The sequence below is a fragment of the Lycorma delicatula genome, chromosome 7, assembly GCF_047948215.1.
Source record: "Lycorma delicatula isolate Av1 chromosome 7, ASM4794821v1, whole genome shotgun sequence".
In the NCBI taxonomy this organism is placed as follows: domain Eukaryota; kingdom Metazoa; phylum Arthropoda; class Insecta; order Hemiptera; family Fulgoridae; genus Lycorma; species Lycorma delicatula.
In genome coordinates this window covers 140,051,469-140,112,416 of record NC_134461.1, presented here as the reverse complement: position 1 = coordinate 140,112,416, position 60,948 = coordinate 140,051,469, and the positions used below count along the sequence as shown (strand labels likewise).

Below are 60,948 nucleotides of genomic sequence, written 5' to 3'. Positions count from 1 at the left end.
ATTAAGCAGTTTTTCTGATACAACAATACTAGGTTTTTCATAGTAAAAAAGTTAAACTAAATTGAAAAAAAAAATAATGAAATTGCAAAAAAATTGAAAATGGTATGTTTGTTATATGCACTTTTTAAAAATGATTTTTAAAAGCTGGGAATGACTGTATCAGTAGACTATATTTTTGACCACCCAAAACATGTTAAAATTTGCGAACAAATTATACTTTTCAAGAAATGTTAAAAGTCTACTTTTCAGAATAATTATTTGAATATTTTAGAAAATACAGGCAGTAACAAAATTGGCTAATAATTTTGTGCCAGACATTAAATTAATGAAGTGCTGATTCTTATTAAGAGGGTACAACAGAAGTCTTAAGGCAGTTGGGAAACACTCCATGGTTGAAACAGTCATTCATTTAATTTTTAAGAGAGACATAGTAGCATTAAATAACTTCTTTTATACAGGCAGGAATTTCACCAATACCCACTGAGTGTTACTCTTTGTATTTAAAACACAAATTTAAAATTCCTTGTTGCCAATCGAAATTAAAAATAGTGATTCATCAACAACATTGTTTAAGGTGAATGGTGTTATTTGAAGATTGTCTTGTACAGTCTCAGGTCAACCATTTTTGAGATGTGTGGTTAAATGAAACCCAACCACTAAAGTACATCAGTATCCAGGATCTAGTATTCAAATCTGTATCAACCTTTACTAGGATTTGAACCTTAGAACTCTCAACTTTGAAATCAGCTGATTTGTGAAGATGTGTTCACCACTAGACCAACCCAGTGGATATACAACAATGTTCTACACTGTTTCTTCTTACACTTACACTCAGAGGTGTGGTGATACCTTATGAAACGCAACCATAACCCAAAGTGGAAACTATCGTGCTGATGGATGCATAGCTCTATGTAGTGAGACCTGAACGATGTCCTCTGGGCTACTGGGTGAATCCAGTTGTTTTTAGCCCTAGCCTCTGTACATGTGGGTTCAGAAGAGGTGGTCTTGTATTTCCCCAGTACTTGTGAGACCAAAATTAGTAATTCCCTAGAAACCCATATGATGGTTGGTGGCCCATCTGAAAAAAACCACCACCCAAAGTCATGTGAAAAGACCTCACTCAGCATTGTCTGATGAGGATAAAAACTCTATTGATGAGAACTGGTGATTCATCCCATCCACAATATAAGAATGTAAGATTTGTTGTTAAGTGATTACAGGCTCAAGTGGTTTACCTAAAAATATCAAGAAATTAAGGGTAAAGATACTGCTTGAGATGTTTAGTGACGAACAGAGTTGATCACTCTTGCATCACACCAACATAGGTGGTATCAATGTAAAAGCAGTATGCCGCAAATCCTTGAATACCAGAGCTGAGAAGTAAACTTTTGCCGGGACCTTATGGAGATTGATATTGGTAAGATTACTAATGACCTTCATCCCCAAGGTGTTGTAGAGGTGAGATGAATTATGAAACGTCAGAGTGGAATGGAGGAACCTACTTCATGTCATACTAACATTTAACTTTCCCATACCATTGGAGAAAATAAAAGTAGGTTATTTGTCTATTTGAGTGCGACCATTCATTTCTAACCCTAGGCAATGTTTCCATTGTCAAAGGTATGGCCACACTACAACTTCTTGCTTGAACACTGGAATATGTGCTCGATGTGGAAAAGAAGGCCACAATGACTCTGAATGCCAGGAGGAAGAAAAATGTGTTAACTGTGGGGATGCACATTCAGCTCGCTCATGAGATTGCCCCACTTTTAAAGAAGAGAAGGCAATTCTCAAAATTTGTACTAAAATCATACTGTCCTAAGTTTTGAGATATAAGTTGCAGGTTGACGTATCCCGTTGGTGATTGGAGATTCGCAAAGGTATGCCTTGAATAATTCTTATGACACTTCCCAATGGTAATGATAGGCTCAGTATGTTATCAAACCTCCCAGATAGTGTACTACGACATCTTTTCCAGATTACGACCAGGTATTTCCAGACTCTTGGTCATTACGATGATCCTGTACTGAAATCTGTAAAGATAAATCATACCCCAAAAGTTATCGTCCAATCTCATTGACCAGTACCCTGTGCAAGGTGGTGGAACGAATGGTAAACTGTCGACTAGCATGGTATCTTGAGAGAAAACTCCTAATTGCCCCTGAACAATTTGGTTTCTATCAAGGTAGATTGGCTATCGATCATGCAGTTGTTCTGGAAGCTGCTATTCAAAATACCTTTTTAATTTGCCAACGCCTGATCATTGCATTTTTCGATTTGCAAAAGATGACCTGGCATGGGGGAATGGAGGAGAGGAATCCTAAATACACTTCATTATCATGAATTTAATCTCTTCCTATTTATCAGAGGTTTCTAAGTAGTCGGTCCTTCCGAGTTAGAATTGGAATGATGATTTCTGAAAGTTTCACACTAGAAAACAGTGTACCTCAGGGAACTGTTACTTTGTTTGCCATAGCCATAAATAGTATAACAAACTGTCTGAGAAAATCTGTTATATGTTCTTTATTTGTAGATGATTTTTCTATTTATGTAGCATGTAGAACGTTAGCTACAGGTGAGAAACTGCTTCAAAGTACAATAACTTGCTTAGAATCGTGGTTTAAATCTACTGGATTCACGTTTTCCCTGGAAAAAATTAAATGCATTTGCTTTTCCCTGTTGAGGGAACATGTTGGTCCTCAACTTTAGTGCACTAGTTGAGGCATGCACGCAGCTTAGATTTATAGGCATGTGATTAGACTAATAACTAATTTGGGTTATTATTTGTTACCCAAATTGAGTTGAAGGAGCTGAAAGTAAAATGTATAAAAATATTAGACATAATAAGAATTCTATCTAATACCCATTGGGTAGCCGATTATATACGCATGTTGGGCTTATACTGAGCCCTCGTTCGTTCCTGCTTAGACTTTGCATAGCTTATTCATTGGTACGGACCACCGCTCTAAAGTACTCGATGCAGTCCATCATTCATTGATCCATCTTGCCATGGATGCGTTTCGCTTAAGCCTGTTGGTAAGTCTGCTGATGTGCAGTTGTGAGCCATCTCTTTGGAATAGGCAGAAACTAATGATATGCTCCTATGTGTCTTGGATTAAAGCGCAACCAACTCATACAACCTTTGATGCGGTATTCTCCAACCAGCATGTTAATCGATACCAGGAACAGCCAAGATCTACTCCTCCACCAGGCATCACAGCTCAGCACCATTTCTCAGCTTTAAATACACAATTACCTCCAGTCCTTATTGCTGCTGCATGTTATTACTCCCTTGGCAGTCTTCTCTCATTAAAAACACAAATCCGGTTTTTTTTGTGAAACAGATTTTATAATGTAATAAACCACGTGAATCCTGATGCTGCAGTTTATACGGTTAGCTTCAAAAACGTTAATTCAGTTGGTTGTGCTTTTTTGGTTAGAAACAGGTAATACACGTTTGGTTTTCCCAGCTTCACTGGTATTTTCATTGCGGATCTGTTTGCTATTGATAAGGCCTTAAGTATAATTAGCCCAACATTTTAACATGTACGTGTTTGGTTGGATTCCATGATTGCCTTACAGGTGATGTGATTACTTTAGAACCATAAATATAAACCCACCGGGTTGGTCTAGTGGTTAACGCGTCTTCCCAAATCAGCTGATTTTGAAGTCGAGAATTACAGCATTCAAGTCCTAGTAAAGCCAGTTATTTTTACACGGATTTGAATACTAGATTGTGGATACCGGTGTTTTTTGGTGGTTGGGTTTCAATTAAACACACATCTCAGGAATGGTCGAACGGAGAATGTACAAGACTACAATTCATTTACACTCATACATATCATCCTCATTCATCCTCTGAAGAATTATCTAAATGGTAGTTACCGGAGGCTAAACAGGAAAAAAGGAAGAAAGAACCATAAATATAAACACACTTTTGATAGTCGGTAAATTAAAACAGCTTACAGGTACCTTAAATAAGAGAATATAACGATTTTAGCATTACAAGCAATTAGATTTATAGATGAAAACACCTTTGAATCAGATATTTACAGAATTTTTAAATGAAAAGTTGGTAACAGAGTTATGAAAAACTGCCCTATTTTGGGAACAGTTTTTGTTATAAGAATATTTTAAACTCCGTAACTAATTTTCACTCACCATCTGAAAGGTTGTCTTTTTTAGTTTAAAATGTGCAAATAAATATTATACCTTAATTAACTGTCATGCACCAATTAACATTTATAAAAAAGATTTTCCACAAAAGGTGGAAAATTTTTGGGAGCAGTTAGAGAGGAAATTTCAAAAATCCCTTCCAGAAATGTTAAAATCTTATTGGGGGATTTTAATGCCCAAGCAGGTAAAGAAAAGGTTTATAAAAAGGTAGTTGGAAATTATCCTGCTCATAATTGAATGAATAAAAATTGGGAAAGACTAATTAATTTATGAAAAACCTTCAGTTTAAAACTAATGTTTACTTATTTTTAAAAATTCCCAGTAAACAACAGAGGTGGAAGTCCCATAATCAACTCTTAGGTGAATATTAAATAGACTATATAGCAATGTCAAGTGCAAACGTGAAAGAAATCTTAAATGTAAAGGTTAGAAAAAGTTGTAATATAGAAACGAATCATTATCTACCCAAAATTAATGTAAAACTTCTTCCTCAAAATACTAAGAAAGTGTTTAAAAACAGAATTCTTAAAATTTACACAGAAAAATTAAAATCAAACAAAGAAATGTTTCAAAATAAACTATTCAGTTTAAAGTTAGAAAATTGGGAGACTTTCAAAGAAAACATTCTGAAAATTAATGGTTTAATTCAAAGTTAATTTATTTAAAGTTAATTTCAGTTTAATTTAATTAACTGGTAAATAAGTAGCATCCCTAAAAAGAAATACTAAACACTGGTGATGAAGTAAAGAGTGTGATAAAGCATTATACAGAAGATTAATTGCATGGAAAATAGTGATTTCCATAAAAAAGGAAGTTTATTACGATACGTTTAAGAATCAAAGAAAAGAAATATCTAAAATTTTAAGGAATGCTAAAAGATCATGAGTGAAGGGTAAGCTAAATGAAGTAGAAGAGAATTCTATAAAGAGCAATACAAGTAATTTTAATAGAACTTTTAAAAATAACCTAAAGAATTATCAACCTCCAAGTGTATGATTCAAAAGAACAGATGGATCCCTAGCAATGAACACCAGTAAAAATTGTGACATCTTGACCAATTATTTGAAAATCTACAGAATTATGAAGAATCAAAAGAAAAATTTACAAAAATTGAGGCCATCAAAATATTCTCTGATTCAAATCCATCAGATTGAAAAGAATTAAGTAGAGATAAATAAATGAAATAGAGATAATTAAAAGCTTGGTAGGCTAGAAAATTTAAAAAGGGAAATGGATAGGATAATAGTGGATGTAGTAGGAATTAGTGAGGTTCGGTGGGAAGAGGAAGGCGACTTTTGGTCAGATGATTATAGAATAATTAACTCGGCTTCAAATAATGGGCAGGCAGGAGTAGGTTTCATAATGATCAAGAAGATAGGGAAGAGAGTAGAATATTTCAAAACGCATAGCGATAGAATCATTGTAATAAGGATAAAATCAAAACCTAAACCGACAACGATTGTTAACATCTATATGCCTACAAGCGCCCATGATGATGATGAGGTAGAGTGTGTATACGAAGAGATTGATGAAGCAATTAAACACGTAAAAGGAGATGAAAATTTAATAATAATTGGAGATTGGAATCCAAGCATTGGAAAAGGCAAGGAAGGAAATATAGTGGGTGAATACGGGCTGGGCAAAAGGAATGAAAGAGGGGACCGACTTATAGAGTTTTGCATGAAGTATAATTTAGTAATTGCCAACACCCAATTTAAAAATCATAATAGAAGAATATACGCTTGGAAAAAACCAGGCGATACTGCAAGGTATCAGATAGATTATATCATGGTTAAGCAAAGATTTAGAAATCAACTCGTTGACTGTAAAACTTACTCTGGAGCAGACATTGATAGTGACCATAATGTGGTGTTAATGAAATGTAGATTTGGGTTTAAAAACCTGAAGAAAAGGTGTCAGATGAATCGGTGGAATTTAGAGAAGCTTGAGGAGGAGGAGGTAAAGAAGATTTTTTTAGGAGGACATCGCAAGAGGTCTGAGTAAAAAAGATAAGGTAGAAAATGTAGTAGAAGAATGGGAGAATGTTAAAAAGGAAATTCTTAAATCAGCAGAAGCAAACTTAGGCGGAATAAAGAGAACTGGTAGAAAACCTTGGGTTTCAGACGATATATTGCAGCTGATGGATGAACGTAGAAAATATAAGAATGCTAGTGATGAAGAAAGTAAAAGGAACTATCGGCAATTAAGAAATGCTATAAACAGGAAGTGCAAACTGGCGAAAGAAGAGTGGATTAAAGAAAAGTGTTCAGAAGTGGAAAGAGAAATGAACATTGGTAAAATAGACGGAGCATACAGGAAAGTTAAGGAAAATTTTGGGGTACATAAAGTAAAATCTAATAATGTGTTAAACAAAGATGGTACACCAATATATAATACGAAAGGTAAAGTCGATAGATGGGTGGAATATATTGAAAAGTTATACGGAGGAAATGAATTAGAAAATGGTGTTATAGAGGAAGAAGAGGAAGTTGAGGAGGATGAAATGGGAGAAACAATACTGAGATCTGAATTTAAGAAAGCATTAAAAGATCTGAATGGCAGAAAGGCTCCTGGAATAGATGGAATACCTGTAGAATTACTGCGCAGTGCAGGTGAGGAAGCGATTGATAGATTATACAAACTGGTGTGTAATATTTATGAAAAAGGGGAATTTGCGTCAGACTTCAAAAAAAGTGTTATAGTAATGATACCAAAGAAAGCAGGGGCAGATAAATGTGAAGAATACGGAACAATTAGCTTAACTAGTCGTGCATCAAAAATCTTAACTAGAATTCTATACAGAAGAATTGAGAGGAGAGTGGAAGAAGTGTTAGGAGAAGACAAATTTGGTTTCAGGAAAAGTATAGGGACAAGGGAAGCAATTAATAGTAGAAGGAAGATTAAAGAAAAACAAACCAACATACTTGGCGTTTACAGACCTAGAAAAGGCATTCGATAACGTAGACTGGAATAAAATGTTTAGCATTTAAAAAAAATTAGGGTTCAAATACAGAGATAGAAGAACAATTGCTAACATGTACAGGAACCAAACAGCAACAATAACAATTGAAGAACATAAGAAAGAAGCCGAAATAAGAAAGGGAGTCCGACAAGGATGTTCCCTATCTCCGTTACTTTTTAATCTTTACATGGAACTAGCAGTTAATGATGTTAAAGAACAATTTAGATTCGGAGTAACAGTATAAGGTGAAAAGATAAAGATGCTACGATTTGCTGATGATTATTCTGGCTAGAATTACTATATCCTACGCAAGAACTATCGCATGAAAATAAACTAGAACAAAACAAAAGTAATGAAATGTAGTAGAAATAACAAAGATGGACCGCTGAATGTGAAAATAGGAGGAGAAAAGATTATGGAGGTAGAAGAATTTTGTTATTTGGGAAGTAGAATTACTAAAGATGGACGAAGCAGGAGCGATATAAAATGCCGAATAGCACAAGCTAAACGAGCCTTCAGTAAGAAATATAATTTGTTTACATCAAAAATTAATTTAAATGTCAGGAAAGATTTTTGAAAGTGTATGTTTGGAGTGTCGCTTTATATTTAAGTGAAACTTGGACGATCGGAATATCTGAGAAGAAAAGATTAGAAGCTTTTGAAATGCGGTGCTATAGGAGAATGTTAAAAATCAGATGGGTGGGTAAAGTGACAAATGAAGAGGTGTTGCGGCAAATAGATGAAGAAAGAAGCATTTGGAAAAATATAGTTAAAAGAAGAGACAGACTTATAGGCCACATACTAAGGCATCCTGGAATAGTCGCTTTAATATTATTGGAAGGACAGGTAGAAGGGAAAAATTGTGTAGGCAGGCCACGTTTGGAATATGTAAAACAAATTGTTAGGGATGTAGGATTTAGAGGGTATACTGAAATGAAACGACTAGCACTAGAAAGGGAATCTTGGAGAGCTGCATCAAACCAGTCAAGTGACTGAAGGCAAAAAATTAAAAACTTTAATTATTAAATAATAAAGCATTTGTTGAAGATTCAGTTTTTTTGCAGAAATGTGGAAATTTGCAAATGAAACAATTACTAAAAGCTTAGAAAAGTTTTCTGTTCAAATCTGGAAAGAGGGAAATTGATTGGAAAGATGCTTTCATACATCCTTTCCATAAAAAAGGTAATAAAAAAAAACATAAAACTATAGATGCATCCAGAGCCATTTCATTGTTACCTGTAACTTTTAAAATTCTATCAAAAAAAATTTTAATATTAGGGAAGAACAATTAATTAGAACCCAAAATTGGAGAATTCCAGGGAGGTTTCAGAAAGGGATGGTTTTCTGAGCAAATTTTTAGTTTTAGTTTAAAATAAATTTTGTTCAGCATATTAGAGGAATTTTGAGTAGACAATAAAACGCTGAATTTAGTAAAAGAAACCTTTACAAATACTTTCTCAAAAATAGAATTTCAAGGACTAAGTTCTGAACCTTTTGAAATTAAAACAGACATGAGGCAAGGTGATTGCCCTTACTGTTCAATATAGTCTTGGAAAAAGTAATTGGAGAAATGAACAAACAGATGGAGATTTTAAAGTTAGAAAATGTGAAACTACGAAGAAAGGATAAGAATCTCAAAATCAATTGTTTGGCCTTTGTAGGTAATCTGGCAATTTTGTCCTCAGATATTAAAACTGCAGAAATTCAAAGTAATCTTTTATAAATGTAAGCTAAAAAACAGGTTTATAAATTTCTAAGTTTAAAACATAAAAAACTAAGTTTATGACAAATATTAAAATGTTTGAAAATGTTAAAAAAAAATTAATAAAGTGAATAAATTTAAATATCTAGGTGAGATTAATAAACCCATGCTTTAGATAAAGAATCAAATAAAATTAGATCTAGTAAAGTGGGTCTTATACACTTAAAAAAGCATTTTGTACAATAAAAAAATCAATTTCCAGAAAAACAAAAATTAGGTGTTATATTACAGTTATTATACCTGAATGTCTGTATGTCTATATCATACCTGAGTGTTTGTGTATGAATAAAAATAATCTTAGAAATAAATCTATAAATATTATTTTAGAAAACAGGAAAAAATGAAAAAGAAATATGATTACAGATGGAGTGAAGAGAAAAAGTGAAACATGAGAAAAATGAAGAAAAATTGGGAAGAAGGAAAGTCAAAAGTGAAAAAATGAATAAGATATTTATTTATTGTGGTCCTTAGGTGGCTAATTCAAGAAGAAAAAATGATGATGTTGATGGTTATATCTACTCAAAAGTTTAATTTTATGTATAGAGATTAATCAGTTATTAATTTTTTTAAATGTTCATATTATACTAATTGCAAAGACCATCATATTTTCATAACTGATGGGTTCTGGGGGATCAAGGATGGGTCACCCATGAAGTTTGCCATTCGCTTCAAACACACAAATTTTGAAAAAGAATGTCATCATAAAAATATTAGCTATTAATTTTATAATTAAAATGATTGAACACTTTTTTTTATAAAGAACAGGTCTAATTTTACAATGTTTGAATTTTTTGATTGAGAAGGCTAAGGTGCATGAGATCTTAAATTTATGATAAAATGATAGATAAAATTTGTGTTTTATCCACTCATATGTAGTTGAGTTTCATTTTGAGAATATAAATAAATTTTTAACATCCAAGAGAGGTATAAGAAAGAGGTATAGTTAAATCAACAAATCTTATCATTATAATGTATTTTTATAAATTTATTTGTTTTATAACATAAACTAAGCACTTTCATATAAAAGCTTTAATCTGCATTTAATTATTGTATGGACATTTGCAATTTCTGTAAGATTTCTAGAATTTTAATTGTTTATTGGAAAATAGAATTACATGTGTTGCTGCATTTCATACAAAAATTTTCATAAATATACAATTTTTTTTTTTTTTTGTTATTTTATCATTATTGTTTAGTTACACACATCTTCTTCTTTAGGAATGCAGGTCTTATAACTAATGGAATACAATACTGATCAGATAATTATTCCGTGAAATGCACTTATTTTATCTGTAACCAATTATGAAACTAAATCCACTTTTCTCTGAGTTAAAAAGAAAGTAACCGTGTATAAATATGTACTTTGTATATAGTGAATTAATTATCTATGTCTTTAAATAGTAGTTGGAATATTTAATAGATTATTTCATACGCAACTATTATTAATTGTGCATCTTATAGTTAATAAAATTGCTTTTATTTTTTTTTTGTTTTCTTAATTCAGAAATTTTCAGTTTCTGTAATATTCATTGACCCATAAATTTATAGACATCCTTCTTTGAATACCCCATATCTTCTGTTAACCACCTGCCAACAAATATTAAGTATTTAATTGACTGTTTTTATCATCCAATAATATCACAGCTGCAAAGATTGTAGTTTATTTAACAAGACTTAAGTAACACACAAAAAGCAAAATTGTTTTAAAAGAACACAGTATCCCATGCATGGTCTTTCAGAGAAGTGAAAATATTCTTTCTATTGCCTTCTTCAGTAACTCAGATTACCTACTGCTGATCTTCAGAACAAGGCTACCTACTAAATTCACACAATATTCAGCTCTTCAGGTGATACTGTCACTTAGTGATATTTTCACAGGGACTAACTGATTAATAACAATCATTGCTCTCTAATAAAGCAGGTCTGATTGGTGCCTCTTGCACCGATCAAAACACATGAAGGTGCTTCATGTGTATTTAAGTCATTAAGAGTCTGAAAAAAATAATATAGATTAATGCTGCAATACTCAATAAAATGCTATTGGCACTGTGTTAAAAAAAGTAATATTTGTATCCCACTTTATATTCCAGTTATTTGTACAGTAATACTTTGAAATGTTGCATTTTTAACAAGCCAAAAGTCAACATCTTCTGGGTGAGTTTCAATCCAAACTTTTGAATAAATTCAAAATATGACTGATAGATCTAAACAAGAAGGTTCAGACAAATTACATATTTGATTAGTCTTACAAACCAACATTTTTATTAATGAGGAACATTTAACACTAATACCTCTATACATCTCTTTAGCAGTAGCTAATGCAAACCCCCTGTTCTATTAAGATAATGTCACACTACCTGAAAAATCCACAACTTAGCTGAAAATTTCAAAAGTATGTATTTTATTGCTGATAACTGCAATGTACAAGTCAGTTTTTGCTGTATTTCTTTCTATTAAATTAATGCTAAACAGTGAATGGGTTTAAACAGTCATCTTAAAGAAAATGTATTATCAAAGGTATAAAAATGAAAGAGATAGATACATCTTAGTAATTAAATGTTTTGTGATGAAAAGGTTTGCAGTTGAAAATTGCCATTTGAAGTCAGTCGCTATGAAGAAATTGTTCTTTGCTTATAGAGTCTTTAAGGCATAACAATGCTTCAATGTGCCTATTGTATAACATTTCATCAGATTCTTCTTGAGAGAACTATAGGTCCTCTACAGTATAGTTCTGGTTTGGTCTTGTTCTGGTCAGATATGCTTCTGCTCATGGTCGATTTGTTATCTGGAGGCTGTATTTTTATCAAAGGTTTTGTAAATTCCTTATGAGTGAGAGATTCGTTCTATTGTTTATTATTCTCTCAGTCATGGTAGCTAATGTGTGCACAAGTTTGCTGAGAAGTTGGTCTTAATCAACAGCAGTTGGAGCAGGAACATCAGCCGCAGCTTGAGCATAAGTGTTTGGTGCTGTAGACTTGTAAGCCCTTAGAATCTTCTTCGCCTTGAAGTAGCTGACCTTCTGCAGGGTTTTAACTTCCTGTACAGCTATCTCATCTTTCTTGATCTACATGAATGCTGTCCTTTACAATTTACACAGAAAGAAGGGTCCTTGCGTTGTTCTCCTTCATGAATTTCTTCACCACACATGCATGTTTGTGGTCTTTTGCATTTAGAAGTGGTGTGGCCAAAATGTTGACATTTGAAGCACCTCATCGGTTGTGGTACAAAAGCCCATTGTAGGTTTTTCTGATTTCCTTAACTGGGCCTCCAGCACATTTACTTATTTCTTGAGCAATAAGAAAAACACTTCTCTCAAAAAGTTGCCATCATCCCTTGTAATCGCAAGATACTTTGCTTTTAGTACATTTCTCTTGAATAGAGCTCTCTTTTTTCTTCCTGTTTAGCCTCCGGTAGTTACCTTTTAGATAATACTTCAGAGAATGAATGAGGATGATATGTATGAGTGTAAATGAAGTTTAGTCTTGTACAGTCTCAGTTCGACCATTCCTGAGATGTGTGGTTAATTGAAAAACCCAACCACCAAAGAACACTGGTATCCACGATCTAGTATTCAAATTCGTGTAAAAATAACTGACTTTACTAGGACTTGAATGCTGGAACTCTCGACTTCCAAACCAGCTGATTTGGGAAGACCACTAGACCAACCTGTTTGATTGAATAGAGCTCTCTGCAAACTCTTAACCTTCTTCTTCATTCTTCCAGACTCATTTCACCTCAGGTAAAACGGCTGGTTCAAGACAAGGGTGTTTACATGAACCCTCTGTCATTTTTGGTGTTTGTTCAACTTGCATGATTTACTGTCCCCTCTGTAGCAAAGCTAGCCACCAGAGTACATCCCCACTCACAGGTTACAAACCCTGATGGTCTGGTCTGGTCACTCTGGTGGGATCGGCATATGGCCTGGTAGAGAGCAGATGTGCACTAACTCTAGGCTCCTACACATTGAAGTTTTCAGGGCTCCCATGCACCGACATACATGGGCACCTTAGCTACATGCTTGGCATCGCTTGGGCATGTGGAAAGTGGAAGGGCCTCCGTTACACCTGCAGTCACTTCAACTTTATTTACACTCAATATTAATAATAATATGAATTTAAAAGTATGTTAAATAAAATTATATTTAATGTTTAATAAACATATAAAAATTTTCTTTGAATTTTTTTGCTCTTATGCTTTGTGTCATCTGAATTTTGCATATTTAGAGATTTATTTTATTTTTAGATGCTTATGTTTTACCTGTATGTGGGCAGTTGCATCTGCATTAAACTTTTAAATAATTAAATACTTATGTAGTAAATATGACTGTTATATTCAAGTGCATACACTTACTTTTCAGTTTGTGTTGAAAATTCATATTGACCACATAATCCAAAATAATTAAATCTTGAATCACTTGACTTATCAAACATAGGGAACATTTCTTTTAGCATTTCAACTGATATTCTTCCTTGTCGTCCTTTCCATGTTTCACTTGGTCTTGAAAGAACATATTCAACTGTGAATCTGAAATTTAACAAAGAGCATTTTGTATTATAAATGTAATACTAAGATTATTGTGGATCGAAATATTAATGTTAAATAATAATAGTTACTGAATAATTATTTTATGAGGATAAATGATTTTTCATTTTTCAAAGACAAATTCATGATTGAAATAAAAATTTACTTAAAATGATCTGTAGCAAATTGTTGATCAAAACTCTTCATTTAGAGATTACAAAAATTAATATTATAATAAAAACATGATATTTCTACTAAAATCCCTGAGATTCTTTTCTATTGAGAGTAATTAAAATCTTACAGTATTTCAATTTCAAATTATACAGCATACCTTCAAAAATATTAATTGTAGAGGAGAATGTCCTCTTCATTTTTTGTTTGAAAAACCTTTCTCTAAAATGCATAGATTCAGAGAAAACACATTTCAAAAACTTTTTGAGTATTTCGAGTTTTTCAAAAATCTATGGGAGGGGGATGTTAAAAATCTGGAGTTAAGCTTTCCTCATCACCCCTAATGCATGGACTAAAGATTAATCGGTAGGTAAGGATTTTCAAATACAACCTATTTTGATGACAAATTGCCTATACAATTCGGATTTGACAAGCAATACCTCTTGTAACTATTGTACCTACTTAAAATATTTATAATACAGTTTTTGTTCCAGACAGTAACATACAAGTTAGTCCCTTTACTAGAATTGTGTTGTGAACAACTTATTGTTTCAGATGTATTTAGTTATGAAAAATGGAAATATAAATTCATCATATTTTATAATATTAAGAGTTTACTGAGTATGTACATTTGTAACTACTTAGTTGATTTTGTAAATAATTTCATCTTTCATGTATACATTAACTTGTTTATTATTACTATCATATTACTATTGTTATACATAACTACTTATATGTTTGTGTATTATATTTCTTTATGTTTCATAAACTAAGAAAGAGAAGTAAATTAGGTACCTCTCCTTCCTTTCCCTTTACTAGAATTGTGTTGTGAACAACTTATTGTTTCAGATGTATTTAGTTATGAAAAATGGAAATATAAATTCATCATATTTTATAATATTAAGAGTTTACTGAGTATGTACATTTGTAACTACTTAGTTGATTTTGTAAATAATTTCATCTTTCATGTATACATTAACTTGTTTATTATTACTATCATATTACTATTGTTATACATAACTACTTATATGTTTGTGTATTATATTTCTTTATGTTTCATAAACTAAGAAAGAGAAGTAAATTAGGTACCTCTCCTTCCTTTCATTAATTTTCTGTTTGCTATATTTTTTGTAGTCTTGTTTTTATTAAATGATTTTTATGTTGATGACCTTATTGCAGGAGCTGATAGTGTACATGAAATTAAGCAGTTAAAAATTGTTGTATGTAACTTATTAAAACAGTATGGCTTTCCCCTTCATAAGTGGTTCTTCAATTGTCAAAATATTTTCTCCACTGATGATACTGTACTATTAAATACACCTACCTATATCATTAAATAAAAATGAAAACATACATACTTTAGGTATATTATGGAATGATTACTTAGATAAATTAACTTATGAAGTCAATCAAAGAAAAAATTAAAATATTCACTGACATATTTTATCAATTATTTCTGGTATCTATGATCCATTAGGTCTTATTGGACCCATTATATTTTTATGCAAACATTTAATGCAAAGCCTTTGGCTAGTCAAGTGCAATTGGGATGATACTTTACCCGATAATTTACTATTGCAGTGGCAAAGTTTATACAATTTTAAACAATCAATTAAGTTTCGTTAGTTCTATAAATGTTGATATATGTGTAAAAGTTAAACACTGATAGTAGCATCAAACCCTTTCAACTCCATGGATTTGCAGATGCATCTCTTAAGGGTTTCGGATGTTGTATATATATGTTAGAATTACTTACTGTAATGATAAAGTTTCATGTAATTTATTGTGTTCCAAATCACGAGTTGCCCCTTTAAAACAAATGATTCTTCCAAGACTTGAACTCTGTGCTTGTTTGCTCTTATCACGCTTACTTAATCAAGTTACATTAGCTTTAAATGAAAGAATCAATGAAATTCATTTATATTCTGATTCCATGATTGCACTCCATTGGATTCATGGTCAATCCACCAATTGGAAAGTGTTTGTAGCCAATCGAGTTTCAGAAATTCAACAGTTGACTTTTAATGCGAAGTGGCATCATATTGAATCACCTTCGAATCCTGCCGATATACTCTCTCGGGGATGTCTTCTGGAAAAATTAATTAATTTTGTATTATGGTGGCATGGTCCAAGCTGGCTTTTGCAAGATTCTTTCTGTTGGCCAACTAATCATCACTTTAATTCTACTGAAACAAAGGTTGATCCTCAATGCCTTGTTGAAAAATGTCAAACTGCTCAAGTATCTCTTTTGACCTCTAATATTACTGATTATACTGAGAAATACTCATCGCTGTCTAAACTAATTCGTGTCTTTACTTATTGTTTTAGATTCATTCAAAATAAGCATAAGTCTACTAACGATAGAAAATTTGATTCATTGTCTTCAAATGAATTAGAATTCATTAGAACTATTCCATTTTTGATGGCCTAAAATCATACTTAACTTGTGAAAAATGTCCAAAATTATTTGAAAATCTAGAAAGTGACTGATTTTGAAATTTTTATACGGTAATCTACAGTTACTGTAGATTAGTTCTGAAATATGTAGTTCTGAAATTGGAAACTAATTTTATCACTGCAATAGAAGCATTTCAGACATATTCTGAACTAATTTGTCAACTTCAGGAAAGAAAAACCCACAAATTTATAACATCTTCTGCCAAAGAATTGCTATACACTCTAAAAGAAATTAATGATGTTCAGGAACAAATATTCTTCTCAAGCGTAGACAATTTTTATAATCCTAGTATCCAGTACTTAAGAGTTGTGGAGAACCAGTTTTGATAAAGTTAGTAATTTTCAGTGGATAAATTTATGAACTGAAATTACCTGCTCTGATTTAGAAGAGAGTGCACAAGATGTTAATGAAATTATAAAAGAAGATTCCATAAATATTGGTGACCTATCTGATGAATGTACATTGTCGAACCAGGTAATTCAAAACTAAAAGGTAGGTTTTGGTTCAAGTTCTGAAAAATACCAGATATTATTGAAGAAAAGTGGAATGCAATTGTTAAGGTGTTTTGGAAGACCGATATTTTATGTTTGGGATGTCTTTGCCTGGGACATCTACTCCAGTTGAGAGTTTTTTCAATTACAGGAAACATTTGGTCTGTAGAAAGGAGTAGACTGTCAGTATCTACTGCTAACCATCTGCTAAATGTTAAAATTAAGTCAGAATTTTCTTGTTATGAATTTTATGATGCAATTAAAACAAATCTTTTCTGAAAAAGACATGTCTAGTAAAAAATACAACTGAGTAAATAAAGTTTAATGTTTCAGTAAACTGCTAAGACTTTTAAATTATTTCAAAAATATGTCCTGGGTCGGACCCAAAAAAATATGCTAAGCCTAATTTAATTTCACGTAATACACACATTTGTGTAAGTAGACGGTTATGCTGCTAAACTCAACACAGTTGAATATCTGATATAAGTTGGCTGAACATTATTTTTGTAATCAAAATACTATTAACAGAGAACAAAGTCATGATTACGTAGTGAGATATTTTAACACCCAGAACTGCCACAATGTTCAAGGAAAAAGGTATCCATGCAGCTTTAAAACAACACAAAATTCATGAACTTCATAAACAAATTTACAAAATATAGTAACTCAGGAGTATATGCCGATTGAAATTTAGTAACTTCACAAATATAATATTAGGTAGATTGGATGCAAATTTATTTTCAGATATTTGGAAGATATGCTAGCAATAATGCAGTATTTGTTTAATGAATTTTGTAATTAAATTATAACCAAATATAAATCTGTAGTAATAGTTGATTTTGATTGAACTGTATTTAACTGGAGTTATCTCGCCCCTCACATATTAATCGCAGCATAAATTGAATTCTTTGGGCCATGAATTAACAGATATCTTATGCTGATGTTGTCAGTGGAAAATCTCATTAGACACGATCACAAAATACGAGGCGTGAAAATTCTGGCAACGTTAGGACTGCTACCTAACAAATGTTTTACAGATTTGACGTATTATTGAAGAATGATGGATCACATAATTGATCTTGCGGAAATTATTTCCAGCAAGTGAATCGGGACAATCATTACTAATTTCACTGTAAGATGCAAACAGCTTGTTAGGAGGAAAACTATATTTTTTAAAATATAGCAACATTGATGTAATTTCTGAAGCGAGGTTATTTGCAGAATATCACCCTTAAGTATTTCAATTTTATCAGTCTCAAATAGTACAGAAGGCAATAACGAAAACAAATTTCCTTCCTAAGGTGTCTCTCCCAATGAAAAGTTATAGTCCATGAGAAGTTCTGAAAGTGATTGATAAATAAATAAATGCAAATTTAACTCCAGGTTTCAATTTAATCACCAGTCATGTATTAGAAGCATCACCAGAAGCACGTATTAGAAGCATTACAGTCTAATTTTCTATCTTTAAATATATATAAAAATAAATCTATTTTTTAGTTAGTTATTTTCAACATCATTTTATGAATCTGACATTTCTGCAGACTTTTGAAAATACCATAACTATTATGATTCATAAGCTGGTAAATATCTATATGGTGTGAAATCTTACGGATCCATTATTCTCCTTCCAGTTTTTAACTGTTCTTCAGAAGCTGAAATCATTTTTCTTTGATTTTATGAAACGACAGCCATAGAGCAATTTTTTCCATGTTGTCAGATCGGACAACATTATTTTTGAATCAAAGGAACTGTTTTGACTGTATCTGGATGTTTGATAAGGTGCGGCATTATTTTAAAATGTAAAAAGAAGAAAGCCCTACCATAATGTTTTATAGATAGTTCTATACCTTGAAGTAAGCTGTTTTTAAACTAGATTTAAGATTTTCTCACAGATTTGTACGATATAAAATCCAGTATTCAACAAGGAAGTGTTCTTGGCCCAATATTGTATTAAATGTACACTGCAGATTTGCTTTAAACTGACAGCCATTCTTGTTTATAGAAATCCACGTGTTACGTAAATTTTTTAAATAGTCCTTGAAAGCAGTCAGGTTTACTTATGTCACGTTTACAGTATCTAGAAACAACTTCCTATACAGGAATACTCAACGGTAAGTTTTGTTGACATCACTCAAGCAGATGATGTACATAGGATTTTATCTTGACCATCACCTGTACATGAAGAAGCATATACTATCTAAAAAGGAGCATACATCTAAGTCTACAAAAAAATTATCGGTTACTTGGACGCAAATCTAAATGAAATAATTGAGCATTTGAAAGCAAAAACGCTCACAAAAGTGTTATCAGCAACAGGCATATCAAGATCTTAAAACGATTACTGTTATGCATGAAATAATCTAATTCAGTTCAAATTATCAATAAAGAGTAATCAGTTTATCATCAAGTAAAGTGTAATAAAAAAAAAAGAAATAGGTATCTTTCAAATAAGAGTGAGTAATGATTATGAAAAAGGAATAATAAGGAAACTATTTTGAAAGATAAAAAAGCAAAAAAAGGAACAACAGAAGGCCAGAAGAAGAAAAACAAAATTGAGCAAAATGTACGGGGAAGAAAAATATAAAGTATTTTTTTTAATAAATATAAATAAAATATTTACCACAAATAATACCGTCACGAGTAAATTTAGAAATAATATAGAAGAAAGAAACTATTATAACAAAAATGGAGTATATCAAATAAAATGTGAGTGTAACAATGATGTATATAGGACAAATGAGATGACAATTTAAAACAGGATTTAATGAAGTATAAAATCATATAAATATGGAAAAAAGGATTCAAATAATGCAACGCATTTGGTACAAAAAGGACATATTACCAGTGAAATGATAAAAATCCTTAAAAAAATTACACGCAGATAAAGGAAAATTTTTAAATATTCTAGAAGACATGGAAATATTCATGCTGAAATTTAAAGATCAGCTGATAATTAATGTACAAATAAACACTCGATTTGATGTAATTTTTTTTATAAAAATTTAAAATTGTTAAAATGAAGAATCAGGATTATTTTCAAGAAATTATATAACTATTAGAGCAGGAGGGACAAAGTAGAATAGACCATGACAGTACGGATGGGTAGAGGGAGTGATATTTATTCGATGATCCCATCTCAGGAAGACTCAGTGCTAAAAGTAGTTAAGAGAATGGAGGTACTCTGAAATGCATAAACTACAAATGCTAGAGTAACAATGCTAGGACAGGCAGAAAATAACACTCAAATCAATCAACAAAGGCTAATGAACATCCAAATTTTTTAGCACTTAACCTCGCTGATAGTAGTTCATTTTGTAAGATTAAAAAGATACAATTTTATATAATTATAAGATTTTGATTTGACGGTTAAAATTTTGGGTAATTATTGTGTGTAATGTAAAAGTTTTAAATAGTTTAATTATATTAATATTGATGTTGCCATAACCGTGATGACATATCTTATCATTGACACCCTATTCTTCAACTTGTATAATTGCTGTATAAATAGCAAAAATAGTTCTAGAATCAGTAATGGATTTGATAATAAAAAAGTGGGATACATGTACACTTTTAAAGAAGAAGATAATATTGAATAATGTATAATGTATCAGTGACCAGATTTCACAAGTCTTTTGTTACAGGATTGTTTTTAATTTCCTGGGATCATAGCTAAGAGCTATGCTGCAAGAAGGAAAGTATGGTAATCAGTCAAAAATGGGGTATGGGTTTTTTGCATTTCTTGATGTTCCATGACCCAGGGACCCCAAAAAAAGTGGGGGGTAACATTTTATGTACATATGTACACGTGGATATACATACGATATCTTCTATCGGATCAATATCTCCACAGGGGTGGGGAAGATAGTTTCCCGCTTCATATTAAGCTCAGCAAATGTGTGAATGTGTCTCAACCATTTAAAAAGAATTTTGCCCCCAAATTCTCGCTCTTTCAAAAAAATGCGTATTTTTTAACTGGATTTTTTAAATTTTCAATTAAAATATCGACTCTTAAACTTTTTTCATGTATATTTATTTCTCCACTATGTAGTAATAAGAACAGATGCCAGGAAAGTATAAAATTTTGTCGCCGGGTTTTTTTTATTAGTGAAGAATTTTTATTTCATTTTTCTGTACAGACATTATATCGGAGAGCAAAAGATGAACTCTGGGTTCACTATAAACCTTTTTTATTCCAACATATTGGAACACAATCTTCTTTAAAAGGAAAAGTTAAAAAATTACAAGTAAGTTTTTTAGCTAAGTTTTAATGCGTTTTTAAATCCATTGTACGGATAAAATTATCTTTTACTTTTTAGCGACAATTATTAAGCATTATTACCGACATACTCTTGATTTTAATTTATTAAAGTACAATGGAATAAAAAATATAAGATAAATAAATTAATAAAGAACAATAATATAATTATTAGATTATCTAAATTTCATTATCCGATTGTTTTGTTTTTCATATTTTGTCAAATCTGTTGGTTTGAAAACAGGCCATAGCTTTAAATCTTTTTTTTTTGTTTCATGTGGTTGTATAGTTATATTAAAAAGGCAAAAAAGGGTTTTCTTTAGATTTTTACTGAGAAAGAGAGTAAAAAGAAAGAGAAATTTCTGTAATGAAATTTCTTAGCGGCTAATGCATCAAAGAAGATTGCGACTAACCGATTTTTGAGAGTAATTTTATTAATTTTAATTATACGCTTTGTTCAATATCAACTAATAGGATACATAGATTTAAATAAATAATAATTTTCATTATATTAATATTATTAATATAGCAAAATACATAAAATACTAAATAACAAATTATTAAATTTGCGCTTAAATAGTTGGCAGCTCACAAACATCCACTAGAAACTGTTGATTGCGAATGGTTTCCCCAACAAAACCAAAAAACAATGTAATTATTATTTTGTATTGAATATTGATTCATATTAGAAAAAACAGGAGGTAAGTAAAGTTTACTTATTTTTGTGAAATAATGGGACCGAGTAATAACTGCCCCGTTGGAATATAGGAAATTAGTCATGATAAACAACAGTCAGATATTCAAAATGATACAGAAGGCATGGGAAACTCATTGGTTCCACACACGTTTGTTCAGTAGAAGCCTTGAGAATGCATGGTGGTTGCTAACTTGCCACCCTATTTCATTGTTTTTACATATAAGGTGGTTGGTAGTCATTAAAGTTATTTTTATTTAGTGAAAGAAGTGTGTTTTATATACGTGTCGTAAGTATATTAATATAACTAAATATAATAATATAGAAAACTCTATAATAACACATTTAATAATTAATCACATTTATTATTTTATTTATCTACAAGATTGAGCTACACATTTCTAGAGAAATGTTATCATCATGTTTCTAAATCACATATATTCAGATACATATCATAAGTTTTTAATGCAATTTATAACCTGCTGAGAAATTTCTTAAAATATTTTTAAATGTGTTTTGATTTTAAGAGAACTCTATGAGCAACAACGTTAGATCTTTAAAAACATATAAAGTAAAAAACGATTTAATAATTCATCATATTTGCATAGTTAGAATGTAAGAAATACTTACATACTTTTTGGTAAATTATAGAAGCTCACCCGTGATAGAGTAAGACTTCCTAATTAGCAAACGGGAAATTAGTCGTGAACAACAAGAAACAGATATTCAGTATTATTTTGGAGGCTATATACTTTGAAGTATTCTCAAACAATTATAATAAAAACATTAAACATATTTACAGAAATAGGCAAATTCGATGAGCTTGTGACTTTCAATTGAAATCATATCTTACATTTAAAACTTTTTTTGATTAAATTTGATGTAGTGGGGTCATGATTGTTCAATTCTCTGAAAGATAGTTGTGGAAGGTTCTTGTAAACTTTCTATAAAAAAGATAATCTCATATTTTTCTGTTAAATTTTTAACTTTTCCACAATGGCTTCTTTGCACCACAGAAAATTAATGCAGTTTGGCTTTACCAGAAACAGTGTAATAAATTTAGATGTTTAGTTAATTGTATGCTTCTCTTGAAATTTTCATCCAAAAAATCAGTAATGTGTTTATTAATAGTGTATAAGGGCTTATGAGAAGTTGCAGATTTAAAAGTTATACTGTCAAATGTTACTGACAGTTAGTTAAAAGGGAAAGAAGCTTGTCAGTTTCAGTAGACAAATACTATGCTTGTGTTAAAAATACAGTATAACATTGAAATGTCATATTATGCTATTCGATAAGTATCAATTCTGGCATTTATTGGTTAAAGATGCTTGTGTGACAGAGTTATAACTAGGGTCAGGTTAGAGCACTCCCTTTTGACTCGCGTTCTTCTAATAGTTCATGGAAGACAGCCTTATTTTATGTTACTGGCATCTTAACTCTAATTGTCTTTTTATCTGAAAATTTTTTGTATCTGTAAAAATTAAATTTTCATCTTTTATACAACTGAATTGGCTCCACTAATACTTAAAAAACATGCAATAAAACTTTCTTAATTTAACATCAAAGTCTATATATCCAGTAAAAACTTTTCTTTTGTAAAAATTTGTATCATTTTAGGTAATAAAAAACGATGACTATTGTTATTGCCCACTCATGTATATTTTTTGGATATTTAGAAATTCATTTATACCATAAACTGTGGTTTTCATGTGGTGTTAGTTATAAATATAGATTATTTGTATAACAAGTCATTTCCATACATAACCGACACAGGTTCGTGCTTTAATACCTGCTTTGATACATAACAAGTCTTAAATTATCTCTAACAATGTAGTTAGTTCCAAGCTATTGACTTTATCAGATGTTACGTTTCAATAATATTTCATTTAACATGCTTATTTTAAGTCACAATATTTTTTTTTGCAGAGTATGGGTGCACAAACTGGTGATTCAGTTTTGGAAGAAAATCCATTATCCTTGCCCATTAAATAAGAAAACATGCATGAAACAGGGCAGCAAGAATATTTGTTTGTACATCTTGCCAAGACTGATGAGGAACTGATAATATTTAAACAAGTAAGCCATTTTCTTCTTATCTGTTTTTGAGTTAAAAATGTCAACCTAGTTATTGTAAGAATTCTTAATTATTCTATTCAAGATGATATTTTTATTTACTATTTATAGCCCACATAACATGTTGCATTTATATCTGGCTTGAGATATTTTGATTTATACTGCAAAAAAAGTTATTAACGAAATATAGGGAGGTAAATAGCTTTGATGAAAAGATTACACTTAACACTTTATGGTAGATAAACATTTTGTACAACAATACGCAACAAAGAAAATACAATGAGATGAAGCCTCATGCTACGAACAAAGCCTCCTAATCATATTCATTTTATACTCAGATGCAACATTGTTTACAAAGATGACGTAAAAGAGTACAAAGCTATCCTTGCTTTTATGAAGCATGTTAGTTACGAGAAGCTTTGTTATTGTTGTCAATAATCCTTATTCTATGTTACTGTATTTTTGTTTTCAAACTAGACTGATATGTTCTTTTACTTTTACACAAGTAACCTGTGTGTTTTACCAAATCATTTTGATTATACCTAGGTCAAACAACTTTTTATTGATAGATTAAATAATGCCAAATCCTACATTGTGTTCTGGACTTTCAAGATTGATAATATATTGAAAGATCCTAGTTGCATACTATTACCAGAGCACTCGCACAGATGAGGTATTTCTGTGAAAATCAATTTATTTTGTAACTTTAATTAAAATAGGTGTTTTTGAGTTCTTGGATTCTTCATAGATTGGCAATAAATTAATGTTGGCCCTCTTAAACTTATGAGGTTTTTTTCCACTTTTCCATCAGAAAACGGTACGCACATTCTCCCTTTGAACACTCGCATAAAACTGATTGGTCAATTACATTAAACAAGAGTAGCAGAAAATTCAGTAAAAGGAAAACTTTGTATTCAGTAAGTGTTAAACTTACTATAAAGGATGTAGGACGCAATAAAGGATTGAAAGTATGTAACTAATTAACATATAAATCTATTCATTTGTGTTTATACATTGTTGAAAAAGAATGTATAGAAAATTTTAAGCAATATTTTGGATCTTTCTTTTTTGAAGTTTTCTCTAACCAGTATTATAAAATACTTAAAATATCAGCTGCTACAAGGAACTCAGTGGTTTCCCAGAAGACTGTTTGATACAGGCCTGAGGGTCCATGGTGGTTGCTAACTCACCACCTTATTTCATGGTTTTCACATTTATTGTGGACTGTGATGTATGATTACGAACACCCGAATAGCACAGCAGCACAGTTGATATGTATTCCTTTCATGTGTTGTCATCTGTTGACACCCTCGGTAACATATGGTTTAAATTTATTCTGTCAGGTGGTGTTTGGTAGTCATTAAATTATTTTTACTGAGTGAAGCAAGTGTGTTTTATATACGTGTCGTAAGTATATTAATATAACTAAATACAATAAAATAGAAAACTCTATAATAACACATTTAATAATTAATCACATTTGCATAGCCAGAAGGTAAGAAATCCTTACGTATTTTTTGTGAAATTATAGACCCTCACCCGTGATGGAGTCAGACTTGCTAATTAGCTAACGGGAAATTAGTCGTGAACAAGAGACAGATATTCAGAATTATTCTGGAGGCGAAATATTTTAAGTATTCGCAAACAAGTATAATAAAAACATTAAACACATTTATGGAAATAGGCAGATTTCGATGTGCTTGTGTTTTTTCAGTTGAAATCATATCCTGCATATATATTATATTTTTGATTAAATTTGATGTAGTGGGGTCATGATTGTACAATTCTCTGAAAGATAGTTGTGGAAGGTTCTTGTAAACTTTCTATAAAAAAGATAATCTCATATTTTTCTGTTAAATTTTTAACTTTTCCACATTGGCTTCTTTGTACCACAGAAAATTAATGCAGTTTGGCTTTACCAGAAACAGTGTAATAAATTTAGATGTTTAGTTAATTATATTTTGGATTTTGCTTTAGTTAATGCTTCTCCTGAAATTTTCATGCAAAAAATCAGTAATGTCTTTATTAATGGTGCAAAGGGCTTATGGGAGGGAGTTTTACAAGTTTTAATGTCAAATGTTACTATGTCAGTTAATTAAAAGGGAAAGACGCTTGTCAATTACAGTAGCCAAATAGTATGCTTGTGTTAAAGTATAACATTGATATGTCATATTATGCTAATCGATAAGTATCAACTCTGGCGTTTGTCAGTCGGATGCTTGTGTGACAGAGTTATAACTAGGGTCAGCTTAGGACACTCCTTTTTGACTCGTGTTCTTCTAATAGTTATGGAAGACAGCCTTATTTTATGTTACTGGCATCTTAACTCTTGAATGATCTTTTTACCTCTAAAAATATTTTGATTCTGTAAAAATTAAATTTTCATCTTTTATACAAGTGAATTTGATTCCATTAATACTTAAAAAACATGCAATAATCTTTGTTTAATTTAGCATCGAAGTCTATATACCTTGCCTTAAATAAAGGTGACTAACATATTCATTTTATACCCACATTTAACATCGTTTATGAAAATATTTTATTAAAAGAGTTCAAAGCTATCCTTCCCTTTATCAAGCATGTTCAGTTACGAGAAAATTTGTTATAGGTTTCGATAATCCTTATTCTTTGTTATTGCATTTTTGTTTCCAAACAAGGTGGATGTGTTTTTTTATATTTACACCAACAACCTGTTTCTTTTACCAAACCATTTAGATTGTGGTTAAGATCATTTTTCTATAGATCTATTAATTTACTGCAAATGCCTACAATATTTCACTTTTCTGGAACTATCATGTGTGATTATATATTGAAAGGTTCCAGTTGAATGTTATTATAGAAGTACTAAAATTACTCTTTTGACTAAATGATTTCTTACAAAAATTACATGTGAATTTCTTCAACAGTAGGAATAGAGAAATGTGTTTTTAAACTACAGCTTTCATTAAAAGTTTTTTTGCAAAAATTAAAAGTGAAATTTTTCTCATCTGTATTAGTAGAGATATGTGTTTTTAAATTACTGTGTCGAATAAATGTTGTTTTTTTTTTTGACAACATGAATATTTAAGTGTGACTAAAGTAGAACTCTGAGTGAAAGACTCCTGACAAAAAACACATGAGTGAATAAGAAGATGAGAAGATATGACATTCCTTTCTGTAACAGGTTTTTCTGTAATTTGCAAGCATGTTTCTTTAAAAGTAAAAGTGTTGAAATCATCATATTCTTCATTGAAGACAATCACAAATGCACTTATATTTTAATTTATTGCAAATCACACATTTTGATGTCTATAAAATACTTCCAGTAATTCTTTCTTCTATAATTCATGCATAGTTTTTAGTATGGTATTTATGAGGGTTCCTTGTGATTTTTAATGTGGTTTTATGCCATTTCTCTAGGATTTTTCAGTATTCCTTGATTAGAATCTTTTTTTCATGTGTTTTAAATTATAATCTGTAATTATAATAAAATGATTATACAATAGTAATAATAGTACTGCATGATATAAATCTGAAAATTAGTAGAATGTATTGATATGCCACTATTTTTTAGAAAAAAAAATTGCTTTTTTGAAGCCATGGTGTGCATCAGCTTACTCAAAACAGTTTCTTAGAGTTTCTTTGCACAGATAATTTTAGAAAACTTCTGTTTTAAGTACATGAACCAGGAGTATTTTCAATGTCCTTGACGAAATTGTTCATCAATCCTAGTTTGATATGTAACAGAGGTAGATACACATTTTTAGGCTTTTCTTTTCTAATAAATGTTTTTCTGTCCCTACTATCCCATTCACACAATAAACAACAGTAGTTTATGTAACCAAGCCGCAAACCAAGAATAAATGCAATCACTTTCAAATCACCACAAATACTACATTTATATACTGCATATTGAAGCTTTTCCAATATAGATTTAATATTTTTATAAGTTTCTTTCATAGTAGCAGAGTGGGCCACAGGTACTGATGGGAATTTATTGCCATTATGCAGAAGCCGGCTTTTGAACTAACTTTAGAGGAATCTATGAACAAGTGCCATTCTGTTGGGTTATGTTCAGTACAAAGTGGCTGCATAAGAGAAGAAATGTCATTACAAAACGCTAAGGCATTTTCTTCAGAAAAACAACTTTAAATTCAGAATGATGATTACGATAAGTGCTACATTTCTTTGTATTCCTTTGAAGAAGATTCCATCCTTTTTGCCGGGAAGCAAGCATTCCAGACTGTTTTTTTGATACTTTAAATCTTTTATGAGCTCGTTAAGATTTACTTTAATCAGTAAATGAGGCTCAGATGAAATGCTTTGTTCATAAGTTGTATCACCAGAATCTGTTTATTTTTCTTTCTTACTTCCACCAGACTCTGAGCTCCCTTCATCTAATGTCACATGTTCTGGAGACTTTGGTGTTGTCAATTGTTTGCAGTCTGGATCTGTTCTCATTGCGGATTGTAAGTTTGATTACAACACTCTATGTTTTGATTTTGATGTAATCCCTTTAATGTTTGCTAAGCAGAAATAACAGTCAGAAGAGTGATTTTTGGGTTCCTCCAAATCATAGGGATAGCAATGGCATGTGGCGTGTGACATTTTTCCACACAGTGAGAAACCTAGAACATGATAAACAACAGATATATGGGACCCAGGCCCTTGTTTTCAAGTTCAAGAAAGTAAAGTGATTTAACTAACATAATACAGATTCCTCTCCAGTATCTTAACATCAATTTTTTTTCATGAAAATATTTTTGAAAACCCTATTCAATAATTTGGAAAACTGCTGCCAGTGAACATTGCATTAATAATTTTTTAATCCATAAATTTGCAAAAAAGTAGAAGTTACATTTTGCACAAAACCCCTCAAAGAATGATAACGAGATAGAGATCTAAAAGTACTCGAGTAAAACTCAAAATTATAAATATAATTTATTTTTTAATGATTTCTCAATTTAAGTTGAAGCTTAACAGATAATCATATAATCACATCACGAGATAACTGAATTTTAATGAGTGGTAGTATTTTAAATCTAGTTTTAAAATAACTATTTTTTCTTACTTAGTTTTGTTAGAACCAAGGGTTTTACAGAATTGTAAAACAGCTTATACTAACAATGCTGAACATGTGCCTCACCTCATCCAGTGAGGTGATTGCAGATTCTTCTTTCCTTTTATTCAACTGAGTTTTGTAAACAATAAACTAACCCGTGGTACAATGAGATGTTGTACTATACAATTCCTTAAAAAAGGTTTTCTTTAAATTTGTATTTCTAAATTCCATGCCCTTTACCCATTACATACCACGTAATTATAATTATACCATTATAATTTAGTCTATATACCCAGTGAATACTTTTCTTATGAAAAATATTATATCATTTTTAGTAATAAAAAATGATGACCTCTACTGTTATTGTCTACTCATGTATATTTTTTGGAGATTAAGAAATTCATTTGTATCATAAATTTTGGTTTTCATGTGGTGTTAGTTATAAATATAGATTATTTGTATAAAAAGTCATTTCCAGACATAACCGACACATATTAGTGCTTTAAAACCTGCTTTGATAGTCACACTATTAATATTACTTTTTTTTTGCAGAGTTTGGATCCACAAACTAGTGATTCAGTTTTGGAAGAAAATCCATTATCTTTGCCCATTAAAAAAGAAAAAATGCATGAATCTGTGCAAGAAGAACATTCTTTTGTACATCTTTCTAAGACAGATGATGGTCTGACAATATTTAAACAAGTACGCTATTTTCTTCTTTATCTTGTTTTAAGTTAAAAACATAAAACCTAGTTATTGTAAGAATTCTTAATTATTCTATTCATTATGATATTTTTATTTGCTGTTTGTTGCTCACATATAATCATTTTGCATTTATGTCTACCTTGAGATATTTTGATTTATGGTGTAAAAAACATTTTAGTAGAGTGTAGGACGGTAAATAGCTTTGTTTAACCGATTGTATCTAACATTTTGTACAACAATACGTAACAAATAAAATACAGTGAGCAGGTGCCTCACGCCTTAAATGAAGGTGACTAACATAGTCATTTTATACCCACATTTAACATTGTTTATAAAAATGTTTTATAACAGTACAAAGCTATCCTTGCCTTTATGAACCTTGTTTAGTTTGTTACAGAAACTTTGTTATGGGTTTTGATAATCCTTATTCTATGTCACCTTATTCTATGACATTTTTGTTTCCAAACAAGGTTGATGTGTTTTTTTATATTTACACCAACAACCTGTTTCTTTTACCAAACCATTTAGATTGTGGTTAAGATCATTCTTCTATCGATCTATTAATTTACTGCAAATGCCTACAATATTTCACTTTTCTGGAACTATCATGTGTGATTATATATTGAAAGGTTCCAGTTGAATATTATTATAGAAGTACTCACATGGATGAGTTATTTCTATGAAAACCAATTTGTTTTATCATTGTAAGAAAAGTAGATATATTTTTAATATTTGTTAATTATATAAAGATAATAAATTATTATTATTATTTTATGTTTTGCTGCAGAGTATGGATGCACAAACTGATAGTTCATTTTTTGATGAAGATCCATTATCTTTGAGTATTAAAAAAGAAATCAAGCATGAGACAGAGCGAACAGAACATTTGATTGCTCCTGTTGCTATGACAGATGATAAACCGACAACATCTAGACAAGTAAGATATTTTCATTTACTTTTTGATGGTTTACCTAATATTTAGCATTCTAGTTTAACACTAGATATTTTGATTAAAAGCTTAAAAAAGTGATACCAAACTGTATGTGAAATGATAAAACAGTATGTGTAGGATTGTACGATTGACAAGTCACTCCTGAAAACTTGTGGCTTTTGATAAAGAATAAACATTCCGAGCGAGGTTTTATATAAGGTCTCTTGTTTCTTTCTTCGTAGTGCCAAAATATACTGTTCCTCATCACACAACAAACCTACTGAAATGCAGCTGATATATTCTTGCAAGTAAATTTATAATCTATTCACAGAAACCAGTTTTATGAAGAACATTGTTGTCCTCAGAGAAACTACTTCATTGTGTCTCTTATGGTACTGTAAATGTGGCACAGCCATAACAAATTCTGTAACATATCAAACTGTTTACTACCTCCCAACAGACAGCATGTTATATTATTGCTGTTAAAACATCCATAAAACATAGAAATGAATAAACATAAGAAATATTGTACTTCTTAATCCCATTCTTATTGATCTTTGATAACAGCCATGAGGCTACTCTTCCAGGATCTATAATTCATGCATTTTTAGTATGGTATTTATGAGGGTTCCTTGTGATTTTTAATGTGGTTTTATGCCATTTCTCTAGGATTTTTCAGTATTCCTTGCTTAGAATCTTTTTTTCATGTGTTTTAAATTATAATCTGTAATTATAATAAAATGATTATACAATAGTAATAATAGTATTGCATGATATAAATCTGAAAATTAGTAGAATGTATTGATATGCCACTATTTTTTAGAAAAAAAATTGCTTTTTTGAAGCCATGGTGTGCACTTTCAAATCACCACAAATACTACATTTATATACTGCATATTGAAGCTTTTCCAATATAGATTTAATATTTTTATAAGTTTCTTTCATAGTAGCAGAGTGGGCCACAGGTACTGATGGGAATTTATTGCCATTATGCAGAAGCCGGCTTTTGAACTAACTTTAGAGGAATCTATGAACAAGTGCCATTCTGTTGGGTTATGTTCATTACAAAGTGGCTGCATAAGAGAAGAAATGTCATTACAAAACGCTAAGGCATTTTCTTCAGAAAAACAACTTTAAATTCAGAATGATGATTACGATAAGTGCTACATTTCTTTGTATTCCTTTGAAGAAGATTCCATCCTTTTTGCCGGGAAGTAAGCATTCCAGACTGTTTTTTTTGATACTTTAAATCTTTTATGAGTTCGTTAAGATTTACTTTAATCAGTAAATGAGGCTCAGATGAAATGCTTTGTTCATAAGTTGTATCACCAGAATCTGTTTATTTTTCTTTCTTACTTCCACCAGACTCTGAGCTCCCTTCATCTAATGTCACATGTTCTGGAGACTTTGGTGTTGTCAATTGTTTGCAGTCTGGATCTGTTCTCATTGCGGATTGTAAGTTTGATTACAACACTCTATGTTTTGATTTTGATGTAATCCCTTTAATGTTTGCTAAGCAGAAATAACAGTCAGAAGAGTGATTTTTGGGTTCCTCCAAATCATAGGGATAGCAATGGCATGTGGCGTGTGACATTTTTCCACACAGTGAGAAACCTAGAACATGATAAACAACAGATATATGGGACCCAGGCCCTTGTTTTCAAGTTCAAGAAAGTAAAGTGATTTAACTAACATAATACAGATTCCTCTCCAGTATCTTAACATCAATTTTTTTTCATGAAAATATTTTTGAAAACCCTATTCAATAATTTGGAAAACTGCTGCCAGTGAACATTGCATTAATAATTTTTTAATCCATAAATTTGCAAAAAAGTAGAAGTTACATTTTGCACAAAACCCCTCAAAGAATGATAACGAGATAGAGATCTAAAAGTACTCGAGTAAAACTCAAAATTATAAATATAATTTATTTTTTAATGATTTCTCAATTTAAGTTGAAGCTTAACAGATAATCATATAATCACATCACGAGATAACTGAATTTTAATGAGTGGTAGTATAATCTAGTTTTAAAATAACTATTTTTTCTTACTTAGTTTTGTTAGAACCAAGGGTTTTACAGAATTGTAAAACAGCTTATACTAACAATGCTGAACATGTGCCTCACCTCATCCAGTGAGGTGATTGCAGATTCTTCTTTCCTTTTATTCAACTGAGTTTTGTAAACAATAAACTAACCCGTGGTACAATGAGATGTTGTACTATACAATTCCTTAAAAAAGGTTTTCTTTAAATTTGTATTTCTAAATTCCATGCCCTTGCAGATCTGAAATCGCCATAAAAGTAGCTATAAGACTCCATTGAATGAAAGCAACATGTAAGTGGCATCAGCCACAATAATTACTTTATTCAAATTAATAATACTCACTATACAATTAGTTCCTTTCAAGGTGTCACTAGTAGGGTGGATTTACATTTTAGTAGGTTTGACATATAAATTTACAAAGAAGTATGATTAGCTCACAGAAGAAAGTAACGGAATACAACTTCACTTTTAAATTTCTTAAGGAAGCTCATCATGGGATTCTTTTATCATGAGATTGATTTTGCAAATTCAAGTGCCAAATATCTCGTGTAATGTTGCCAATAACGATGGTCAACATGATTTTTGTCTCATGAGTACCAATAGGTGTATTTAATGCAATTCTTTATCCTGTTTTCAAATATGTATTCATAATTTCTCCATTACCTACAGCTTCTTTGTTATTTTAATTTTTATAAATATTAAAAAATTTTTTTTTTCATTGTCAACTAAAAGATCCTAGAGAATTATAAATATGATTGAACCAAATGAGCTAACTCAAAGAGTAGTGTTGTTATTGTTGTGTAGATTTAGACGTGTATAAATATGTAAAAATGTTACCTAGTGCAGCATACATTCATCAGAACAATGCCAGTTGTGAGATAGTGAACCAGGAAACATGTCATTGTAAGTGCTTTGTGTGTTACATATTTACAATTTTATTTCTTTTAATTAGTCGTTAGTTACAAAATGCCTAGAGTTTTTTTATATCTTTTAACTTCTTTCTTTATGTATGTGGTGAAGTAGTGCTCTAGTCCCAAAGGCGAACTTTATTTTGGGTGTAAAGTCAAGACCAAACAAGGGCCTGGGTCCCATATATCTGTTGTTTATCATGATCTAGGCTCCCCACTTCCTTCTCACTGTGTGGAGAAATGCCACACGCCATATGCCATTGCTAAATTTACTAAAATTACTCTTTTGACTAAATGATTTCTTACAAAAATTACATGTGAATTTCTTCAACAGTAGGAATAGAGAAATGTGTTTTTAAACTACAGCTTTCATTAAAAGTTTTTTTGCAAAAATTAAAAGTGAAATTTTTCTCATCTGTATTAGTAGAGATATGTGTTTTTAAATTACTGTGTCGAATAAATGTTGTTTTTTTTTTGACAACATGAATATTTAAGTGTGACTAAAGTAGAACTCTGAGTGAAAGACTCCTGACAAAAAACACATGAGTGAATAAGAAGATGAGAAGATATGACATTCCTTTCTGTAACAGGTTTTTCTGTAATTTGCAAGCATGTTTCTTTAAAAGTAAAAGTGTTGAAATCATCATATTCTTCATTGAAGACAATCACAAATGCACTTATATTTTAATTTATTGCAAATCACACATTTTGATGTCTATAAAATACTTCCAGTAATTCTTTCTTCCACATCATCGATAACTTCTTCAATAAGATCCTAAAAAAAAAATGTAACTGTTGAGTTAAAAATCTATCGTAAAAATTTGTTATTTTAAATAATGCCAACTACAAATTGAACACTTTATACTTTAATATTAAATATCTTATGTTCATATTTAAGCAAGCACTTTATATTTGTTTCAAAGTAGCAAAAATAAAAATTTCATTTATATTAGCAGTTAAAATACAGAGGACAAAATGTAACACAATCAAACTATATGCTACATAGCGCAGAAATTAAAACTGGTCAGTCAACAGGCAATTTCATAATACCAAATAAAAAAAAAAATTTTTTTTAATTTACTGTAGTTTAATTCTGTTAATATTAACTGAAAATAGAACCCTGTAAATAAGTGTAGATATTTTCCAAACTCATCCCCAGATTAAGTGATTGGTCATTACATTTGTTCTTAAAACATCAAAGACAGCGAAGAGTAATAAAATTGGTTTTATCATTTTTATTAGATATTCATCTACTGGAAGAATTGAATGAAATGAAAAATAAGAGAAAACAGGCTTAGTACTGGATGGGTGAGTCAAGTACATAATGAAAGAATTATATACTGAAGATCCAAAATTATATTAATTGACCATGAAAATGTCAAACAAATTATTTTAATTTCTCTTTAATACATTCTGATGCACAAAAATGAGAGTGCCATGAGAAAAGCAGTGTAATAATTGTATGTTATTTATCTACAAGATTGAGCTACACATTTCTAGAGAAATGTTATCATCATGTTTCTAAATCACATATATTCAGATACATATCATAAGTTTTTAATGCAATTTATAACCTGCTGAGAAATTTCTTAAAATATTTTTAAATGTGTTTTGATTTTAAGAGAACTCTATGAGCAACAACGTTAGATCTTTTAAAACATATAAAGTAAAAAACGATTTAATAATTCATCATATTTGCATAGCCAGAAGGTAAGAAATACTTACGTATTTTTTGTGAAATTATATAAGCTCACCGGTGATGGAGTCAGACTTTCTAATTAGCAAAACGGGAAATTAGTTGTGAACAACAAGAGACAGATATTCAGTATTATTCTGGAGGCGAAATACTTGGAAGTATTCTGAAACAAGTTTAATAAAAACATTTAACATATTCTTGGAAATAGGCAGATTTCAATGTGCTTGTGTTTTTTCAATTGAAATCATATCCTACATATAAATGATATTTTTGATTAAATTTGATGTACTGGTCTTGATTGTTCAATTGTAGAAGGTTCTCGTAAACTTTCTATAAGAAGAGATACTCTCATATTTTTTTGTTAAATTTTTCACTTTTCCACAACGGCTTCTTTGTGACACAGATAATTAATGCAGTTTGGCTTTACCAGAAACAGTGTAATAAATTTAGATGTTTAGTTAATCGTATGCTTCTCATGAAATTTTCATGCAAAAAATCTGTGATGTGTGTTTATTAATGGTTGGTTGATAATGGCATATGTGAGGCTGTAGTTTTACAAGCGTTTCATGTCAAATGTTACTATGTCAGATTAATTAAAAGGAAAAGAAGCTTGTCAATATTTTACTGGCATCTTAACTTTTGAATTATCTTTTTACATCTGAAAATTTTTTGATTCTGTAAAAATTAAATTCTCTTCTTTTATACAAGTTAATACTTAAAAAAAACTTGCAATAATCTTTGTTTAATTTAGCATCTATACCCATTACATACCACGTAATTATAATTATACCATTATAATTTAGTCTATATACCCAGTGAATACTTTTCTTATGAAAAATATTATATCATTTTTAGTAATAAAAAATGATGACCTCTACTGTTATTGTCTACTCATGTATATTTTTTGGAGATTAAGAAATTCATTTGTATCATAAACTTTGGTTTTCATGTGGTGTTAGTTATAAATATAGATTATTTGTATAAAAAGTCATTTCCAGACATAACCGACACATATTAGTGCTTTAAAACCTGCTTTGATAGTCACACTATTAATATTACATTTTTTTTGCAGAGTTTGGATCCACAAACTAGTGATTCAGTTTTGGAAGAAAATCCATTATCTTTGCCCATTAAAAAAGAAAAAATGCATGAATCTGTGCAAGAAGAACATTCTTTTGTACATCTTTCTAAGACAGATGAAGGTCTGACAATATTTAAACAAGTAAGCTATTTTGTTCTTTATCTTGTTTTAAGTTAAAAACATAAAACCTAGTTATTGTAAGAATTCTTAATTATTCTATTCATTATGATATTTTTATTTGCTGTTTGTTGCTCACATATAATCATTTTGCATTTATGTCTACCTTGAGATATTTTGATTTATGGTGTAAAAAACATTTTAGTAGAGTATAGGACGGTAAATAGCTTTGTTTAACCGATTGCATCTAACATTTTGTACAACAATACGTAACAAATAAAATACAGTGAGCAGGTGCCTCACGCCTTAAATGAAGGTGACTAACATAGTCATTTTATACCCACATTTAACATTGTTTATAAAAATGTTTTATAACAGTACAAAGCTATCCTTGCCTTTATGAACCTTGTTTAGTTTGTTACAGAAACTTTGTTATGGGTTTTGATAATCCTTATTCTATGTCACCTTATTCTATGACATTTTTGTTTCCAAACAAGGTTGATGTGTTTTTTTATATTTACACCAACAACCTGTTTCTTTTACCAAACCATTTAGATTGTGGTTAAGATCATTTTTCTATCGATCTATTAATTTACTGCAAATGCCTACAATATTTCACTTTTCTGGAACTATCATGTGTGATTATATATTGAAAGGTTCCAGTTGAATATTATTATAGAAGTACTCACATGGATGAGTTATTTCTATGAAAACCAATTTGTTTTATCATTGTAAGAAAAGTAGATATATTTTTAATATTTGTTAATTATATAAAGATAATAAATTATTATTATTATTTTATGTTTTGCTGCAGAGTATGGATGCACAAACTGATAGTTCATTTTTTGATGAAGATCCATTATCTTTGAGTATTAAAAAAGAAATCAAGCATGAGACAGAGCGAACAGAACATTTGATTGCTCCTGTTGCTATGACAGATGATAAACCGACAACATCTAGACAAGTAAGATATTTTCATTTACTTTTTGATGGTTTACCTAATATTTAGCATTCTAGTTTAACACTAGATATTTTGATTAAAAGCTTAAAAAAGTGATACCAAACTGTATGTGAAATGATAAAACAGTATGTGTAGGATTGTACGATTGACAAGTCACTCCTGAAAACTTGTGGCTTTTGATAAAGAATAAACATTCCGAGCGAGGTTTTATATAAGGTCTCTTGTTTCTTTCTTCGTAGTGCCAAAATATACTGTTCCTCATCACACAACAAACCTACTGAAATGCAGCTGATATATTCTTGCAAGTAAATTTATAATCTATTCACAGAAACCAGTTTTATGAAGAACATTGTTGTCCTCAGAGAAACTACTTCATTGTGTCTCTTATGGTACTGTAAATGTGGCACAGCCATAACAAATTCTGTAACATATCAAACTGTTTACTACCTCCCAACAGACAGCATGTTGCATTATTGCTGTTGAAACATCCATAAAACAGAAATGAATAAATGTAAGAAATATTGTACTTCTTAATACTTCATGTATAGTTTTTAGTGTGGTATTTATGTGTTTTCTGGGGGTTCCTTGGGATTTTTAATGTGGTTTTATGGGGTTTTTCAGTACTGATTGATTAGAATCTTTTTTTCACGTGTATTAAATTATAATTGGTAATTATAATAAAATGATTATTCAATAGTAATATGACTATTGCATGATATATATCTGAAAATTAGAATATATTTAAGTGCTATTATTTTTTAGCAAAGTATCAGCTTTCTCAAAACAAGGTTAATTTTTTAGTTTCTTTTCACAGAGAATTGAATTCATATTTAAATGGTAGTATAAATTAAATTTGTGCTTAAATAGTTGGCAGCTTTAAACATCCACTAGGAACTGTTGAAACCATTCCCAGTATTGAATTAACTTTGAACAGTCTTTGGCCAATAACTGTTGAATCGCTTTATATTGGACAAGACTGAGCTTATTACTAGTTGCAGTTGTTTTTCTGTTAAGCTAACTTTTGCACGGATTTGTTAAGACTACATCACATAGTTGTCTATACGTCTTCATCAAGTACTTATGGTGTACCACTTTACTCATATTTCTTTACTGATCCAATCTCCCCAAAGTCTTCGATTAGTGTTCGTACGCTATATCGATTAGGAACCAGTATACCTGGAAATCTAATAAAATACTAATCTTTCACTGTCTGTATATACTCCTTATGCTTATGAAGATGTGTTAAATGAGAAATATTCACTGTTCAGTGTGCACATGGAAAGACAGCTTCAATCATATCTTCTTTAGTTGAGACACATATTCTTGTCACAACATCCTGATCGGGTCATGGAAGCTAACTGCATTCAATACAGAATTACAAACCTTTGTAGAAAACATTACTCATATTAACACAGAATAAAATCCCTCAACCTATAATCATGTTTATGTTGGTATGTAGTTACTTTTCGAATGCACTGGATTATGAACTTCCTGTTAGAGCTCGCGCTTTAGAATGGTATATTTTCATGAAGTTAGATGGTACCAGTGAATTTAATTGACAGAATCTGATAACTGCTGAATATTTTGTCTACAAAGATGCTAATCTTGTTACCAAAATAGCTGTGAAAAAAATATGTGTGGCTTTGTGTGAGTTGTAAAGGGTGAGAAAAATTCAGTCTCCTTCTTTAAAAATTGACCATAAAATACAAACAACTTAGTGATTGATTTGCCCTGTTAACCAGTTTTAGAGATCTTAGCAATGAAATTTATATAATTTATTTATAAAGAGATGGTTTCATCATTACGCGAAATTTGATCAATATTGACTGTTGAAGAAAAATAAGTAACTTCTTAATAATCAACTAATTTTTTCTAAATGATGTGTTACTGAATTTGGATCTCAGGTGTTAATTACATGCTAAGTTGCTATTGTACTGTTTTATCACATTGTTTGGCCAAAATTGTGCAAGAATGTTTCTCAAACATTGATACAATAAACTGTAGCTTTGATACTGCAATAAATCCACAATTGATCCGAAGTGATGTTCACTTTTTTTTTGTCTTCAGTCACTTGACTGGCTTGATGTAGCTCTCCAAGTTTCCCTATGCAGTGCTAGTCATTTCATTTCGGTATACCCCTACATCCTACATCCCTAACAATTTGTTTTACATATTCCAAACGTTGCCTGCCTACACAATATTTTCCTTCTACCTGTACGTCCAATATTAAAGCGACTATTCCAGGTTCTCTTAATATGTGGCCGATAAGTCTGTCTCTTCTTTTAGTTATATTTTTCCAAATGCTTCTTTCTTCATCTATTTGCCGCAACACCTCTTCATTTGTCACTTTATCCACCCATTTGATTTTTAACATTTTCCTATAGCACACCATTTCAAAAGCTTCTTATCTTTTCTTCTCAGATACTCCAATTGTCAAAGTATCATTTCCATATAAAGCGACACTCCAAATGTATACTATAAAAAATCTTTTCCTGTAATTTATATTAATTTTTAATGTAAACAAATTATATTTCTGACGAAGGCTCGTTTCCCCTGTGCTATTTAGCATTTTATGTTGCTCCTGCTTCGTCAATCTTTAGTAATTCTACTTCCCAAATAACAAAATTCTTCTACCTCCATAATCTTTTCTCCTCCTATTTTCACATTCAGTGGTCCATCTTCGTTATTTTTACTACAATTCATTTCTTTCGTTTTGTTCTTGTTTATTTTCATGCAGTAGTTCTTGCATAGGACTTCATCCGTGCCGTTCATTGTTTCTTCTAAATCCTTTTTATTCTGAGCTAGAATTACTATCATCAGCAAATCGTAGCATCTTTATATTTTCACCTTGTACTGTAACTCCGGATCTAAATTGTTCTTTAACATCATTAATTGCTAGTTATATGCAAAGATTAAAACGTAACGGGGATAGGGAACATCCTTGTCGGACTTCCTTTCTTATTACAGCTTATTTCTTATGTTCTTCCATTATTATTGTTGCTATTTAGTTCCTGTAAATGTTAGCAATCATTCTTCTATCTCTGTACTTGAACCCTAATTTTTTAAATTGCTGAACATTTTATTCCAGTCTACGTTATCAAATGGCTTTTCTAGGTCTTTAAATGCCAAGTATGTTAGTTTGTTTTTCTTTAATCTTTCTTCTACTGTTAATCTGAGGCCTAAAATTGCATCACTTGTCCCTATACTTTTCCTGAAACCAAATTGGTCTTCTCCTAACACTTCTTCCACTCTCCTCTCAATTCTTCTGTACAGAATTCTTGTTAAGTTTTACTGCGCAGTAATTCTACAGGTATTCCGTCTATTCCAGGAGCCTTTCTGCCATTCAAATCTTTTAATGCTTTCTTAAATTCAGATCTCAGTATTGCTTCTCCCCTTTCATCTTCTTTGACATCCACTTCTTCCTCTATAACATCATTTTCTAATTCATTTCCTCCGCATAACACTTCAATATATTCCACCCACTTGTCGACCTTTCCTTTCATATTATAAATTCGTGTACCATCTTTGTTTAACACATTGGATTTTAATTTATGTACCCAAAAATTTTCCTTAACTTTCCTGTATGCTCCATCTATTTTACCAATGTTCATTTCTCTTTCCACTTCTGAACACATTTCTTTAATCCACTCTTCTTTTGCTAGTTTGCACTTCCTGTTTGTTGTATTTCTTAATTGTCGATAGTTCCTTTTTACTTTCTTCATCACTAGCATTCTTATATTTTCTACGTTCATCCATCAGTTGCAATATATCATCTGAAACCTAAGGATTTGTACCAGTTCTCTTTGTTCCACCTAAGTTCGCTTCTGCTGATTTTTAAGAATTTCCTTTTTAACATTCACCCATTCTTCTTTTACATTTTCTGCTTTATTGTTTTTACTGAGACCTCTTGCGATGTCCTTTTCAAAAATCTTCTTACCTCCTCTTCCTCAAGCTTCTCTAAATTCCACCGATTCATCTGACACCTTTTCTTCAGGCTTTTAAACAACAATCTACATTTCATTATCACTAAATTATGATCGCTATCAATGTCTGCTCCAGGGTAAGTTTTGCAATCACTGAGTTTATTTCTAAATCTTTGCTTAACCATGATATAATCTATCATCAGATAGATTATATCTTGCAGTATCGCCTGGCTTTTTCCATGTGTATATTCTTCTACTATGATTTTTAAACTGGGTGTTGGCAATTACTAAATTATACTTCGTGCAAAACTCTATAAGTCGGTCCCCTCTTTCATTCTTATTGTCCAGCCCGTATTCACCCACTATATTTCCTTCCTTGCCTTTTCCAATGCTTGCATTCCAGTCTGCCAACTGTTATTTAATTTTCATCTCCTTTTAGGAGTTTAATTACTTTGTCAATTTCTTTGTGTACACACTACTTCATCATAATCGTAGGCGCTTGTTAACAATCATTGTCGGTTTAAGTTTTGATTTTATCCTTATTACAATGATTTTATCGCTATGCATTTTGAAATACTCTACTCTCTTCCCTATCTTCTTGTTCGTAACAAAACCTACTCCTGCCTGCCCATTATATGAACCTGAGTAAATTATTCTAAAATCACCTGATTAAACGTCGTTTTCCTCTTCCCACCGAACCTCGCTATTTCCTACTACAGCTACATTTATCCTATCAATTTCCCTCTTTAAATTTTCTAACCTACCAACCTTTTTTAGACTTCTAACATTTCACGCCCCGACTCGTACAATGTTATTTTTTAATTTTCTGGTGACCCCTTCCTTAGTACTCCCCAGCCGGAGATCCGAACAGGGGGACTAGTTTACCTCCGGAATATTTTACCAAGGAAGGCACCTCAATCATTGCTATACGAAAATGCAGAGAGCTACATTTTCTTGGAAAAAAGCAGCTGTAGTTTTCCATTGCTTTCAGCTGTGCAGTACTCAGAGGACTGAGTACTGCTGATATGACTGATAGGACTGAGAGATGTTGATATGACCATTTAAGTCGTCCTGACCTACACCCTTAACAACTACTGAAAGAGCTGCTGCCCTCATTCAGGAATCATTCCTTAGTCTGGCTCTCAAGAGATACCTCTCCGATATGATTGCACCTTCAGTCCAGCTGCTCTGTATCACTGAGCACTCAAACTCCTGGCAAGACCTTGCTGAAACGGCAAGGTCTCATGATTTATAGAGGGAGATGTTCACTAGCTAACACTAAATGTCATTACTACGTGTTAATTAATTTTGTTATTTTTTTAAAGATCTATTTGTTGCTCATAGAGTTCTCTAAAATCAGAACACATTTAAGAATCATTTAAACAAGACAAATTATTCCTCAGCAGATTATAAATTGCATTTTAAAAACTTATGGTATGAATCTGAATATATGTGATATAGAAACATGATAACATTTCTCGACAAATGTGTAGCTCACTCTTATAGGTAAATAACATACAGTTATTTCAGGTTTTATCTCAGCATACATTGCTTTTCTCATGGCACTCTCATTTTTGTGTATTAGAATGTATTAAAGAGAAATTAAAATTCTTTGTTTGACATTTTCATGGTCAATTGATATAATTTTGGATCTTCAGTATATAATTCTTTCATTATTTACTTGACTCACCCATCCAGTACTAAGCCTGTTTTCTCTTATTTTTCATTTCATTCAGTTCATCCAGTGGATGAAAATCTAATAAAAATGATAAACCGATCGTATTACTCTTCTGTGTGTGTGATTTTTTAAGAACAAATGTAATGCCCAATCACTTAATCTGGGGATGAGTTTGGAAAATATCTACACTTATTGCCAGGATTCTATTTTCAGTCAATATTAACAGAATTAAACTACAGTAAATTAAAAAAAATTTGTTTTTTTTTTATTTGGCATTATGAAATTACCTGTTGACTGACAAGTTTTAGTTTCTGTGCTATGTAGCGTATAGTTTGATTGTGTTACATTTTGTTTTCTGTATTTTAACTGCTAATACTAACAAAATTTTTATTTTTGCTACTCTGAAACTAACATATTGTGCTTGCTTAAATATGAACATAAGATATTTAATATTAAAGTATAAGTTGTCAATTTGTAGTAGGAATTATTAAAAATAACAAATTTTCCGATAGATTTTTAACTTAACAGTTACGTTTGTTTTTTAGGATCTTATTGAAGAAGTTATCAATGATGTGGAGGAAAGAATTACTGAAAGTAGTTTACAGAGATCAAAATGTGTGGTTTGCAATAAATTAAAATATAAGTGCATTTGTGATTATGTCATCGATGAAGAATATGAAGATTTCAACACTTTTTCTTTTAAAGAAAAGTGCTTGCAAATTACAGAAAAACCTGTTAAAGAAAGGAATGTCATATCTTCTCATCTTCCTATTCACATGTGTGTTTTTTGTCAGGAGTCTTTCACTCAGAGATCTACATTACAGTCACACTTATCTATTCATGTTGTCAAAAAAAACTTAAAATGTAATTTTTCTAAAAAAACCTTTAAACAAAGCTGTATTTTAAAAACACATATCTCTACTAATAGAGATGACAAGAAATTCACTTGTAAATTTTGTAAAAAAACTTTTAATCAAAGCTGTACTTTAAAATTACATCTCTATATTCATACTGGTGAGAAGAAATTCACTTGTAATTTTTGTAAGAAATCATTTAGTCGAAAGCATCATTTAAAAAGACATCTCTCTATTCATACTGATGAGAAGAAATTCGCTTGTAATTTTTGTAAAAAAACTTTTAATCGTAACAGTCATTTAAAAGCACATCTCTTTATTCATACTGGTGAGAAGAAATTCACTTGTAAATTTTGTAAAAAAACTTTTAATCAAAGCTGTAATTTAAAATCACATCTCTATATTCATACTGGTGAGAAGAAATTCACTTGTAATTTTTGTAAGAAATCATTTAGTCTAAAGCATCATTTAAAAAGACATCTCTCTATTCATACTGGTGAGAAGAAATTCACTTGTAATTTTTGTAAGAAATCATTTAGTCTAAAGCATCATTTAAAAAGACATCTCTCTGTTCATACTGGTGAGAAGAAATTCACTTGTAATTTTTGTAAAAAAACTTTTAATCGTAACGGTCATTTAAAAGCACATCTCTTTATTCATACTGGTGAGAAGAAATTCACTTGTAAATTTTGTAAAAAAACTTTTAATCGAAACTGTAATTTAAAATCACATCTCTATATTCATACTGGTGAGAAGAAATTCACTTGTAATTTTTGTAAGAAATCATTTAGTCTAAAGCATCATTTAAAAAGACATCTCTCTATTCATACTGGTTAGAAAAATTTTACATGTAATTTTTATCTAAAAACTTTTACACAAAAGTTAAATAAGGTTGACAGAGTGGTATAAATTATCTCTTATTTAGTATAGGGTCTTTGCAGTTTGTAGCTAGTTTTTTTCTTCTTTTTTTTGCATTGCATATACACTATTATTAAAACTAATTATTTTATATATCAGATTATTTGGAATGATTTATATAATGTATGTACAATTCTTTTAATTAAAAAAACTTTTTAATAACTTGTATATTAAATGATTCATATTTCCTTTATTTCAGTTTGTCTAAGAAATTTGGAGACATTGTATGCCAAAATTGTGAATACATTTATGGTTATTGAAAATTAACATTTTGAGACCGCATGCAACATTTTTTTCGATAAACTTCTACAATTTTTGCGTCCACACAATAAACCCTACACTATCGAACTTCTACGGTTTCTGTTCACCGACCTTTTGGTGTACAGCTTATGGTTTTCACAGACCTTTTTTGAAACTAATTTAACACCATTCAGGGTGTTGTTGCAGAGACTGAAACAAATCGATTATTCTGATAAGTAGAAATAATAATAAAGATAGATTTCTAAAAATCTTTATAATTTATTTTTTTTATTTTTAACGAGCTGATAAACTGCATTTCAAACACTGAAACACAAAATTTGAGTTTAATAATATTAACGTATTTATCTGAGTGTTGAGAGTATGAAATAACCCCTCCCCATCGTTTACGCAAAACATTTAACGGGATAAACCATTTTAAATAGTTCTAGGTATGTCAAAATGAATAAACGAAAACAGAATTTTCACACGGTTATTATCGCTTGACTTGCAGTAAATAGTTTATGTTCAGCTTATGGTTTTTTGAGAAAAATATTATAATACATAGAAATAGATACACGCCGATTTAAAGTTATTTTATATAAGACATATGCATTTGAAAATAAAATAATAATTAAATAATATTAAAGCCTTTTGCTTTAACGTGATTATAATTTATTTTAAACAAAAAATATTGCAGCAAGATGTTCTAATAAAATGTTATTTTTATTGAAATTACTTAAATTGTATTCCTAACAATCTATAGACAATCAGAAAAATGTATTGGGATTTGGGAAAAAGATTCATAGTACTCTTCTGATCGAAAATACTCATTAAAGATTAATCGATGCAAAACTCTATTATTAATTTTACCTATAGAATAAAAAAAATTGTTTTTATTGTATAAAATTAGGGTATTTTTAAAAACTGTGTGAAAAATAGTAATAAAATTCTTAAAAAAATTTTAGAAAACATTTTTTTTTTTCATTTAATCCATTTATCTTAAAAATATAGTTTTATGTTATATTTAGTTAATCGTGTTTCTAACTTACTAGAAATTTTATAACTCGTTGAAAGGGGTCCATTAAGTGTTGCTTTTACAATCTTTATGACTGTAACGTATGTGAAACATGTTTTGTACAAATGATATAGTTTAATGCCGATCTTTATACCCATCGATGTTTTATAGTAATGCCGATCTGTATACCCAGTCCATGCGCTGTCCCAGTCCCAGCGCTGAATACATCATCTACTTTTGAATGGCATTGTCATGCTGATACGTGAAAGTAAATTTGGTTCAGCGAAGAAGGTATGGAAAAGATACTTCATGCCTCGTTTATTTTAGTAAGCCTGACACGGGATGTTTGTAATTATCGGGAACGGCTACTTAATTTTTAAAAGTGATTTTTCCTGTGTCAGGTTGTCGATAATCCTTTTAATTACGATAATCCTTTTAATTCCCGTTATAACGGGAATTAAAAGAGAACCGCTAACGACTAAACCCAGTCACCGCATGTAACATTTTACGAATGAAATGAAACGATGAAGACGTAAGTTAAATTAAATTCTATAACTACATTAGCAAAAGTTTATATATTTACCAAATTTTTACAAAACACGTTCGAAATAAGCGTCCGACGGAAGCATGCATCTTTGTGCTCGAAAGAGCTTATTGAGAGACGCCAGAAATTGTTGTTGAAAATTCGTTTTCAGTTCATCGATAATGGTGGAGGATTTGGTTCGTAAACTCTTTCCTTGAAAAAGCCCCAAACGAAAAACTGAAGAGAAATCTGGCAAACGCTGAATCCATCGTCCTGTACTGACAATTCGTTCTTTTACACAAAAAAAAACCGCACGAACACGTGCTAGTGAATTTTTTTATGTTTCTCCGTCGTATTTGAAGAAGCCGTCCCCTTTTCACCATTTGTTAACCGATAGTAGAAATCTACAAATATTGTACGGTAATACTTCTGTATCGACAATCCGGTCGCAAAATGGTGCTGTTCGATATCAGAATCGTATCATACACCGAATTTCTCATCATGAAATGGACGAATAAACATCCGGTGTGGCTTTTCAGTCATCCTGTACCTGGTGCCAATCGAATTAACACGCCCGGTTAAATGAAACCGTGTTTCGACCGACATGAAATTGAGCATCATCGGGTCTATTTCTTCATCGGTTTTTAAACGCCGGATAGAACAATTAAAACTTTTCAGTTTCTATTCTCTTAAATTTTTCCAAAATCGTTACACGATACGATTTCAAATTAAAATCGTGAAGATTCTTACGGCAAGATCTGCATTTTTTACCGCTTTGTTGTGATAACTTAAGTATAAATGTTTTCCGACCGGCAGAAATTCTTTGAATATCAGCTTTTGCCTCCGGAATCGTTCATTTCGTTTTGCCTTTGAAACCGATCCCGTTAAACGCTACTTTTTAAACAAATCGCGTACGCTATTCTGCTGAGCTACTGGCATTCGGAAATCTTTCCGCTAGTATTTGACGCGTTTCCTGAAAGGATCCAGAACGCACTTACCGTTTCCCTTTAAAACCCCTTCCCTCGACCTAATAAGGCGTTTTAGAAAAATATAACAAAGAACGAAACTATACAGCGCTGAAGCACGAACGGTTTGCAACCGACAGTTAACAGACGTAGTAGTAGAAAGAAGCAGCGTTAAAAGTGACCTCAAATAATTGTATTTGGAACCGGGTTCGGTTCTGTTTTAAGTCTCTCATCTTGTGCATATGAATGTAATTTCGCTCCGTAATAGATCATTTCGAACTAATATAAACTGTAAAATAATCAAATACAGAATTAGTAAACGGAGTAAAATATGTGAGAACTTATTAAATGAATTTCATTATGCTAAAACAAGTTTGAAAAATTATTTTACGAATTATTTATTAAATTAAAATCTGCTAGTAATTCAATAAATATAACATTTGATATACGAAATCTGTTGAGAAAATAACCGAACACTTTTAATTACTCGTCAACGGATATATTTAGTGACGTGCGGCTGGCAGAATTTGTTTCGCATACCCTCCTCTGAAACCACATGTTCTTGGATTGTTATTTGAGTGCAACTCAAATAACAATAGAAAGAACATCGAGTGGATGTTTGTCGGCGATTTCTTGTACAGACCGATCACGTCAATTTCGAAGCAATGTTCACTTTTTTCGATTTTAGTGAATTCTTGCCTGTATGTGAAACAATGAACCGTGCGTACTATAAAGGCGTTTAACAACGGTTACGCGAAAAGAGACCGGAGTTGTAGCGAGACAGCTCACGGTTCCGTGAAAAAATGTGTTTTTTGACCCTATTTTTGGCGTTTTACATGGGATATATTAGAAACTAAGAGAGATACAGTTCTGGGACCTATTTTTTTCGATTTCCTAACTCAAAACCCGTAAGAAACAATTGAATTTGCCCCTTAATTGACCTTCCCAGAATTTCAGAAAGCCTTAAATTTACCCGGAGGAACTGAAACTCGGTCGAAATCTTTCACCCTGTATAACTCGCTAAAGAAGCGTTTTTGGATCTATGTTTATATGAACTTTTTTCTTATTTTTAGCCTCTAGAATGAGATGGTGAAGTCTTTCCCTATCACTCTGTATAACGGAATTTCGAAATAAAATACAATACTATACTATTTTTTTTCCCAATTTGTCACTTAGTTTATTTCTACTTTCCGGCTACAGCGATATATACTGCTACAACAGTTACAGCTGGAACGGGAAATTACTAGTAAATCGGTCAAAAAAATGTCTAAAAAAAACTAGTATTTTTTTTTTTTAAGTTTGGTGCCTTAAGGTGACGTTAAACCTCCCCTCCCTCCAAATAAATTTTAAATAATCTGTTTAAATAAATTTTATATAATCTGAAAAATAAATTTTTTATTCCAATGCTCCAAATTCAAAAAAAATATTTTTATCAGTCGGACGTTTGTGCGTGTGTATGTTGGCTTGTGTTTTGTCTTATAATTTTGGAACCCGTGGACCGATTTTCTTTAAACTTGGTAGACAACAGGCACTATCTTGGAGGGGGGAATGTATTAAACGTTTGCGAAAACTGGAAAAAGGGATCAGGGTGTTTGGCCGAAATAAAATTTCAAATTTTAACCGAGGCACTTTAACAAACAAAAGTTGAAAACGTTTTTAATCGATATGAGAAATTACAAAAAAAAATTTTATTTAATATTTTCCCCCGAAGAATTTTTTTTTATTTACTTTTCTTTAATTAGGGGTACGGTCGGACCGGGATTAAATTTAATAGAATTACACTTATGCAGAGAAATATTTTTCCCGTTTTATGAATTTTTAGTTACCCTTTTTGGAAATATATTATAGAAACTCTATAACAGTTAAGCTACAGACTATCGACTGACAGACTTCAATACTGCAAACAACTGGTATATACAGCACTGTACCAAATTTTTAGATCCTATAATGCCTCTACAAAAATTAAAAATTTTTAAACGGCGATAAATACCCAGCTTTTTTAAATAAGTAAAAAATTTTATGTTATCAATGCCTTATATTTATATGTAGATATACCGCAATATTTGAGCTAAATTAAAATTTTTAATGGATAACGGTCACATTAAGTCGGCATTAAGCAGATAATGAAAACAATTTCAACAAATATAATTATAAATACGAGGGTTATTTTTTTTTCAAGGTCCAATCACTCACAATGGTGCACCATTGGTGAGAGACTTCAATACCGCAAACTGTGTGCGAGATGAGTTCCCAAGATGCTGTCCGACCATCACAAATAATGAGAATGGATGCCTCCCTAACGTTTCTCCAGCACTACCACAATGAAGGAGAAGATTTTTTGAACAAAATTGTCACAGGGGACGAGACACGGGTCCATTTCGAAACTGAAGAAACAAAAGAACAATCCAAACAGTGGATGCATTCTCCTTCTCCCAGTAAACCGAAGAAGTTCAAGCTAACCTTCCTTCTCCAACAGAAGGAAGGTTAGCTATAATGATGGTTCATTGCGAGTAAAAAAAAAAAATCAGTTATTTTTCCATTATAAATAAATAAAAAAATTATTGTGCTTTAATGAGCAAAGATGTTTACTATGCTCAATTTACAATGTATGAACATAATTCTTCCTTTCGTATGAACAACGTAAACAAGCAAATCGATTTCAACTTTAGATGACTGAGATAACATTTAACGAATCAATCTTTTTTTAACTAATATTTCTTCTGCTACCTCTTTAGGCTTCGTATTGATGGCATATAGACCCACAGTCTGGTCATTGGAACTCTTGCTAATTGTAATCTTACGTAGCAATTAATTTACTGTTAAAGCTAAATATTTAAAACTTATATTTAGGTATAAAATAAATAATAGGGTACGTGGCATACTAGGAACAGACTTTCCTTTTATAACTAGACTGATTTACCGTTAACAACTCTTCTTTTAGCTGCGCGATTACCGACGTGGTCGATGTCTGTACACCTTTATGGTCACAAGCATGAATTTAGCCGATGGCAGGATCTACCTTCGCAAAAACAGACTTTGTTTGCTATAGTTGAATATTATTTTTAAGAATCATAATTACAAAAACCTAGTTCCATACAGATATTTTTAGCAGTGAAACTTGGAATACATTAGCTTCCTAAGCATTAGGTTAGCAATTATCAAAGTGGTGGACGCGAGGAAGGTTTCAGGGGGGGCACAAAACACAGTAACAAACAAATAAAAAAATTTATGATAGGGGTCAAAGCAGAATATCCTTCTTTGAGTGAAAATGCCTTAATGCCTTAGTAGTGAACTCATCCAGTTCACTACTTCATATTCTTATGAAACTAGATTTTTTGCTCTTGATACCATGAAGAGCAAATATCGTGCAAGATTAGATATTACAAGAGAACTTAAGAGTTGCACTATTGGGGCTTACCCCCTTGTTCATGACTGTATTTTTATTTTACAGGTACAATAGCTGTATGGAAAACATCTATCTAAATCTAAAATTTATGCCAGGAGAGCTTGGCTTCAAAATACACCATAAAGGGGGAAACGAGGTAAAAAGTTTGTGAACCCCTGCATTAAGTTATACAGAGTAGATCAGGTAAAGCATGATATTTTCACTTTCATTACGCATCTTCTGTGAATGTAAAGCTTTTAAGATTGAAATGGTTTAGTTTTTATTTTCCTTTGAACTTTATTTTTGTACTCTATATTTTTTACAATTATTAGATTGTTTTAAATGCTACACATAGATCAACATTCAATCCCATCACCAACATTTTCTCCATTTCTAAGCTGTGGCGGAGAATTATCAACTTGGAAGTAGTACTCAAAGAATGGAGACAGTGAATTCCCTTAGAGTAGGCAAGACCCAGAAATATATTAACACCAGGTTTCTGAACAAAAGCTTAGTCATGATGACACCCTTGGGCTTATCAAATGATCAGCAGTTTCTACACAATTTGATATACTGTATTTTTTGCTATCAATAGTATTACTGTATTTTATTTGTTTGAGACAAGCAAATAAATTCCTTTTAGACTGAAAAGGCATAGGAGACCAGACTTTACCCAGTAGGCATTTAAGTTGGTAGGTAATTAAGTCGTTTAAGTTAGGTTTGTTTTTTGTACTGAATGCAAAGCAGGAAAAAATCTTTAGACAATCCATAGAGTTGCCATCCCACTATACTCCCGTGAAATGACTACTCTGCTGGCTGTCACAAGGTGTCAACATGTTACATGGAACCACGACAGCTGACGGCTCCTATGACACTCACTTTATGTAAAATGAATGAACGAAAAAGTAAAGTAGTAACAAGAGAAAACGCAATCCACAGTAAGATTGTTTGTATCATACAATCTCTAACAATGGCTCAGAAAACTTTGCAACTACTGAGGCAGGATAGTTTTGAGCCAATTTCATTTCAATAAAGAGAAAAATATACTGATTCATGGAAAAAAAATTTAAGATTTATTGATAATTAAAACTTACACTTCAGTTGACCCCCTGAAAGTATAATGTTTCCATACTGAGCTCAGATGAGGTCATTCTCTTCAGTAGAACAGTCACATCACATACCTTCAGTAAGGTTCTAATTAAACACTTTTAGTCCAGTTAAACACATCTGCATGCTATACAATTTCACTGATGTAGAATATTCATTTAGGAGCACTGTACCAACTCCAAATGACTTGAAGAAAAAGGAATTTTTGTTATCTGATAAGGAACATAAGAGAGCCTTGAGCTATTCTCTGATTGGGGTTATATCCTTTTATATTGCAATTAATCTATGGAAAGACTATTCTTACTGAACATCCATTGTTTCACCTTATCTTTCATCCTTTTTTTCTTTCTTTATTAGCTTTTGAAGATATATACCAGACATTGTAACAACCTGCTACAGAGTTAGCCCATTTTTGGAGTAGTCTAGTGGAGGAAGATTGACTGAGGTCCCAATGCTGAACTCTTTGTTTCCAGTTCAATCAATGGCTGCACAATACATCTAACAGCTGAACTGAGTATCTAGTGATGAAAGCAACTCTCCTAAATACAAGTAGTACACATTGTTACAACTCAAATTAAATGGGTAATGAGAATCTGGCTTAATTGTTACAGATATCAGTTAGTTGGATACTACCTTATGCCACATAATTTTGGGAATGGATAATTTTCCTTAGGGAAACCTGAGCCGGTTCTCATGTGGTTCTGTAACATCCGATGTAAAAACAATTGTAGCAAGTAGTTTTTTGTAATCTTTGAGTATGTAACATTGTCATTAATCAAAATTCTGGGTAAGATCATGATCTTCTGGGAAATTTGGAAGGGATGGATGCCCACTCTTTGGAAGGTGTTTGAAGCAATTCTTTAGATGAAGCTGTTGTTCCTATTTCCAGAAACTTGTTTCCTTCTCTGTCGGCAAATCACTCACCCTTTAACACTTGATCCCCTCCTGCTTGGTGATGTTCAATGATTTTTGACTAGAAACCAATGGATTTATGTTAAGGAAGTAAGAACCTCTAGTAATAAATATTTGATATTAAGTGTAATTTAGTGGGGCAACTCTATGTAAGGACCTAAACAGGAACTCTTTATTCTATTTGGTGGTTTAAAATAAGTTTAGACTGAGGTTGAGATGCTTACAAAGTAAAGCTGGGTAATATATCATAAGTTGCAATGACTTTTCTATACCAAAAGTTTAATTTGTTTGCAAACACATAAAAATCAGTCTGAAAATATTGTATTGTTTTCAATGGTTGTGGTCAATATGAACAAGTGATTTTAAATACACAATTAAACAACATGCAAAGCAATTTTCAAAGTGCATGACATGTCAGCTAAAATAAACACTCAGCCTCAGTTCACTCTCTCTGATTTTGCTGTGTGTCTCTTATTTTGATATGACTCCTTCTTTCAATAATTTTCCACCATATCAATTATTTTATATTTCTTCACTTTGTGGTAAAATATCATTTAATAAAAAATGTGTCATGATATGTATCAGTTGCAATTCACTGTTAATTTACTTTTGAATCTAAAAATATTCCATACATGCTTTCTTTGGTTTTCAATACATACAAATGACGTATCGACTTAATATTAAACATAGAGTAGTCTCATTCATAACACACATTGACAAATGTTAACTTTACTAATAATAATTAAAATAAAGATTTTCATAACTTTTAATAATAGCTGAAATGATAACTTACTTAAGGCAATATGAGCTCCTTCATCAGGAGTTTAATTTCAACTAACAGAATTAATTACACATAAACCTAATGAACTTAGTTTCTTTTCTCTAGTTCTGAAACAAAATACATGTATAAAAAGATCTGTTATATGACAAAAATTATTTGAAGAAAAAAAAGTGTCACAACAAATAAATAGTTTACTTAAATTAGAATCATTTGAGGAGAAGAAATTAGTGATAGACTGGATTTTACATTAACATTCTTTAAACACCTGAAAAATTATGTACTAAAAATGGAAACTAATAATCAAAATAGATCATCACACTGGAAAATTATATTTTTTTAATTGATGGTACTATGCAGTGATAGTCTTAATGCTTGAGTGATCACACTGAGACTCGCCAGATATAAAACATAGTTGTTAATGCCGTTGGTTTCTTGTTGGACCTTCCACTTTCAGTTCATAGATAGTGTGGAGATTTGATTCATAAACTTTCGCTCTGCTGACACTTCAGTTTTCTGATAAAGCAGCCTGAAAATTTACTGTGAATCATTGCTTAACCTAGTTGGAACCAGCCACTGATTTTCTCATTGTAAGCGGACATGCAAACGTGTAGTGAGGATTTTCAGTCATTCAGTATCTGGTGTTGTGTAAATTAACATGGCCAGATAAATGACACAACGCCTTGTTTGACATGAAATACAGCATTGAATATATCTGTCCTTTGACAATGTTTTTGAGAAGCCAGTCACAATAATTAAGATGCTTCAGTTTGTCTGTTCTCAGTTATTACACACTTGTTACACATTACGGTTTCAAATTTAAATCATGAAAAATCTTATGGCAAGATGAGTATTTTACACTACTTTGTTTTGATAACCTTTTTTTTTCTAACTGGCAGAAATTATTTTTTGAATATCGACTATAGCCTCTGGAGTCCCAAAAGATAGTTGCCTATTTAATTTGGATTTGAAACTGATTTTGTTGTATATCTTTAACCACAAATCATGTACGCTACTCTTTGCTTAAAAGAGTAGGAAATTTGTTGAAAGATTTGAGAAGTTTCTTAAAAGGATCCATATCACCGATAAGCTTCCACTATAGCAACCTTTTTTTCAACTGAATAAGGCATTTTACAAAAACCTAAAGGACAAAACTATACTGTACTAAAGCATCAACAGTTCATAACTACAACAATAGATCAGAGTAGTCGTATAGACAACCTGCAGTGACACTAGTAGCAGCAGCAATCGCAATGATAACAATGTTTTAGGTAACACTCAAATAACTGTTTTTCGAGCCAGTTCAGTTCAGTTTTAAGTTACCCACCCATTAAAAATTGGCCAGAACAAATCTTTACCGCTTTATTTTGAGTTAAAGTAATAATATCTTTAGAACACATATTTATTTGTATTACATCTTTGTATGTTACATGTAATGCAACTCTTCACTTAAAACTAGTATAGTTAAGAAATTTTTTTTAGCTAAATATACTTTCAACTTTTTTCACATACAACCCAGGCCTTGTCACTTGGTACAAGCTTTGCTTATAAAACATCTCAGTCAAACATCTGTAAGGTTAAGCAGTTTGCCATAAACTGACTCCCCATGTTTTTAACATTCCTCTACTTGTTTTATATTGCTTGACGGTTTTTACAAGATTTCATGGTAGTAACAACAATTATGGTTTCTATTCAAAGCACAAAGCTAATAAGAAATAACACCGTCCTGCTCTGGAAGATGATTACCATGATATTTTTAATGATTGTTATTTTTTAATTACAAACACCTGAGATAAATATATTAAAATAAACAAAAGCATGAAGAATAATTAATTTATTGCAGAATGAATTATGTGACAACTACTACTCTTAACATCCTGATATTAGGACCCATTAATCAGTTTTCTTTTACACTTTCCTTATAATACCTATAGCATTAATCAAAAATAATTATAATAGTACACACAAGATGATTCATGTAGTGTTACCAGAACTTTCTGAGCTCATTGTACAAGCAAAAATAATAAAAAGAATTCATGAAATAAAACCATTCTGAAATTGTAGAACAAAAATTAAGAGGTAAATTTGATGGTTTCTTATGGGTTTTGACCTGAAAAGTTGAATAAAACTGGTTCCAGAGCCATATCTCCAGTAGTTTTCAAAATATCTGATGTAAAACAAAAAACTTTGTTGTCTAAAAACAAGGTTTTTACATTTGTAATACAAAAAAATTTGTTAAATGACTAATAAATGTGCGTAATTTATTATCATAACTTGTCATACGCATGTAATTGGACGTGTAGAAAGAAGTATATACATACCGTATACCACACCATAATGCTTTAAATCTGATTTTTTAAACTCATTATTAAAATTTCAGTCTGCGGTTGCTTTGTACAGTTGGCTTTCTCCACTCGTTAGGGGTAAAATATCAGTTTATTTGTACATAACAATTCTGTAACATGTTCAATTATTACAATTGTGTTGTGTTTTATATTCAAATCAAATTCAATCTCGTCTTATTTATCTAAATGCTTTTAGTGGCTATCATCAGACAATATAATGTATTCGTTCAAGTTAATAAACATGTTTACGGTTTGCTTACAATTCTGTAACAATTATTGGTACTTACGTATTAACGCCACCACAGCTACAGCTTTATTTAAAAACAAAGTAGTCAATCGGATTTCAGATTCAGAACAGAATATAAATGGTTATTTATATTTATTTATTTTAAAAATATAATTTAACCAAACTTAACCTATTAAATTCAAATAATTATTGCAATTTGATTATTTAAATAATAAATAATTGTAATTACTGAATTTATTAAATAAATACTCAATAAATTACGGCGTTAATTAGTCAAGGTTAGCGAGCATAGGTTAAGTTTGGTTAAATTATATTTATAAAATAAGAATTTATTTATTTATGTTAAACTCTATATCGGCCCATTTTCCACTGAAATCTGATTGACTACTTTATTTTTAAATAAAGCTGTAGCTGCGGTGGCATTAATACGTAAGTACCCAATTATTTAATAAATCAGACACCATTAAAAATTGCAATCCTGAATGATTCAAGTAAGGTTGTTAACCAATTAAATTTTTCAGATTAGTTCATCAGGTAACATTGCTGGTTCCATTGTGTCTTGCATTCAGTTTTTATTACAATCATAGGTTTTTTCATGCATTGTATTAATCTCTTGAAAAAGATACATTATTCATTATAGCCCAAAGTATACATAAAGAAAAAAAAGCATGTAATGTTTAGATTGAGAGAAACAATATAAGTTTTTTATTTTTTCCTCTGGGAAAATCTGTTAGCTTCTTACTGTTAAATTTATTTCCATTTGAACTATAGTAAACTGTTTTATCTGTTCTTACATTATTGGTTCTTCTTTTCCATATGTTTCCTTATTGAAATTATTTATTGCCCTCACTACTTCATACTTTAATTAAGATATAACCAAAAGAAACTAATCTTATTTGATACATCTACTTGTGGATTAAATGTCTATTTCGATAGTTGTTTTAGATAGTAAATTAGGATATAAGATCACAAAGGTGAAATCTTGTTTGAAAAATTTTTTTGCCAATTTATTATTTTAACAAGATTATTTACTTGGCAATTTTCAGGAAGCTCAGAAGAGGGAAGAAGAAGAAAGGAGAAGAAGAGAGGAAGAAGAAAGGTTGAGAAAAGAAAAGGAAGAAGCAGATAGAAAAGCCAAAGAAGAAGCAGAAAAGTATGTACTGGTTTTCATCTTGTTTTTATGTGTGGTTAAATACTTACCTGACATTAGGATGTTATTTTTAAATTGATTTAATGTCTTCATTTCTAATCTCTTTCATTTATTAGGAGTCAACTAATGGTATTTTTCTTTGTATAGTCTAAAACCATATAACATTTGACTACTGAACTGTAACTGAGGTACCCCAACAGGCTATGAAATGTGAGTATAATCTTGTAAAAGAGGTTTTTTTTAAAGATTTGTATGTATCATGAAGCTGAGAGCTCATTTTGCCAACATGCTACATGGTATTAAGACTATAAACTCGTGCAGTTATGAAATTATGTAAAAATGAGGAGAAGAGAAATAATAAATAATAAACGTGATAGGAAATGGGAGAAGCAGAAAAGTAAAGTGGTAATCTGAAATTAATTTCTGATTGCTGGTAAAAAAAAAAAAAATTTCACATAATTGTCATCCAAATTCAGGCATTTATACTCTGATAGACAGATTCTTTTTGAGGAACATTTTATCAGGGTAACCAAGCCAATACATTTTATCTCCCCATATATGAGCAATTTGTTTCAGTGCACAAGGTAGCCTCAGACTTCAGTTTGCTAAAGAGATAGTAATTGGTCCAGGTTGTGGGATGGTGGACAGTTTCCCCTGGAACTGCTAAAGTAATACTTGTTTGTTCCTACAGAGCATGATCTTATGAATATTTGTGAAGAATAATAATACTCTTTATTTGCAAGTTGTGCTGTGTTTTTTTATTAGAGCTGTTTGGTTTCATACATTACCAATCGGTCAAAACTGAATAACTCTAAAACCAAATTATTAGCTGAATTATTGATTTATTAATCGAATAGTAAGTTTACAGCTCAAAAGAGATCCTGAATTTTATTAATGCTTCACTATATTGTTTTGGTTTCATTAAGTTATGCGTATTTAGTTTTATTAAATTGTTTTTTAATTTATTTATGCACTCTTCATTATTCTAAACACATTTATCTAATCACAAACATTTTAAATTAGATTTTCAGGTCGGCAAAGAAAATTACATTTTTTTAGATTAAATTAATTATGTAATTGTAAAACCCTCTTTGTAAGTACTTAGAAAACGCAAAGATAGATGTATAATTTTCTATTGGCAGTGCCTGAATCTTGCCAGAATTTTTAACCCAAGAATAGAATCTGCCTGGAATAAATTATGTGTTATTCGTCCACAAGTTGATAAACCTATTACAATAACTTATTAGTTAGTTAAATTCTCCAGCATAATAAAATTGAAACTCTGTATTCCAGTTATGTGAAGTATTGGAAGACAGTAATAAAATAGTACGCATCCCTTTTTTTCATGAAACAATGTATTATATTAATATACTGTATAATATTACTTCTTTCTGCGCAGAAAATGTATAATTTATTTGTTGTGTTTGCAGGTTAAGACAAGAGATGGAGATAAAATTAAAAAAGGAAGAAGAAGACAGACAGGCACGTCGTAAGAGAGTCGAGGCTATTATGTTACGAACACGGGGCAAAGGAGCTACACCAACTAACACTCCTACAAAGGTATTAAAAGAATAATTGTAAAACCAAATTACGAGGGATATCTCTAAAGTAAAGACCGCTGGGAAATTTCTCTTCTTAAGGTGACGAGCCTGTCATTCATGGCCACACTAGTAATGTACACTGCATTGTTGTCTGTAAGTTGTTGCGTTGTAGTATCTTTGGTTACGTGTGAGTTATTATGTTATAAAAAGAATAGGAAAATCGATGTTGCTGCTGACTATGAAATATGTGGAGTCATGTGTTTTTTAAAACATCAAAACAGTGTGCAGTGATAATGTAATGAATGAAAGAAACGTCCGACAATGGTGTGAAAGGTTTAGAAATAACAAAATTAATGTGTATGATGAATGTTCGGGGAGGTTCTCAATAATCATCAAGGACTTGTTGAAACGCATTGATGATGAAATCAGAAAATATCGTCGCTCAGCAATTTCCGACCTGGTCCTTCTTTTTCCTGATGTTTCAAAAGCTGCTATTGTTCAGATTGTTCGTGATTATTTAGGCTTCAGAAAGGTTTGTGCACTTTGGGTGCCGTCTTAATGGAATGTTACAAAAAAATTTGAATCGGATCTGCTTTGGAATTTTTGATGTGCTACACAGAAAAAGGTAATGAGTTCCTTAATTCAATTGTTACTGGTGATGAAACATGGATTTCGTATTCATCCTCAATCATCAGCCAGACCGACAAAGGTCAAGCCACAGTCTGGATGCAAACTGATGGCAACAGTCTTTTGGGATCAGTTTGGCATACTGCTGATTGCTGTAATGCCACGTGTAATGACTATAAATACAAAAGCCTACTGTGAAACTCTACGTAAGTTACAGCGTACCATTCAAAATCGGCGACATGGGCGGCTTACTGACGGTGTCATCCTGCTGCATGATAATGCATGTCCACATGTTGTGGGACTGACACGTGATTTACTGAAAACATTTGGATGGGAAATTTACGATCACCCACCATATAGTTCAGACTTAGCTCCTTCTGATTACCATTTGTTTGGGAAATTGAAAAATTTTTTAGCGGTAAACAATTTGCTGGTGATGATGAACTTAAAAATGCTGTTAATCAGTGACTAAATGGACTGACAACGAAAGAATACGATGAGAGTATGTTGAAGCTGGTGTATTGCTACAATAATGTCTTAATTCATGAGGCGATTATATAAAGAAGTAGTGTGAGGTATGTAGTTTAATAGAAATAAAAAATATTTATAAAGTTTGCAGAATAAATCTTTTTACAATGAAATGGTCTTTACTTTAGCGATAACCTCTTGCATTTATTTTTGATGTATTGATCTTTTTAATATATTCCTGAAAAATATTTTTTATTACAGTTAATTCAGATTCTTTTTTTTTTCAAGAATTTGTTATTACAACTTGCTGGTTGGTGTTTTTTTCATATACAACTTCAACTTCGTATACAGCAACAGTATTACGTTTTTCAGGATAAAACTTCCTTCTAATTATAAAGTTATATTCAATTAGTAATAAAGTTTTATATTTATAATTAATTATTGGCATTAAAAGATATAAATTTAAATTCAGATGCAAAAATGAAATAATTCTCTTTATTGGAGCAGTGAAATATCCCTTATTATGTTTTTCTTTTAAAATTATCTTACTTAAAATAAAACTTTTTTTATGTATAATATAGCATTTAAAAATATAAAAACTTTTATTATACTTTTTTAATATACAATTCTACAGGACTCGGTAAACTGATTTGGTTGAGGTATATAAGTTAATTGTTGAATGGAAGAATTCTTATATAATTTAAAAAATGAAAGAAACAGGGAGTAGGACTAAAAAACAAAATGTAAAGGTATTTAATCAGATTGATTCATTTAAGAAGGAAATTAAAATAACACTAGAAATGTAGGCCAACTACTGAAAAAATATAGTTCCTGCGGAGGAATGCTTTGTTGAATGCCTTTTCTAGAGTAATGTGGAAGAAGGACGTAGATGAAATCAAGCAAAGCCTATTCAGTTTACTGGCAAAAAGTCTTATAATTTTATATTGTGTTTTGAATATTCTTGTTGGTGCAGGCAGATTTTTTTTTGGAGAATTTAGCCCCTTAGTTTTTGAGAACAGTATGTATGCAGAAGGCAATGCTTAGGTATATATAGCCATAGTTCACTCAAATATAGACGTGATACTTTATTAGAGGTGGTAGTTATGATTGAAATTATATTTATACTGTTATTTTTGTAAAAAAAAAATATGTACTAGTATGCACTTAAAATTCTTTGGATATTAAAGTTTCTTTTTTTGTCTGTCCTTTATCAGATGGAAAA

General features: G+C 31.0%; 1 protein-coding gene across 1 annotated transcript; it reads left to right on the top strand.

Annotated features, from left to right (window-relative positions):
• The first annotated feature begins 21,638 nt into the window (after positions 1–21,638).
• Positions 21,639–36,149, top strand: LOC142328393 (uncharacterized). Its single transcript, XM_075372100.1, has 5 exons — positions 21,639–21,779; positions 23,417–23,566; positions 29,157–29,306; positions 30,097–30,246; positions 35,964–36,149. The coding sequence occupies exons 2-5, from the start codon at positions 23,489–23,491 to the stop codon at positions 36,147–36,149; spliced, it is 564 nt and encodes a 187-aa protein (XP_075228215.1). The 5' UTR covers positions 21,639–21,779; positions 23,417–23,488.
• The last annotated feature ends 24,799 nt before the right edge of the window (positions 36,150–60,948 follow it).

Bases quoted from the DNA above. Each gene is read 5' to 3' on its own strand.
- LOC142328393 (XM_075372100.1), top strand. From the start codon at position 23,489: ATGCATGAAACAGGGCAGCAAGAATATTTGTTTGTACATCTTGCCAAG. The intron at 23,567-29,156 runs GTAAGCCATTTT...TTTTTTTTGCAG, and splicing joins AACTGATAATATTTAAACAA to AGTTTGGATCCACAAACTAG. The intron at 29,307-30,096 runs GTACGCTATTTT...GTTTTGCTGCAG, and splicing joins GTCTGACAATATTTAAACAA to AGTATGGATGCACAAACTGA.